Raw genomic sequence first — 72089 nt, forward strand, 5'->3', positions numbered from 1 at the left:
CTACTACTCGAAGGGGTACCCACAGGGGTTACAAGGGAGTCCAACAGACGTGACCACCTCTTGTATTTCCTGCGTGCATGCCTCCCCAAATCTGCAGGTTTATGCGCTCAATGACAGATCCCGTGGTTTAAAGACGCCGGAACACGTCTCTAGCCAAATTTTTTTTTGCTAAGAAATGGAGATCCCACCGGCCCTGGAAAGTGCTCTGATACCACTTGTTATGCTCTTAACCTGCAAAATGATACCCAAATACAGAATATGCGAAGAAAAGATACCCAGAACACAAAATAGCAATGATTTTATTATTCAGAGAGTAATGTTCACTTGCCTCTTCGAGGGGGCAACCTCCAATAGAGCAGAGCTCGATTACAAAATAAGACACGATGCTCCTCGTAGGGAGTCTCTATCCTATATATATGACTCATACATGCAATACCACGGGCCAATACCGTGGGTTTTATTAATACCATCTATCTAATACTACGGCCCATTTGCAACTAACTGTGGTTCCGTCATTAATTGCGGATTAACCACTTACAATTATTAATATGGGCTTTATTGACTCTTGACTATGACGTGATCCCATTACATAAATAAGGGGGTTAGGGTGGGACCCTAACATGATGGCTTAGATCCTTGAAACTTCCTGCCGGGGATTGCTTGGGTAGATTCGATTATGGGAATGACATGGGACAGGACAAGCTTCTGACTCTAGGAGGGATATTTATGGATGCATGGATGGATGCCCAGAACCACACTGCCATATATGCTTTGAGAACACTCGCCTTTAGGATGCGTAAGCAGGCTCGACCATAAGGTCCGTCAGGGGCTCGACTGTTAAGGAGAGGGAGAGGAATCTCTCTTAGGAAGAACATCTATTAGACCTTTACTTATGAATTCTTCTGGGTCACACATAGCTTTTCATCTTCCGGGTAGCACATATGAACCACTTGGGGATCTTGTTCCCACCGATGAGTAGCCCTGCTTAGACGGGTTTCACATTAGAACCCAACCTTTGACCTTAGAACCCTAGGAGCATGAAGGAATAACTGGTGCCCAACCTCTTATTAAGTTAAGCCAGCCAGGATTTCATACCTGTACGGAACAGACCTTTGCCTCTTTCACCCACCTACCTGAACTAGGATTATATCTTCAGCCCTAGAACAGGAATGCATTGCATGTTTTTTTAGTTACCCATTTTGCTAGACCTTTACAGCTGCTTATGGGATTGGCATTGGGATCAGAGCCCTGCCCTAGAACTGGAATCACGTTGCATAGTGAGCAGGACATGGAAAGCGCCTTAGAAGCCACGGCTGGGAGGGATTGGGGAATTTGATGGGTTCATTAGCCCTTTCCTTAGAACTTGAATCATCACAAACCATATGCCTTAGAGTTCAAGGGGAGGAACCTTTTACCTAGACCATCAGCCTCAGAGCATAAAGCTACCACCCTAGAAGCCTGGAATACCATATGTAGCCATTCTTTACCTACTCTCTTACATGATAGAACTAGACCTGGAGCCATATACTTGGAATCACGTTGCGTAGTCAGTCACCAATGTTGAACCTTACAAGCCCCCGGAGGATGGGATGGCATGGATGGATCTTACCCTTACCCTTATCTTGATACTGCCAGACACCTAAGACCATGGATGGGATGGGGGAGTCCCTTTACCCTTTGACCTGGAAGATCAGTACCAGTAGGCAACAGTATTAGAAGACCTTACCTTGCTCATACTACCCCCACCTCCTATGCATACCTTTCTCTGGAGGGAGCAGCCCTAGACGACCATGCTTACCAGGGAAGGAAATGCTATCAGACCTGTTTATGTGCCAGATATAATTGAATGTTCCAGAGGCCGGGATTGGATTATGGGAATAGCGAATCACTTCATTAGCCGCCTTACCTTGTGAATACTACCCACCCGCCAAATATACCTTACCCTTTACCGGCCCTATACCATTAGGTACTTGGAGGGAATCTAGAAGACTTGTATGCCGGATCAGATGTGATGCGATCATGCGACTGGGAATTGGTTCATTAAGCCCTTACCTTGGAAAGACAATCCGCCTGCCAGAAAGACCTTTCTTTTGACCTGCATGAACTTCTAGACCTAGAGCCAGCCAGATATATGGAATCACGTAATGGGTATGGAGATCCTTAGAAGCACTGGGTGTACGGGTATAGGACAGACGGATTTCTGTACGGGGTTAAAACCTACATTTGGTATCAACGCTGTTTTGGCTTCAAGGGGATGCCTTTGTTGCTGAGGGGTTTTGCTCGGTCCTGTGGTAGACCCCGTTTAGTGGGAGATCGATTCTGGTGGTGAAAGAAGATGGTGAGCAACGGAAAGATAGAGATTGAGAAATTTAATGGTCAGAGTTTTGAGTTATGGAAACTCAAGATGGAGGATCTGTTGGTGGATAAAGATCAGTGAATCACGGTAGATCTAGGTACTAAACCAACGAGAGTGTCCGATGAAGAATGGAAGAAGTTGGATTGGAAGGAAAAAAGCACAATACGATTGTGTGTCTCAGATTCAGTACTGCTGAATGTATCAAGGAAAGCTACAGTGAAGTCTTTGTGGGACAAGTTAGGGACTTTGTACCAATCTAAGTCTTTGGTGAATAAATTGTTCCTATGGAAAAAATTATATAACCTGAGGATGAAAGATGGAGACTCGGTGACTGAACATCTGAACGCATTTAATACTGTGGTAAGTCAATTATTATCTTTTGATATTAAAATTTCAGATGAAGATAAGTGCATCAGTTGTTTTGTTCTCTACCAGATTTGTGGGATAGTTTGGTTATTGCAATAGGTTGCAATGCAACTGCCTTGCAGTTTGATGAAATAGTCTCATCCTTGCTGACGGAAGAGATGAGACGGAAAAATATGGAGAGCCAGAATGGTGATGCCTTGTCTGTATGAGGACGGTCCCAGAACATAAACAAAAATAAGTCATTGAGTGGGAGATCTAAATCTAGAGGGAGATCTAAATCTCCAGGAAAACCTGTAAAGGTGGTGTGCTGGAAATGCAGAAAGGAAGGGCACTACAAAAGGGATTGTAAATCTAAAGCTCCTGATAAAGGAAAGGGATCTGATGATGCTCATTCTGCAGAGGCGAAAACCACCTCAGATGAAGGTGGGGATGTGTACTTGGCTTCTTCAAGTACACATGTAGATCATGAGGCATGGTTGATTGACTCAGGTGCATCCTTTCACTTCACTCCCCATAGATAGTGGTTTTGCGAGTATGAGAAATATGATGGTGGTGAAGTCTTCTTGGGGGATGACAGGAAGGCTAGAATCATTGGTCGTAGAAAATTCAATTTGAAGTTTCAAGGTGGAAGGGTTAGAACACTTCCGGATGTTCTGCATATTCCTGCATTGGCCAAAATTCTATTTTCTGTAAGCAAGCTGGACGATCAGGTGTAAAAACAGTGTTCGAGAAGGATACCTGCAAGATGGTTCAGGGGGCACTGGTATTGATGCAGGGAGTTCGAATTGGAACTCTGTACAAGTTGCAAGGTATCATTGTTGTTAATGGGTGCAACAATTATGTGGTTCCTGAAAGTGGAGTAGAAAATCTAGTGGTCTCTGGAGAGAAGACCATGTTGTGGCATCAAAGGCTTGGATATATTGGAGAGAAGGGCCTTCGAATACTTCATGGTAAAGGTATGGTAGAAGGTATGAGTAATAACTCTCTGGATTTTGATTTCTGTGAAAATTGTGTATATGCAAAGCAGAATCGGGTGAGTTTCCCCTCTGGTGGTAAGAGGGCGAAACAAATATTAGAACTTGTGCACAGTGATGTGTTTAGACTTGTGAAGGTTCCATCACTGGGTAAGTCTGTGTACTATGTATCATTTATAAATGATTTCTCAAGGAATACATGGATATATTTCCTTAAGAAGAAATCTAAAGTCTTTGACAAGTTTAAAGAATTTAAGGCTTTGGTAGAAAACTAGACAGAGAAGAAGATAAAGGTGTTGAGGGCAGCTAATGGTGGAAAGTTTTGTAGTAAGGAATTTGAAATTTTTTTGTAAGAAGTGTAGTATAGCATGACATAAGACTACTCCATACACACCTGAGCAAAATGGAGTTATAGAAAGAATGAACAAGACGTTGATGGAAAGGGCAAGAAGCATGCTCAGTGGTGCCGGGTTAGGACATGAATTCTAGGCAGAGGCAGTGGAGACAACATGTTACCTGGTCAAGAGATCATCTTCATCAGCATTGGAGGATAAGACTCCACAAGAGGTATGGACTGGTAAGAAACCTTCTCTTTCACATCTGATGGTATTTGGATGCAAGGATAATTTTAGGGGCGAATGTTCGCCCTTTGGCGAAATTAAGGGGTTTTAAATTTTTAGTGGGCGAATATTTTGTATCATAGTACATTTTTACAAATCACCTCAAATAGCCCACCTTATTTTAAGGGAGAGGGTAAAAAAGGTAAATTTAGCCCTTGAAATTAGGACTTACAACCTTCCATTCGCCCATTTTCAAGAATAGGTTTTATTTAAGTGAATCCATTCGCCCATTTTCAAGAATAGGTTTTATTTAAGTGAATCCTATGGGCCAAATACCATATTTATATAAGAGGTATGGTAAATTAATAAAAATATAAATAAATGAGAGGTATGGTAAATAAATAAAACATTTTTTGTATTTAAAGTGGAGGTATGGTAAATAAATAAAACGTCTTTTTATACTTACTCAAAAGGTATGGTAAATAAATAAACTAGATGTATCGTAAATAAATAAAACCTCTTTTTATATTTAGTCCATAACCCTCGTTCTATTTATGAAGGCTCAAGAAAGAGGTTTTATTTAAGTGAATCCTATGGGCCAAATACCATATTTGTAAAAGAGGTATGGTAAATTAATAAAAATATAAATAAACGAGAGGTATGGTAAACAAATAAAACATTTTTTTATATTTACTCCATAAGTCACCTTATATTTACGAACACTCAAAAAATGGGTTATATTTAGGTGAAACCTATGGCCAAAATACTATGGGACAAATACCATGGACTAGATTGTTATTAATACCATGCAAAAAACCATTATTAACCCTAATATTAGAATTGATAAAAATAAAAATGGCACATGGTATTGACCCATGGTATTCACCAAAATGGCACATGGTATTGACCCATGGTATTCACCTGGAATGTAGCCTATTTAAATGGGGGAATTAAACCATCATGTAGCCTATGCTAAGATTCACTAGGACTTTACAAAGTTTTATTATTTAGTGAAAGACTCGCCAAGATCTTACAAGATTTTATAATTGAGTAAAATATTCGCCATGCATGGTGAGAGATTCGCCAAAAAATTATATATACATATTATATTATTGATAAAATCGCCTTCCATTTTTCCTATATACCATGGAGATTCGCCCATTTATTATATTTATAAATTTAGGGGGGGTTCTTAAAATTTTCCCTGTTTGGATGTGATGCATATGTACATGTTCCAAAGGAGAAAAGAACCAAGTTGGATAGTAAATATGAAAAGTGCATCTTTATTGGCTATAAGGATGGTTTAAAGGGTTATAAGCTTTGGAACCCAGTAACAAGGAAGGTTGTGTATAGCCGAGATGTGGTGTTCAGAGAGGTGAAAGATGTTATTAAACATGAATTCCAACCAAAGGAACCTGAGAAGATAGAGTTTGAGCTTAAGGAGGAGGAATCAGATTCTACATCAGAAAAGGAATCAGAAGATGAAGAGCCACAAACTCCGGGTGTGAGAAGATCATTTCAAGAAAGAAGGCAACCAGAAAGGTATAGTCCATCTGCATTCTGTTCAAATTTTTCTTTACCTATTACTGATGATTATCCCAGAACTATGAAGGAAGCAGTAGATTCAGAGGATGGCAAACTCTAGAAAGAGGCCATGGTTGACGAAATGGCATCTTTGCACAAAAATGAGGCTTGTGATCTGGTGGAGTTGTCGGCTGGAAGTAAACCCATTGGAAACAAATGGGTGTTCAAGAAGAAGACAAATGCAGAAGGGAAGGTGGAGAAATACAAAGCTCGGTTGGTAGCAAAAGGTTATTCCCTGGTGCTAGCAATTGATTTTGGTGATATTTTTTCTCCTATTGCCAAGGTAGCTTCTATTAGATTACTGTTATCTGTTGCTGCTGCTTTTGATTATGAGGTAGAACAGATGGATGTCAAGAGATCATTTCTTCATGGGGATCTGGAAGAGGAGATCTACATGAAGCAACTTGAAGGTTTTGTGGTGAAGGGTAAGAAAGAACTGGTATGCAAGTTAAAGAAGTCTCTGTATGGGTTAAAACAGTCACCAAGGATGTGGTATCAGAAATTTGATACATTTATACAGGGACTTGGCTTCACCAGAAGCAAAGCATATTACTGTGCGTATTTCAAATTAATTGGTGTTCGTGTTATTTATCTAGTCTTGTATGTGGATGGTATGTTGCTAGTTGGAAATGACAAAGAAATTATCCAAGATTTGAAGACCCAATTGTCCTCCAAATTCAACATGAAAGATCTTGGTGCTGCAAACTATATTTTGGGCATGGAAATTAAAAGAGACCGGGAAAAGAGGAAGCTCTGGTTAAACCAAAGGAAGTATGTTGAGACAATACTGCAGAGGTTTAATATGCAGTATAGTAAACCGGTGAAGGTTCCTATTCTTGTAGGTGTGAGGTTATCTACTGAACAGTGTCCCAAGACATAAGAAGAGGAAGAGGACATGTCCCATGTTCCATATGCAAGTGCAGTCGGTAACTTGATGCATGCAATGGTCTATACTAGACCAGACATTGCACATGCAGCGGGAGTATTGAGCAGTTTTATGTCAAAACCAGGGAAGGAGCACTGGACATCAGTGAAGCGGGTTTTCAAGTATTTGTGTGGCACTAGTGATTATGGTTTGTGCTATCAAGGAAGACCAGGATTGGACAGAGTGTTGGATATTCATGGCTTTGTTGATGCAGACTAGGCTGGAGATCTGGATCAGAGAAGATCTACAAGTGGGTATGCATTTAACCTATTTGGAGGTGTAGTCAGATGGATGAGTAAGAAACAATCTGTAGTGGCGCTATCAACTACAGAGGCAGAATACATGGTAGCCACTCATGCAAGCAAGGAAGCAGTTTGGTTACAGAGATTGTGTTCAAGTATGGAGTTAGTACAGGGAGCTATAAGGATAGATTGTGACAACCAAAGTGCAATTTTCTTGGCAAAGAATCCTGCATATCATTCAAAGACAAAGCACATTGATGTTCAATATCACTTTGTGAGGGATATGATAGAAGAAAAAAGGGTGTTGCTGGTAAAGGTGGGCACTTTGAAGAATACTACAGATACATTGACAAAATCTGTGAGCTCTAAGAAGTTCTCTTGGTGTAGAGAAACAATGGGTGTTTCAGGGCTAGATAAATGACTAAGCTCTCTTGTGAACCCCTATGGAAAGAAAACAACAAGTGGGAGAATGTTGGGTTGTGTTATATTCTTTCCACAACTAGCCCATGTAGTTAACTGGGGGATTAGAAGGGGGCGTAGCCCCCCCTTCGTTGCACCGATTGCGTAGTAGGGGGGTCACAGGGGGTTTGAGGGGTGCAGGTAACCCCACTCTATGGGGTCTGGGGCAGCACCCCAGAAAATTTTGTTTTTGGACCCTATATTAGGTTGGGTGGACCTACCTATGGTTTTGTGCATGATTTTTCGCAGATGGTTTTGTACGTGATGGTTTTCAGTCCATGGTATTGGATGCTTTGGCATGTATAAATATGTATTGTAACATTGAAAGGAACATAATGAAAAATCAAGATGGTAGTCTTGGTTTTGGGATTCAGGATAAAATCTTTATGTATATGTGTTTTATGTGTTATGCTCTCGCATTGTTTATTTTTTGTGTTTTAGAAGTCATATGCAGGTAATTTCTGTACGGGGTTAAAACCTACATTTAAGTCCATTAGAGATAAATTATTAGGAAATTGTTTTAGCTTCGATGGCCACTTTAGAAAGTCATACTATTTGTAATATGAACCTGGACACCTATGTTCCATCCCCTTGGCTTAGTTCTTGGGATTCTCCGGATCCCTTGAACGAGACATTCCCCACTGATGAGAGCATCGTGGCGGTCATGTCTCTGGAGGAAGTTCCATGGAATGGTCTACATGATCATTTTTCCTTTCTCCCTCGCCTCGATGAGATGACTTCCTGTCCTAAAGCGTCTATTTCTCCTCCTTTTACGCCTCCATTTCAAACACCTGATCGGGTACATGAAGTCTTGTCGGAGGGTAATATTGGAAAAATCATTGCAACTCTACCTATTAACATTTAATTTTACGCTCAAATTGTCAAAATATCTCAATTGGGGGCACCTTTTCCTCGTCATGAGATCAAGGTTTTCATGCCTCCTTTCATGAGATTTTTTCACCGAGTCTCTACTATTTTCCCATTATCACAATGGGGTTTTCATCTTATGACTCATAACCCTCACTCGCCCGGGGGGCATGGGGCCAAAGCCTTCTATGAGTTTTACTCTATTGTTTGGCCAAGTCGATGCTTACACGTCATGTCAACAGTGAAACTCCGGTTTTATTCTCTGTTGATTGATTACCCGAGTCTAGAAATGGACTCCATTTGAACTTTTTACATGTGAAATTCGTGTAATAACTTTTGTACATTAGTGTGTTAATTCATTAGTGTGCGTTTTGATTTTTTGGTGTGTTTGTTTGCTTTGCAGACATATGTTTTTCTTCTTACCCTGTGTTCCACTCGGTTTGCAGATGTCATCAGGTCATTACATTGGTTTTGCTGATGGTGCTTGTCGTAGCACATGAAACCTCTCTTCCGTAGCATGGGTACTCTATGACCCTAATGGTGAGATGATTAACTTACAAGGTATCTGCCTTGGTCGAAAAACCAATAATATCGCTGAGTATAGTGCAGTTATTGAACTCTTGTCAGAAGCAATTGCTCTTGGCATTAGGGATTTAGTTGTTAAGTTGGATTCACAGCTCATTGTGTTACAATTGAATAATCATGACAATTATGACAGGGTCGGCTTCCATTCCCTTTACATCCCCTAACTCTATTTATTCATACCAATGAGATCTGTCTTACACAATTACTGATCTATCCTGATGATGAGCCACGGTGGATGGCTCGAAACGTCGATGCAAACAATTATGGATGTGAGAACTCTGGAAGAAAACTATACACAAAGAACTGATTGCAGAAGCCTCAAAACAACAATCATTATTCAGTAAGAAAGCCACAAATATTGTGTATGTATCTACATGTTAGATTTTTGGAAATAAATTTTGATTACATTAAATATCAACATATTCCACGTAATTTAAACACATTAACTGATGCATTAGCAAATTTTGTTCTTGATAGCCATTTGCGTCATTTGTAAAACTGAATCATGTTATGAACACATAAGTAGAAATAAAACATGAATATATATATATATATATATATATATATATATATATATATATATATCGCGTTTGCGGAGTGTTTACATCAAAATGTCAAAAAATAGTGTTTTGAGACACTTGGTTTTCAAAGCCTACAAAATGTGTAAAAGACTAGAAGAACTATCAAACTATTGTTCTAAGGCTTCTGCGATTAGTGTCTTGTGTAGTGTTTTCTTCTTCCGGGATTATCGCATCCATGATTATTTAAATCGACGTTTCGAGCCATCCTCTATGGCTCATCATCAGGATAAATCAAAATAGGTATAAGCTAGATCTCAACAGGATGTATATGTAGAGGTTGGAGAGAAGAATGATGGTAGTCGACATGTTTTTAGGTTAGGTTAATTAGTAATTAATAATATTTAATAATTATTTTAGTTAGTTATCTTATAATATTATTTGGGTTATAAATCAATATTGAACTTAATTTAATTTTAATTAATATTAATTTTAGTTTCTTTTAATTATAATGTGTAATTATAAGAATTTTTATTTTTAATAATATTAATAATATTGTTAAATCCATAATTTATTATATTATTTATAATTGAGTTTTTATAATTAATTGATTTTTTTTTGGGATTGAATTAATGGAATTTATATGATATTAATTAATTTTAATTAATATATTTGATTTTTATAAATTTGTTTTATGTGAATTTAATTAATTAATTTTAATTTTATTTTAATTCTTGTGTGTATTTAATTATATATAATTTAAATTTTTTAGGTATATTCAAAGTTATTTAATTTAGTGAAGGTAATGTTGATCTTAATTATTATCCAATTTTTGATATGTTTAGGATTAAATCAAATTAATTATTATAAAATTTTTCTTAGTTTGATTAAATTCAAATTTAATTAATTCTAATTAATTTTAATTTTAATTTTTGGTGTAAATCTAATAATATATAATTATAATTTTATTGGGTATATTTAAATTTTAGGTGTATTCAAAATTGTTTAATTTGATGAAGGTGATGTTAATATCACTTTTGATTCACTTTTTAATATGTTTTGTATTAGTTCAAATTAATTATAATCTTTATAAATTTTTCTAAGAGGTTAAGGTCGGAATCCAGTTGTCACTTATTTCCATCCTTCATCACGATTGAGGTTGTTTGGGTGTTTTCCTATTTCTATGTCTTCTCTAAATTTTCTATGATGATAATGATCGATTTTGGCCACTACACTTGAGTTTTCGATATAGACATGATGATTAGTTTGACTAGAATGTTCAGCTAGGGCTGATGTTTTTGAGCGGTTGTGTTTGATGTCAGCTACATGTTCTTGAATCCTAGTTAGGATAGATCGCCCAGTTTCCCCTATGTAGGTTCTTCCACAAGAACAAGGAACCATGTAAACTCCTTTGTGGCATTTGGGATCAATAGGGTCTTTGACTGATTTAAGGTATCTTCCTATTGTTTTCATGGGTTTAAAGGTGGTTCTAATATTGTTTTTTTTTTAAATGTACGCAATTTTATCTGTGGTGCCCAATATGTAGGGGAGGTGAACCTTACTTATTTGATCGTCCAAAGGTTGTTTTCTTATGGGATTTTCAGCTTTCTTAAAGGATTTGATCATCTTGTGTTTGTGATATCCATTCTTTTTAAATACTTTCATAAGATGGTTTTTCTCTTCCTTAAAATGATCATGATCTAAAATGTGTATTGTCCTGGTTGCAAGAGTGTTGAGAAGATCATTTTTTGGGACGGATGGTGGTGGGAATTGGCATGCAGGTAGTGTTCTGTGTGGGTTTTCTTACGATAGACCTGGTGAGATATGGAACCATCCTGATTTCTGTTGATTCGAATTTCAAGAAAAGGAAGGCTGCCATTTTCCTCCATTTCCATGGTAAACTTGATGGAATTAGATTGGTTGTTTAAGTGTTGTAGGAACATGTTGAGTTTCTCTATTCCATGGGGCCAAACTATGAAAGTATTATCGACAAATCTTTTCCAAAGTTTGGGTTTCAGAGGGGAAGATTCAATGGCTCTATTTTCAAATTCCTCTATAAAGAGATTGGCAATGACAGGTGATAGAGGAGATCCCATGGCCACACTGCAGGTTTGCTCATAAACTTCATCTTCAAAACTAAAGAAGGTTGATTTGAGACAAACCTCAATTAATTTGGCTATGTCAGAGCTTGTGGTTTTTTTGACTATTTTCATGGCTTCATCTATGGGAATGTTGGTGTATAGATATTTTACATCAAAATTGACTAATATGTCATTTGGGTCAAGTTTTAAATGTTTGATTTCATTGATGAAGTGGGTGGAGTCTTTGACAAAGGAACTTGTGTTACCAACCAAAGGCTTAAGTTTCTTAGCTAGGTATTTTTCCAGATGGTAAGTGGGTCCTCCTATGGTATTGACAATGGGTCTTATGGTGATACCCTCTTTGTGAATCTTTGGGGCTCCACAGATCCTAGGGGTGTAGGGGTTATTTTCTGTTAGATTTTTGATGTTATGTTCCTTACTTGTTTTTATTAGATTTTGTACAATTTTGGAAATCTTTCTTAAGGGGTTCTTCCTTAATTTATTGTAACAACCACTGTTGGTGAGGTGGTCTATCATCTTATCATTATAATCATTTGTGTTCATAATGACTGTTGCACCACGTTTATCAGCTTTTATAACCACTATATTGGGGTTTTGGTTTAAGTTTTTGAGTGCGAGATATTCTTGCTTGAAAATGTTGCTTTTTTGGGGGGGGGTTGGATTTTCTTAGGATGATAGAACATTCTTGTCTAATAGTTTCTTTGATATCGTCAGGTAACTCCTTGATCTTGTACTCAATGTTGCACAGTATGTCTTCCTTAGGAATGGTGCGAGGGGAAATGGAAAAATTTAAACCTTTTTCAAGGAGATCTATTGTATTTTGGTCTATATGGTTGCTGGATAGATTCACAATGTGCTTATTCTGTGTCTCTGCATTAGTCAAGGTTACTGTCTCTGTGTTAGTCAAAGTTTCTGTCCCACGCATGTCATTTGTGATATTGCTGTTGCTTCTTTTATTTGCTGTGCATTTGTTTACTTCATCATTGGTAATTGCATAGCTGTTATCAACTATAACCTTCCAGACTTCCCTACCTGCGTGCGCACGGACTCGTTTTCCCATATGTTCGTTATCACTTTTTCGGACTCCTTTTTCGTTATCACTTTTTCGGGTTCCTTTTTCGTTTATTTAAGGAGTCCGAAAAAGAGATAAAATAAAAATCCTAGAATCGGTCAATAATGATCACTGTTCACATTGAAGGCACTTGTAACTGCACAAGAAATGCACCCATCACTGATATCGAGAAAATATTAAAATATTACAAAAATATTTGACAAAATGACTTTCAAAACTTATAAATAGGAAAAAGTAATTTCATTTTTTACCATTTTACCAAACTGAGCTCTGAAAGTGTTTTTGTGCCCTAATTTCCTTGATTTTCCAGTAGCTACTGCGGGAGAACCGGGGGACCATTTCATGATTTGTCTGCAACATGTAAGAGCCTCATCCCTACTCTTACATTTCATCACCTTTTTATGCAATTCTAACATTGGATTTTAAGATAAAAGGAGGATTTTTGAAATGTAGGTCATTAGCGACCATCATGGGTATGGTCATCGAACCTGCGATGGTTGCACTTTATCCCAAAAGGCTCACGCGACACCATCACACTATTTTGAAAAACAGGTGCGATGGCACCGAGAGCGACTTTTAGAGATTAAAAACTCATATTAAAGCAGAAAATGGTGATTTTTATCCATGGAAAAGGCACTAAAAAGGGTTTAAATGTTGTTTGCAAGAGAAATATGGTCATAGAGTGGAAAGAAAGAGGCCATGAGGCTGAGGATCACCAAGCATCTCAAGATTTGACATGCATAAATGCTTTGAGGGATTGTGGCTTGCTGAAATTCTTCCAGACCATAGGGTTGAGGGCATAAGTGGAACTGCTGTTGTATCTGATCAGCCTTTGGGATGTAGATCGGGAGATCTTCATCATCAAAGGGTAGGAATTGGAACTGGAGGAAATGGACATTTACTTCATCACAGGATTATCCTATCGAGGAGAACCCATTCAACTCTTTGGATCTCGCCAAGGAGGTGAGAGCACCAGGAGTCTAGTCCATAGATATTGTCCTGGAACCGAGATAACTAATGGAGGTAAGGTGAAGATTGCAACAATCACCAATAACCTCATTCTGAGAAAAATATTTTTCACCATGGCGCGTGTATCCGACACACAAGCTCTTCACGAGGCTTCCAAGTCTCAGTTTCAGTATGCCATTGCTTGTTTGACTCCCACCATCTTCAACTGGTGTGGAGGTCTTTTGGCAAACATGAAGCACCAACTGACCAAAGGTAAACACGGACACCTAAAGCAGTTTAGGTTTGGTTCCATACTAGTGACCTTCTTCTTGGAGTGAATACCTCTCTTCTGGTATCAGTGGGCAAAAGTACCACATCCTGCCCCTTGAGATCCAAGGCTCGTGAGATGGAGCCAACTCATGCCTCGAGGAGGCACGGGCCAACACATGCACTATCCACCATAGTTCTTCGCTTGGCTTGAACGCCAGCTGTTGATGGTAGATGACTATGCGTATGTTGACATATATTTTAGAGGGGATCTAGATCTACCTTTGCCATTGGGTGAATAGTGGACTGACGCAGGTAAAAACTTGTTTTTTGAATTTTTTCAAGTTTTTATGATTTTTATGAGAATGTAATATAAGACTCAACTTATGATAAATGTGCATATGTGGGACCAGAGAGACCACTAGGAATTTCATTAATAGCACAACAGGTTTCCCATCTGATAGTGGCTATAGACTATGAAGAAGGGGCTGACCCCTTAGCCGAGATGGAACGCAACCTGGAGGCAATCACCCAAGGGGTTCCAGATTATGCCACCATCGACAATGTTCCACTACATTGGTAGAGACATACAGTGGGATTCTTTGCCAAACTATGTCGACTGTTAGGCCGAGTGATCAAAACAGTCATGTGCTACCATGAGCACCACGCAGTTTGATAGTCCTTCTAGTCTTTTACACATTTTGTAGGCTTTGAAATCCAAGTGTCTCAGAACACTCTATTTTTTGATATTTTGATGTAAACACTCCAGAAAACATGATATATATATCTATATATATATATATATATATATATCTATATATTTTCATGTTTTATTTCTACTTATGTGTTCATAACATGATTCAGTTTACAAATGACACAAATGTCTATCAAGAAAAAAATTTGCTAATGCATCAGTTAATGTGTTTAAATTACGTGGAATATGTTGATATGTAATGTAATCAAAATTTCTTTCGAGCAATCTAACACATAGATACATAAGCAACATTTGTGGATTTATTACTAAATAATGCTTGTTTAATTGTAATGCAATGAGTTGGGAATCCAACTTAACAACTAAATCTCTAATTCCAAGAGAAACTGCTTCTGACAAAAGTTCAATAACTGCACTATACTTAGCGATGTTATTGGTTGTTCGACCAAGGTAGATACCTTGTAAGGTAATCATCTCTCCATTAGGGTTGTAGAATACCCATGTCGTGGAAGAGAGGTTCCATGTGTTACGACAAGCACCATTAGAAAAACCAATGTAATGACCTGATGACATCTGCAAACCGAGTGGAACACATCGTAAGAAGAAAAACATATGCCTGCAAAGAAAAAAAACACCCCAAAAATCAAAATGCACACTAATGAATTAACACATTAATGTACAAAAGTTATCATACAAATTTCACGCATAATACTTTTTGAGATACAACCCATTACGGGGTTGTGACAATGCATTCCCCTCATAATCACATAACTCATAGGCACCTTTTTGTAAGACACACTTGAAAATGTAGGGCCCATGCCACATAGGTTCGAACTTGCTTGCCCCCAACTTATCGTTGGCTTGATCGTAAAGAAGGACCAATTCGCCTTCAATGAAAGTGCGAGGAGAAACGGTTTGGTAAAAATGAGCTTTGACGCATTTATTTTGAGCTTCAATAGTCATTACAGTGATGTGATGAGTCTCGTCGAGTCTCTCAAGAAATAGTAGTTGCTCCTCTTCAGGGAAGGTATTTGGAAGAATTTTGATAGCTAGCTTGAGCGAAGGTATTTTGCATTCGATTGGAAGAGTTGCCTCTAAACCATACACCAGCCAGAATGGAGTGAATCCAATGGCCATCTTAACAGAGGTTCGGTAAACCCAAAGAGCTGAGAAAAACATTAAATTTCAATATTTTATGTGCTTCCCAATGGTACGCTGAAGCATAGTAATCAAAACCTTATTGATTACTTCAAATTGCCGATTGACCTGTGGATAATATGGAGTCGAGCTATCATGGTGAAGGCTCAACTGAGAAGTTAACTCTGCCATCATGTGCTGACGAAAATGTGATCCATGGTTAGTCACAATAGCTTGAGGGACACCGAAACGTGCTATAACGTGGTTAAAAAGGAGTTGTGCGGTAGTAATACTATCAGCATTGCATGTAGGCATCGCCTCAACCCATTTCATAAGATAGTCGATGATAACAATGATATAACCATGCCCCCCGACCGAGGGTTACATGTCATGAAATCAATGCCCCATCTGGGAAATGGGCCAATGGTAATTACTGGGTGTAGGGGTGCGGGTGGGGCGCGCTATTTGCAGTTGAAAATCTGGCATTCATGGCATTTTTTAACAGCTAGAATGCAATATTTCAAGATAGAAGGCCATAAATAACTGGCACAAAGGATCTTCTGAGCAATGGTATATCTAGACATATGGCCACCACAGGCACTAGAGCGGCAATCATTTAGGACCCACTTAACTTCTTCAAGTGTGAGACATATGCGAAGGACAGAGTCCACACCTGACCCAATACAAAGTATCATCGAGGATCCGATAGGGTTGGGATTGATGCCGGATCCGGTGTCAGTCCAATTAGGACAAATCAAATGAGAAGGTCTAGGTTTGGAGATACACAATAATGTCTCCATACTAGGGGTCAAGAGTGTTGATCATAAACAATGTTTCATCAGGGAGGCTAACAAGGTGCAAGAACACGATCCACATTGATCTACGGACCATTCTTTCGTCCTAGGGAGGGAATTTCTTACCCTGATCTAAGTCCTGAGCGTAGTGTTTTGTATTATTTTGCTTTTGGTTGCTCTTTGTTTTGTTGATTTCCTCAAAACCAATCTCTCGTTCTGGGGAGGGAATTGTTACCTTGCTCTAGATCCTGAGCCCTAGCTATTTTTTCTTTTTTATTTTTATAGGGGCCACTCTCTTGTCCTGGGGAGGGAAAGAATTTTTCACCCTGCTCTACGTCCTGAGCTTAGAATTTTCTTGCAGTCTTGTTTGTTTTGATTTTGAAAGACCCACTCTCTCGTCCTAGTGTTATATGGAATTTGCATCTACAGATAAACACATTTTCCCTAGGTGGGTAGCTACACCTATAACAATAGAAAGAAAGTAGTTTAACCTTTTGTTATAGTAGATAGATGAGATGAAGGAACTTACTTGTAGTCTTTCGCTTCCTTGATCTCTTTTGAATCGCTCCTGCCGCTCCCACTTGAACTAAATCCGCTCAAAAGGTACTTGTATCAAGAGAAACATAAACAAGAAACGATCAAAGCATACATGATCTATCTGCTATAAAACAATGGAATAGAAGAAATTGAAACACGTAATCATCACGGATATGAACAATAATATGAGAAAAGGAATAAAATATTTATTAATGTAGAAGGAAGAGTATCACCCAATACAGTTCGATCCTGTGCCACTCCTCCAGCTTCAGTCCAACCCTTGCCACATCAAAAGCACACCATTCCAGCAGCATAACATTGCTTGACATGAACTCAATTCTCAAACCATCAGAATTTCCTTGCAAACTTCAGATTCTAGCCCCTTGATCACTATGATGAGTGCTCAATTTATAGGAAAAGGAGGTGGTTTTGTCATAAATGAGGGTATTGAATGGCCTTCCAAACTTGGAGTTAGTTTCCATGGAGTAAGGGATGAGAGGATATGAGGTTAATGGATCCTTAGCCTATCCAATTTTGAGATCATAGGAGGAGATAAGAGATGGGATCCTTTTAGAATCATCTAGAATGAAGGAATATTCCCAGAACCCTATGCAAATTTTGCTCAATCTTGCCCAGCGCAGGTCAAAGAGGGCCTAAGTGCACTGTAGTGTAGGCCAGAATGGGCCTTCATGCTTTGCAACACAGTTACCCTTGACCAAGGCTGCGTTGGTGTCCCAAGGAGGCATTTCAACAAGGTTTCAGTCCAGGAAACTTTCATAGAAGGAAGCATTGAATTTGATGACTTGTCTAGGGCATGTAACAACTAAATTAGGGTTTGATGAGCCCTCATAGTATTGATCTGAATGTCGGGAGTGATGTGCCCAGGTAGACCTATAACAGTTGCCCCCTAAAGCATGAAGTTGAAAAAGATAATGTCGAGTGATATGCTTTACGATGTAACAGAGAGGATCTGAAGCGGATGTTGACCTGCATCGATTACAATACATAATATCATGATATTTTGAATTTTTCATGAATTGTTGAGGGAAGGCATACCCATACTTAGCATATAAAATTTCATTACATGTACATAAATAGTCATCTATAGATATAGATCCATGATGGAATGACCATCTATGTAAAGCCATCGTACAGATGATTTAGTACACTCCTGCGATCGCAGCCCGAATGGTTGAAACTAGATCCAAGGTCTTCTATCTCGTCCAATCATTCGCTCAAGTACGAGTCTAACCATGTGAATATGTGATCTGAAGACGAACATGGGAAGACATGTCTGATTACCAGCCAATGATGCAAGCTGTTAACAGACGCGAGAGAGATCACTGATAATGATAATTATTCTCAAGGTACTGCAGTACATTCTGCATGGTGTGAATAAATGTTTTGATGTTGAAAACCATATAGAGTCTCTCGGTCGAAGGCCAGTGATGTCAACATGTCACCAAAAGTGAGAAACTTGCCATTGATGTATGCAAGCCTTAAGGTGCTGGAAGGGTGTTTCTAAGTCAACTTCTTGGATAATGTACTGATGTCGACAAGAAGCGACTTGTTGCAGGAGGGCCTTGATGTATCCCTCATCAACGACACAAAACGAGTGTAATGATTTTGGAGATGGAATTTTACTAACGACACAAGGTTCAGGAATGGCAGTCATGAAAATGAAGGTTTATGAGTATTGCAAAGGATGAAGTTTTACTGAGTGACTTCTCTTGAACATGTCGACGACACTGAATGAATTGGCATCGTCGACCCAAAACCAAAGTGATGCATGGTGTGATAGACCATAGGTATGATAACCATCAAGCAGATAACCCAAGCCAAATAGTCATAGAGATGAAGTGAAAGTGTCATGTTCAAGAGCGACTTGCTACCATAAAGTGATTTATCCCTTTTCTCACTTTCCCAAGTCATTGCTGACCAATACCTCTTTATTTTTTAACAAGCTTGAGGAGGATAACATATGCTTGTAGTATAATTCCACCCTTCGGGTGAATCCATCGCTATGTGATGTTTAAACAAGCCTAGCGAAGGTGAAACTCAGTCTTGTCATGATGGACAAGTTTGTCGTTATTTGATTTTTTAACGAGTTTAATGACAATGAGAACTCGGTCCTTTTCATGTTTAGAGAGTTTGAAAAGGGACCAAAAAGAAAAATCCACAAGTTCCTTTTCGTAAATTTGTCTCTCAAGTCTGAAAAAGCGTAAAAATAATACAAGAGAGAACTTATTGACCATGTTCGATCAACGTATTCATTTTTTGTAAGTAATATCTCTCAGTCTGGAAAAGGGTTAAACTTATACTGATAGATGTCATTTCCAATCCATTTACGAGCTAAAAAGGACAAGTGCTCGACAATCTTTTCATGTTTCAAGAGTCTGAAAAGAGCATAAAGAGGACTCCACTTAGAGGAACGAGTGGCGTCTAGGATAGCAACTGGTTCCGGCGATGTTGGAACTTCTCAAAACATGTTGATTTATGTGAAGAGGTTGGCTAATAAGACCACTCATTGCAATTGTTCCTTAAAAAGGGTAAAAAAACCAAGTGAAAGTGTATGATCGGCCAAGCAGATAGTGACGATGGAAGTAGAAAAACCAAGGCTCATCTAACGGAAGAGGTTGATAGAATGGCGATCACAAGGGTTAAGATGGAGATGGGTTCATTTTTACACAAGCTTGAACCATAAGGAGCTATGCTTGGAATCAGTTTCATGTTTACACAATCTTGAAATGAAAAACTATGCTTGGATTCAGTTTCATGCCCCCAGCATGATGACTCGATTCTAGTTGCATGCCCCTCAAGCTTCATTACATTCACCTAAGTAGACTCCTCATGGCTATCAGGCGGATGGAATGAAGGTTCGTTTACGATATCAAGTGAAAGACTCGACTGGGATTTTACGAGATCTAATCAAAGACTCGAATTGGAAATTTGTTTCAGGGGATCTTGTTTCATTTTCAAGACAAGGAGCTCTGCTTAGATTCCTTGTTTCATTTTTTAACGAGCTTGACACAAGGCAAGGAACTATGCTCTAATTCCTTGTTTCATTTTTTAATGAGCTTGACATAAGACAAGGAACTATGCTCTGGGACCTATTTCATTTTTTTTAATGAGGTTGAAACAGTAAACGAGCTATCCTCATATTCCTTGTTTCATTTTTTAATGATCTTGACACAAGAAAAGGAACTATGCTCATACCCTTTGTTTCATTTTTTAACGAGTTTGACACAAGACTAGGAACTATCCTCATATTCCTTGTTTCATTTTTTAATGAGCTTGACACAAGACAAGGAACTATGCTCATACCCTTTGTTTCATTTTTTAACGAGGTTGACACAAGACCAGGAACTATCCTCATATTCCTTGATCACGACCCATAAGAGGTCATGAATTCCAAGAGGTTCTCATCAGATGGGAGAATAATGCTCTGGAAGGGATATGTAGCAAGGAATCCATTAGAGAGATCTGGTTCCAATTCCCCCAGTACATAATGCACAACATCATGGAATTGATTGTCAGTTGATGTAGGCATGGAACGGGTTGCCACATAATTGACCCGTGGCGGGGAAGATACCATTGGAACAAAAGGACCATTTAGGGAAGATGGTTAACTGGAAACCATATTTGGACAAGGAAATGAAAGCTGGTCAATGGTGACAATTCTTCCTTCATGCGGGAAACACATCACTCGAAAGAGTGTTGAAACAATAGCTCCTAGGTCATAAACATAGTCGCGCCCAAGAAGTAAATTGTAATATAAAGGGCCTGGGACTACCATCACATTGAAATAAACAATTTTCCCTCCCAAAGTAATAGGAAAACTGAGGAAGGATCCCTAATGGTTGACTGGTTCCTCTGTTAGAAGCCAACAGATTCTGAGTAACAGGTACAAGTGGGGGTGAACCGAGCACCTGCCAAGCAGTGGAGGAAAGGATACTCACAGATGCATGTTCATCTATAATAGTTCCAGATACAATCATATTATAAACCTGTACTATGATCTGGAAAGGCACATAAGAAGGAAGATGGCATCTTTCCAGTCGATTCCAATCAAAGGAAGTGACCAGACTACTTGGAGAGGGTACTGTAAGAACGGGAGAATTACCCCCTTGAGTTATGAGAAGGAGAGGATTTTCTTCTTGTCTTGATGGAATAGGAGGGTTGCCTCCAAGCTCATTGAAATTTGAAGAAATGAAAAGAACCTGAGTGGTATCATACTCGCTCTCTACGAGAAAGGTACAATTAATTGAAGGTGAAATTGGGTCAATTGTTTCCTCTACCTGTGATTGGTCAGGTATAGACTCATGGGATTCATATTCAGAGAGAGTGGGTTTGACTGACGATTTATTTGGGTCAGTTACTTCATCAACTAGTGAAGGATTAAGGGAGTCTCCTGTAACCAGAAGGAAGTCACCGCGGAGAAGCAGTATGGTTATACAACACTTTTTTGGCTTCATCTAGATAAGGAAAAAGGTGAATGGGGTGATTCGCTTCTCATAACCTTCAGGGAAACTTAACTTTACCCTTCTTTCCATGAACTTTACTACCACTAGTTGATAGTGTGTCACCATCATGATCTCCAGAAGTTGATGAAATAGGATGATGTGAATGAGAAGACCATTCTTCTAAGATCTAAGGAATACCGGAACAATTTCAAGGAAGATGGTGTCCCGTACAAAGTTTGCAAGAATATCGAAGTTTGTGAGGCTTTTCGGATGGTTTCTCATCACAAGTTGCATTCGAAGCAATGGTTGCTTGGTTGGCCCCCTGCTAAATTTTCTTCTTCTTCTTCTTCTTCCCTTTCTTCTTCTTCTTCTTATCCACCTGGTTACTAGTGTTAATACTTTCACCAGGAAAAGAGGAAGAAGGGGAGGAAGAAACAACTGACGAAGAAGGTAAAGGGTCAAATTTAAGATCAACTGGAGGTTTATTTTGTCCAGTTCTAGTAATATTCAGTTGTGGGGCCAAGGAAGTTGAGAACAACCATATTGGTAATCTGATGGTAAGTTCCGAAAGGGACAATGTAGCCATATAAGGAGCACGAATATTTCCGAAAGGAGGAAAAGGACTAGGATTCCCATCAAAAGGAATTCCTTGATCAGTGGACTCCAGAGTTGTTGCCATATGTTTCAACCTAAGATCAACTAAGGAGTGATATGGAGGATGTTATCCATGGTCAATTAATTTATTTTAATCAAAATAACATAACAAAATAAAAGAGGGATAATCTAGGCAAAAGGATTACCAAGCAACTGTGAACTGCAATATACTCCCTCAGTAAACCAAGGACTTAACATACATGCAGGCAATATCTTCGAATGTTGTGTTCGGTGTATCACAGTGTACAAGGCGGCCAACTTGGTTACCTAAGGATGGATAGCAACCTAATGTAGTCCTCTCATATATACCCAAAAGTATGTGGAGGCCCAATCCGTGTTAGCGTTGTCTAATGGGAAACCACACAATGAGAGAATTCCTTTATAATTTTCGTACTATAACATCGCCTTATATACCTGAAGGTACGTGGATGAGCTACGATATACTTACGTATGTGGAATGAGGTATCGCACTCGGAATGTATCGCAGACAATTAACGATAACTGCTATGTTTTACAACGCTGGAACACATCTCTAGCCTAGAACCTATAAATGTTATGCGTTAAGTTACAATGCTCCATTAGGTTAATTGAGATAACTTTTAAGTTGATCTTCTTAAGAATTTTCCTTTCAAGTTTCAGCACGTGATGTTTGTTTGCAATTCCTAGAATGAAACTAACATGAGAAACATTCTTTCATTCAATTAACAATGAAAACTGTAGCTAGTAAGGGATAGAGCAATAAGATCTTTGACAAAGAGAAAAGAGCACACCTAATGAAATTTCCATAGCCATTCCTATCAAGCATTCACAAGCTACAATATACATAATGCAAGTTTTTCTTTTCATTTCCCATGTTTAGATGAACAAAAGGAAACTAAATGCACATACAATCAATCAATACCTTTCGCAAGAAACGAAGACTTTACAACAGTTCCTTTTCAAAGAAATGAAGACTTTACAACACTTCCTTTTCAGAAAAGATTAATCGACTATAAGCTAACTTTGACAATGAACTGATAATGATAAAGAAATAATTTAAGAAACACTAAAGAATCAAGGCCAAAGTACGGCTAGGAGGAGAAATATAACTTGATTTCAAAACCACAAGAAACATTGATCTTTCAGCACACAACTTTAGAAGCAAATTTGGAAAAAACCAAGCAAAAGATGGGTTTTTTGACTTGATGGGGATTAGCGTAGGTTTGAGTGGGAGAGACTGTGCTATAGAGCACTATCTCTAAGCCAAGGGTGCTCTGCAGTGCATTGTCCCATGACCAAGACTACGTTGGTACTAGAGAGGCCAAACAAGAGACATTCAAGCACAAATTTTTGACCAAAAACACTTCAAAAAGACTGAAATAAGATCAATAAAGTCAAGAAAAGTCTACTAGGGTGTAATATGATGAGGGTAAGCCACCAGGAATGACAGTCGTTCCCTAGTATGGTCACCAATTTGTTATATGGAATTTTCATCTACGGATAAACACATTTTCCCTAGGTGGGTATCTACACCTAGAACAACAGAAAGAAAGTAGTTTAACCTTTTCTTATAGTAGATAGATGAGATGAAGGAACTTACTTGTAGTCTTTTGCTTCCTTGATCTCTTTTGAATCGCTCCCGTCGCTCCCACTTGAACTAAATCCTCTCAAAAGGTACCTGTATCAAGAGAAACATAAACAAGAAACGAAAAAAGCATACATGATCTATCTGCTATAAAACAATGGAATCGAAGACATTGGAACACATAATGATCACATATATGAACAATAATATGAGAAAAGGAATAAAATCTTTATTAATGTAGAAGGAAGAGTATCACCCAATATAGTTCGATCTTGTGCCACTCCTCCAGCTTCAGTCCAACCCTCGCCACATCAAAAGCACACCATTCCAGAATCATAACATTGCTTGACATGAACTCAATTCTCAAACCAACATAATTTCCTTGGAAACTTAAGATTCTAGCCCCTTGATCACTATGATGAGTGCTCAATTTATAGGAAAAGGATAGGGAAAATTTTAAGAACCCCCCCTAAATTTATATGTATAATAAATGGGTGAATATCCATGGTATATAGGAAAAATGGAAGGCGATTTTATCAATAATATAATATGTATATATAATTTTTTGGCGAATCTCTCACCAGGCATGGCGAATATTTTACTCAATTATAAAATCTTGTAAGATCTTGGCGAGTCTTTCACTAAATAATAAAACTTTGTAAATTCCTAGTGAATCTTAGCATTGCGAACTCTTAGAGAATTTTTTGAAAAAGTATAAAACCATATATGACAAGAGCCACATGGTGGCAATATTACTGTTTTTTTTCAAATTTCCACGACATGGAACTTGTTTATAAAATTATAAAAAAGCCAACCAAGTCCCTTATAATATGCAGGTAAGCTTATAACAGAGTCTGATACCTCTACTATGCTTGTATTCATTCAAGTGTCATAGCTGCTATACTTAACACTGTGAATCACAACTCTCTCAGAACTCAACTCTATAGTGTAATTAAAACCTTTGGAAATTGAATCTGACAAATCTATAAAAAGGATTAGTGAAATAGAAGCTTTTGTGAATGAGCCCACTAACAATCACTACTAAAAAATCAATCTAGACTATGAAGTCTTCCATCTTGATCACAACCGTGCTCACGATCAAGGGAGTACGACCACCTGGCCTGACATAATGGCCATCATAGCTTCCAATAATCAACAACCACCTTGCAAGGACATCCTAGCTCATGTCTCATGAATTTTATTCATCAATCTTAACTGATATAAATCTTATAAAGATAATATTAGAATCCTCTCCAGATTCACTGTTAATACAAGGGTAAAGGTCCAAAGGAAATTTTCTATCTCAAGGCACAAGCCAATACCAACTTTGGTATTTGTGACCCCTTTGTGGGGATGCCCCTACCCTACCTCGTTGGGTTTTTTCCTTGTAACATGTTTCAAGGATCACAAGACTTTCCAATCTTCCTACTCCATTAGACACACTTTATATGCTATACATAGTGAATGGAAAAGAATCATTATAGAACACACAATTTCAAAGAAGGAAGAAAAATCTTAGCCAATTCAATATCAAAATCTTAACCACTGATTAATAAAGAATAACAAGTAGTGTAATGAATTGTTCTGAGTTATTTATTTACAAGCTGTAAAGGATGTATTGGAATAGAAAATATTACTTAGGCAACCCTTCAATATTTTCTACTAATATGCTTGTGCATGTACATATGAAATTAAGAGCATTGTTGAATACAAAGTTTCCTTTTCTCTTGCGTCCATTTTGACAAATTAGTGTGAAATCAGTGTCACTTTGAATCTCCTTTCCTATGTGGATGTTTTGACAAATCAATGTGAAATCAAAGTCACTTTGAATTTCCTTTCCTGCGAGGGATCACATCCATAGTTGATTAGTAAAAGATAATCTACTATATATTATGTTCAAGAAACTGACTGCAATCTACAGTGGAAACGAGACCTCAATTCTTATTCTGAATTTGAATATCTCAGGACAACATAAGAGATAAAAATTCATATGGCCTTAGTAGACAGAAAACAATCACTCCATCATTACAGGAGCACCTAGATTTCGGCACTTAATCTAAATAATGGCACTAGTTACAATGCTTATTTGCATTAACACCATGGAAAAGCAACACCAATGTTTCAAAGCACACTTACTGGAAAAGTTGTAACATTCCGAGAATATTTAATGATAGCATCTGAACCTCGTAGCTATGGTGGGGAAACTAGGGAACCCAAATCTTGGAAGATATCTCATACCAAATCTGAGAAAAAAATAAAAAAGGGAAAAAATCAAAATCTATAAATCAAGCAATGAATTGTTTACAAATCAAATACGATTCCTTTAACTAACAGTTAAATTGTGGTGATATATTTAAATATTTAGTAAGAGGGGAACATCAAACCATGGAATATTACCTTTGTCATTACTGTCATCCCTCAGTGACTAAGATTACAAATCAATACTTATCGAAAGATTGTAAGAAATTCTGTGAACTAGTAAAGCATAACCTCTATTTTCAAGCAACAAAATCAAGACATTGTTACATCAAGAGCCATAATTGATACATAATCAATGAATCAAGTCCTTGTATGGCACAGTCTTGTTTCACAACCTCTATTTTCTCAATAACAAAATCAAGACATTGTATGTGGTTATTGCCAAAAGGAAACTGCGTTCTAATTTGGAAGAGGATCTTATCAAAAGCCATGGATTTATTCAAAGCTACAAAGCCTAATGGGTTACTGAAAAATAAGTTGGAATGTGGGATCATGATACTTAAATTGAAAAATATGCTTTCCTTTTAGAAACATTTCAATTATTCAATGTGTTTTCAAAGCATTAGAATTTAAAACTGGGCCTTTCTATCCAGACAAATTTCATTAACAAAATGTACTTTCCTACCTAAAACGTTGTAGATATCCAAGAAAAACTTGAAAAGCATAAGAGAACTTAGCATAATGTACTTTCTTTCCTTCCTTAACATTCTTAAAGAGTTGAGGTTCCCCAAATCATCAGGCAACTTTCGAAGGAAATGACAGTTAGTAATAGTCCAATTCACAACTGAAGATGTGTCACAAATACGAGGGGGCATCTCCTCCAAAGCACAAAAGTGCTCCAGGTTAAAATCTAGCATTATTGGAAGCTTAATGCTCGACTGGGTGTTATTGAACCTAGACATTTTTCCAATCTTCACTAAAAGCTTAAAGATAGCTTCTGTAAGTTCTACATGACTTTACTATGCTCTTGAAGTGGGGGCACATGCAGCCTCTCCATGTGAATAGTATTAAACTAAGTGAAGATAAGGCCGATAGATCATTCAATGTGGATCTCTTTAACCCATAATTGAATACTATGTCTATCTTGAACCCATAATTGAATACTATTAGGACTTTAAAATTTTTCATGCAACTCAAAAATGTTGGAAGAAAATATTTTCTTCCAGAAAATAATAAAACTAAAGCCTCTGCTTGAGGACAATTGATGTCACACCATTAATACTTCTCCATGGAATCTGTATAGTTAAACCACAAATGCAGAATTCCATTAGAATATTGTGTTTATTGAATACACAAATGAAATCATTGCATTTCTTTAAAATATCTTTTGAAATCAAAATTACCTAAATTACATATCGATAACCTAGTGGGTGTAGGATAAAATTCACCCGTGTCATTCACAGAAAGCATGAGAAAAAAACCTAATACTATATATAAAACCAAGAAAAATTCAAATTCATCACTTCTGGGGACCTCGTAACCACCATGCCAATACACAAGTATGTTCTTGTTTGCAGTTAGAAAAATTATCCAAATTACAATCTGTTTACTCCAGCCTATGTTGGAAAGTTATAGAAGGATGACTAGTGCAATCAATCCATTCCTTTTAGCCTTGGATTTGTTTCAGTTTAAAACAGAAGTATACAAATATACTTGTCCAATGTCTATGCTTTAACCATTCACCCTAAGATGTTTTTACAATATAACTTCCAAAGTCTATTTAATATCTTCATTATCATAAAAACCAACCTATATCCATCTTAACTCCACATCTACCACTCTTAGGGGGATGAAATCTATTTATCCCTTTGAGCACTTGGTAGACCCAGAATTAAGATGGATCTAAGATGATAGAATTTCCCCTTTAAATAGTCTATGCTCACATGAATACCATGCTATTACCATGGGTCAATACCATGGGTTATCATAAACCTGGAGCTTAAAAATTACTATTAGTAATTTATAAAAATTAATAAAATTAATAGTTGATTTTTATTTTATTTTTTATTTTAACCAAGCTAAAATGTTTAACATACATCAAATTACAACATCCATTTTTACTCTTGATCCACCAAGCCCCAAGAGGGATCAAATATTTTTTCACTCTATGCTAGTTTGCATATCACGATATTTGATACCTCTAGGGGGTTAGTAGATCCTGAGTAAAGTTGGATCTATGCTGGTTTAATTCCCCCATTTAAATAGGCTACATTCCAGGTGAATACCATGGGTCAATACCATGTTCCATTTTTATTTTTATTAATACTAATATTAGGGATAATAATGTTTTTTTGCATGGTATTAATAATAATCTAGCCCATGGTATTTGTCCCATAGTATTTTGCCCATAGGTTTCACCTAAATATAACGCATTTTTTGAGTGTTCGTAAATATAAGGTGACTTATGGAGTAAATATTAAAAAATGTTTTGTTTGTTTACCATACCTCTCGTTTATTTATATTTTTATTAATTTACCATACCTCTTTTACAAATATGGTATTTGGCCCATAGGATTCACTTAAATAAAATCTCTTTTTTGAGTCTTCATAAATAGAACGAGAGTTATGGACTAAATATAGAAAGAGGTTTTATTTATTTACCATACGTCTAGTTTATTTATATTTTTTTTTATTTACCATACCTTTTGAGTAAGTATAAAAGACATTTTATTTATTTACCATACCTCCACTTTACTTATATTTTTATTTGTTTACACCCTTGCATGTATATAAGGTGGCTTATGGAGTAAATATAAAAAATGTTTTATTTATTTACCACACCTCTCATTTATTTATATTTTTATTAATTTACCATACCTCTTTTATAAATATGGTATTTGGCCCATAGGATTCACTTAAATAAAACCTATTCTTGAAAATTAGGGCGAATGGAAGGTTGTAACTCCTATTTTCAAGGGCTAAATTTACCTTTTTTATCCTCTCACTTAAAATAAGGTGGGATATTTGAGGTGATTTGTAAAAATGTACTATGATACAAAATATTCGCCCACTAAAAATTTAAAACCCCTTAATTCTGCCAAAGGGCGAACATTCGCCCCTAAAATTTTCCATGGAAAAGGAGGTGGTTTTGTCATAAATGAGGGTATTGAATGGCCTTCCAAACTTGGAGTTAGTTTCCATGGAGAAAGGGATGAGAATATAGGAGGTTAATGGATCCTTAGCCTATCCAATTTCGAGCTCAGAGGAGGAGATAAGAGATGGGATCCTTCTAGAATCATCTAGAATGAAGGAATATTCCCAGAACCTTATGAAAATTTCGCTCAATCTCACCCAACGCACGTCAAAGAGAGCCTAAGTGCACTATAGTGTAGACCAGAATGGGCCTTCCTGCTCTACAACATAGTTACCCTTGACCAGGGCTGCACTGGTGTCCCAAGGAGGAATTTCAGCAAGGTTTCATGCCAGGAAACTTTCATACAAGGAAGCATTCAATGTGATGACTTGTCTAGGGCATGTAACAACTGAATTAGGGTTTGATGAGCCCTAATAGTACTGATATGAATGTGGGGAGTTATGTGCCCAAGTAGACATGTAACATCTAGGGAGGGAAAGAGTTTTCTCACCTTGTTCTAGGTCTTGAGTCGTGAAAGTTTTAACGCTTTCTTTCTAATAAATGTATGAACAAGGGTTCAAATAAAAGGGGCAGAGGAGGACCCCAAAGGCAAGGAAGGAAGGATTTGGGTAGGAATACCTATATCCAGGAGATTATTGCAAAAGCTACATCAGAAGCCTCTTCACGAGCTGCTGCTAGGGTGAAAGTTCACACAAAATCCGAGGGGAATTCTGTGGAACAACCTATACAGCCTCCAGGGGTGGAAGTATCCCTTTCAACAGCTAGAGGAGAAGCAGGAAGTAGGGCATCAGAGGAATCAGAAACACCTCCTCTAGTATCAGACATGGAGGAAGTGGCCAGCAGAGGGTCAGAAGAAGAGATCCACCCAAGGATTGAAGAAGGAGACTTTAGAGGATTCTCTTCACCTCGCGATCAGGGGAGTGTTGTTAAACTTCCACAACCATCAGTTGTTACACAACAAGAACCTGTTGAAGTTCCAAGTGAGTATTGGAAGGTATTTATGGCACCCACAACATCTTCAATTGAATTCCCAATTGGGGATATCATGGGTGATGCACCAATGAAGCCTATTCCACTGACCGCACTGCCAAACTTCCATGGGATTTCCATGGAATATCCAAACACTTTCCTATTCGAGTTTGATATCGTTTGCAGAGGATATGACTATGTCAATGATGCTCAAAAGTTGAAAATTTTTCCTGCTACATTAAAAGGGACAACGTTGCGATGGTTTATGGGTCTAGGAGGAAAATCCATCTCTACCTGGGATGACATGAAGAAGGCCTTCCTGGAAAAATATCAGGATTACTGTAAATCCCGGGACATTAAGGAAGAAATTTTTAAATTCATGCAGAAGGAGGACAAAAATATGGAGGACTGTGTGGAGTGTTTTAAGTACACTCTCCAGAGGTCTGGCCACAGTGACCTGGATAAGGATATCCTAAAAATTATTTTTCTTTGGGCCCTGAGGGAAGAATCTTTGGAGCTATTAAACATAGTAGGTAAAGGGGATATATCTAAAGAATATTTTGACACCATCTGTGAGCTCTGTATTCAATGTTCAAGGGGAGCTGCAAGGAATAAACAGGGAGTCTGGACCTTCAAAGCATCAAGCAGGGGAATCACAAAAGAAAAAATTGGGAACCTGTTGGATAATTTGAAAATTGATATCCTAAGCACATTATCTTCCCAAATGGATACATTGTAGGCAAAACAGAAGCAAATGGAGTTGGAAAGAACCATGGCTATTTTATGCCCTCGGTGTAGAAAGAAACATCCACTAAAGGAGTGTCCACTAGACACTATAGAGACATGTGCTATTTGTGAACAGAGTCACTCCACCGGTGCATGTCCATCTCTTCCAGCACTAAAGGCAGTATTTCAAGGGACGAATGAAGAACCAGATCAGCTATGCTTTATGGGGTCTAAGAAACCATGGCAGCCATGATCATCAGGCTTAAATCTAGGTATGTCTCAAGATCCTTTTCAATATTATAATATGAATCCTTAGTCAGTTCCTTTTTGGCCTCAATACTATCAGTACCCACCTTGGCAACCATGGTGTCCTCAACCTAACTCAAGTTCTTCATGGTCTCAAAGCTGGCGTAGCCCTATTCCCCCTGCTGCTCAATTTCCTCAACCTACATAGTAGTAGCAGTTACAACTTCCCTCTAACATTTCCTCCAATAATCCTCCTCTTTGACCTCAACTTCCCATTCAACCAAACCCAAATCCAAACAATAAGGGCACTCAACAAGCAGACACCCTCAACCTTCCTTCGTATAAAATTTCTACCGCAGGGTTTAATGAGATAAATTTGCGATCTGGTCAGGTAGTAAATGCTCCTACATCGCCTGTTATTGTTGAACATCTTGACAATGAAAATCCAGAATCTCAAGCAGTCAGGGATGAGACAACCCAACCATTTGTGGAACATTCTCCTTCTCATTTGACTGTTACTCAGGCCTGTCAAACTAATCCTCCTTATCCAGAACGATTAGCCCTGAGTAAGTAGGTCCCTCAACCAGAATTTGATCTTTTAGGAGAATTGCAAAATCTGTTTGTAAAAATCCCCCTACTTCAGGCCATGAAAGATGTACCTATTTATGCTAAAACTATCAGAGAATATTGTTCCAAGAGACCTAGGAAGAAAACAAAAGATCCACTTACAATTCATGTTATGGGGAGATTATCTGACATTATGCTGGGAAAAGTTATGCCTATAAAATATGGGGATCCTGGGAACCCAATTCTAACAGTCCAGATTAATGGGGTAGATATTCCAAATGTACTGGTAGATTTGGGCATTGCAATTAATGTAATTACTTCTGAAACCATGCTTACACTGGGATTGCGTGATCTTAAGCCTACCCCTATAGTCTTAGAGCTAGCTGACAGATCTACAATTAGACCAATAGGGAAACTGGAGGACATAACAATCTCGGTGGATTCTTGGTGCTATCCCATTGATCTCCTAGTCCTACATACGCAATCCCCAGCTGGTGGTCATCCCCTTATTTTAGGATGGCCTTGGCTTGCAACCACTGATGCCTATATTGGGTGTCAGTCAGGAAACATGATAATTTCTAATGGGGAAAATATGAAAAATCTTATTCTCTATCCCCTGCAGAACCAAGTTCATAGAAAAAGCCAAAACATAACTCTTTGTCTTTGGATGGGATCGAAACTAAATATCAGGAACTCCAGCCAGTGCTTACCATGGGGCAAGCCCTCTGCTTTAAGAATGAGACAGAGGATGATACTATCAGCACTTTTATTAGCAGCCCTCATGTTGTTCTAGATCCAACTCGACAATTTTTGGAATCTATCATGAGCTGCGAAACACAGGAAACTATCAGATCAGAAACTAGAAATGAAGATATTCCTGTAACAACATTCTCTGATAGCATACCGGTGGAGATCGAGCCAGGGAAGACACTAAATATCAACCTGAATCTTTCACTAGCCCAGACTGAACAACTCCTAAAGATCCTTCGAGAACAGAAAGAAGCTTTCACTTGGGATTATACCGATATGAAAGGTATCCCTGCCGATTTGTGTACTCATCATATTTATATTAAAGAAGATTGTCAACCCATGAGACAACCTCAAAGAAGGATGAACCCTGCCTTGAAGAACATTGTCAAAGAGGAGCTCCAGAAGTTATTGGATGCATGATTTATTTACCCAATCTCAGACATCCAGTGGGTATCCCCATTTTATCACTCCAGGAAGCTCTCCTAGGTTGCAGTGCGTAGATGCCTGGTAACATATAATCTTCAATATTGTTCTCAGAGCTATTGGAATGGATGAAGGTTTGGATCAAGCCAGATAACCGTTTCAACTCTATTTTTACTCAAGACATGCATGAACACCCTCAGCTTTACAAGGCTTTAGACCACTAATGCTCAACAGTTTGTAGATTCAATGGATAGATGGAGAATACCAACTGTACCAATAGATGCATATATAAACACATATGAATGGCCAGCTACAGGAAGTAAAAAAAGCTTGCAAATCTAATTTATCAACGCAGAGATAAGATGACAATTATCTGGCATTAGACACAGAAGAAACATGAATATCTTGTTCAAGTGCAAGTTTAGAATAGAAGAGAAAATGGACATTGAACAAGAACAAAAGAAGTTTATATTGCTAGAATGAAGATGAGAAGCTTGAGTAGCAAAGCATCCACAGTCTCCAGAAGTTGAACCCTTCATACATTTAACTTTCAGCCATTTATAGGCCCTTTACAATGCTCCTGAGCTCTCAAAGGCTCAGAGTGTCTTAATCTATCCTCTTTGTCTTTTCAACAACTTGATGCCATGACCAGGCACGCATGAGCTCAGAGGTTTCTTTCCTAATAGTAGGGTAACCAATTGTTGGCAATTTGTTGCATTGTCAGGGAGCTCGCTCATGTCAGCGATGCTCCATGATCTCTTTGGGTTGATTCGGCTGCATCGTGCTGGGATTTTTCCTCTTCTAGCCTCTGTCTGCCAGCCGTTGTCTCCCAGCCAAATTCTTCTTCCGGCGTTAGCAATCATGGCTAGATGCTTCTAAGGATGTGTCAGCCACTTGTACTTGCAATGGAATGGCTATCGAGCTTCTGAAATCCCTACAATGGCCCCTTTCAAATGATAACCATGACTGTTTTCTGTTTTAAACATAAAACATTGTAAAAATGAGAAGTCCCACCCATCTCTGTTCATTTCGGACTTAAAAAGTCCTTAAACATGGCCTATTCCTCTATTGGGTCTGCCCTCTAGGTCACTATCGCAAGTCGGTAGTGGCCTGTTCCCTTGCTTCCCTTTGTATTTTGGATATGTTAAAAAACACTGAAAATCATGAGAAATTTTCTTTGGCGGACCTAAAAAGTTATATATTTTCATTCCCAAACCCTTTTGGGTCCAGGTCTTATTGTATTGGTTTGCTCCAAGGTTCCCTTTGTATTTCGTTAAATAACGAAAAACTGCTAAAATGCATTAAAAATGGCCTTTCTGTGGACTTCAAATTTTATGCAATATCATGTATATAACCATCGGGTCCGGTTAATCACATCGCACATATGCTTGTATAACGACCTCGCTCCATAATGTTTCGCCGATTGCGATCCAGCGATGCGATTGATCGCAATCGCATATTGCTCATGCCTCGGGCACATGGTTAGCACTCCTTGTAATCCATGATAGCGGTCCTGCGATGCGATATGGGTCATCAATCTGCGCACTTGATCGACGGTCCACATTGCATCGCTGATCACCATCGCAAGTTCCACTCGGTCTGCCCTTAATCCACCCGCTTCTTCTGCTAATTGCGATTGCCAATTGTGACTATCGGAGATCGTTGATCGGGGGTGTCTTCCGCCCAACCTTAAGTCCTCCTCTATGTTGGCTGATTTGCGATTTGTCGATTAGATCTGGGTCGTTGATCAGCTAGATCTGACGGCTGTTATGCGTTTCAATGTTTATGCCTGTGATACATGGTTTTTCACTGTTTTTATGTGTTTTTGCCTTCCGATAGTGCATTTCCACCATGCTAAGGGTTCTTCTCCTGCGTTGCTTTTTATCCCTGGCGTGATTTTACTGGCTTTCGAAGAATTTAAAGAGCATATTTGGATTCATTTTTGGGCCATTTTCCAACAAGGCTAACACTGGCTACTTTTAGGGATGAAAGACTCCCTGTGAGGTTTCAAGAACTGCAGAACAATGCATTTCCTGTAAAAACAAAATCAAATATTCCTCCTAGTGTTTCATTGGGCATGGAGTCTATTTTGCAATGAAAATAAAAAACCGGAAAAAACATATTTACAATACCAAGGCTTTAAAGCCTTAAATGAAATAAAGTTTCAAGAACCACCCATTGACTGGGCTACCAAAAAAATCTCTTCCTCCCAGACTATGCAGAATAAAGGTATTGTTCTACTGAATTTGAGAGATGAAAAATCGCCCTGTCCATAAGGAGTCAAACTTACCATGATTACCTTTCTTTTCCTTAAATGCATCCCATTTGAGAACCTAGTCACCAACTTGGAAATTGTCCACTTTTACCTTCCTGCGAAAGGTTTCTTTGATTTTCTTCTGATGAGCTTTTGACTTCTCAACCAGCTACTCTCTGATCTACTGTAGTTCAACCAGGTTATTCATTCTCCTTACCATGTCATTCTCTTCATCTTGTTCTTCTTACAAGAATTTGGCCACAGGGAGAATCAACTGGATGGGGAAAACAACGTCAGTGTGATAAACTAGCTTAAATGGAGAATTTCCTATGGACTTTTTGATGGTAACTCTGTCAGCCCACAGTGCAAACTTCAACTTGGAATCCCAACTCTTTTTGTTGTCCTCTAACAGTTTTTTGATTACCCTTACCAGACTCTTGTTAGATGATTTTTCCAGGCCATTGCCTTGAGGATAATATGAGGTAGAATGCACCAATTGAATGCCCATGGATTCAATCATGTTCACCAATTCTTTTGCCTTGAAAGCTACTACATTATCAGTGACTAGTTTGGTTGGGCAACCAAATCTAGTGAAAATATTCTCATTCAAGAACTTTATGACAACTTGATGATTGGCATTCTTAGTGGGTATAGCCTCAATCCACTTGGTGAAATAATCAGTGGCTACCAAGATCCATTTGTGTTGGCCACTGGAATGTGGGTTGATCTCACCTATAAAGTCCAAGCCCCACTGCTGGAAGGGACCATTGACATGTACTGGCTTCAAGGGCAGAGATTTTAGCTACTGTCTTCCTGCAAACCTCTGACATTTGTCACAAGATTTCACAAAAGAAAACACATCAGAGAACAGAGTAGGCCAATAATACCCAACCCTCAGGATTTTGTGGGCTGTGGTTTTCCAATAATGATGCCCTCCACAGATGCTAGAATGGAATTGGTGCATGACTTCCACAGATTTTCCTTTATCTAGACATCTCAAGAGGATTCCTGATGGGTCTTTCCAATAAAGCAGATTTTTATTAATGCAGAATTTGGCTGATCTGAGTTTAATGGCCCGGGCTTGACTTGAGCTAAGCCTTGGAGGGACTTCTAGCTTCTACAAAAAATGAACTATGCTGGAATACCATTCATAGGTGGCTAGATTTTTAGCCAAAGATTGATTCTGCTTTTGCTCTTCTGCTGCTTCCTCTGTCTGCTCATCATCTAAATTTGGACCCATGCAATTGATGTCTAACAAACTGAAATTTTCCTCAGCCATAAGTTTAGCCAAGCCCCGGCCTTTGATAAGCTTTGTGGGCTTCACCTCTATGTTAAACTCTATGAATTTTGCAATCCATTTAGCTCTCTTTCCATCAATATTTGGCTGAGTTAAGACATCTTTTACTGAGGTTGAAGGTACATATGCAACCACTTTGGAATGTAGAATATAAATTATGAATGCCTTTAAAGATTTTATGAGAGCATAAGCTTGTTTTTCAATAAGGTCATACCTTAGTTCAGCATCCCTCAGAGTTTTTCTGAAAAAGGCCATGGGGTGCTCTATGCCTTCATCATTTTTCTGCAACAGAACTGCTGCAAGTGTATCATAAGAGGCAAAAGAGAAGATAAAAAACTCCTTAGTGTAATCTGGGCTGATTAGAGTGGGAGCTTCTATGATAGCTTGTTTGATGGCTTCAAAAGAGCTTCTTGTAGCATCTGTCCATTTTATTTCTGATCCTTTCTTCAGCATGGAAGTGGAAGGATTGAATGTCCCTTTTTGACCTTGGGATGGACAATGTCTGAATTTCTTGAACTCTTGTTGGATCAATATTCACACCTTTAGCAGAAACAATATGTCCCAGAAGTTTTCCTTCTTCTAAAGAAAACTGTGACTTCTTTGGGTTCACCGAAATTCCAAACTGTCTACACTTTAGAAAGACCTTCTTCAAATGATGCAAATGGTCCTTGTGACTGCCGGAGAAGACTCTTATGTCATCAAGGTAAATAAGGACAAAATTGTCCTTCTCTCCCACAAAGGCTATGCCCATGGCCCTCTGAAAAGTAGCCCCAGCATTCATCAGTCCAAAAAGCATCTTAGAGTACATGAAAGTGCCCCAAGGAGTAGTGAAGGTGATCTTTTCCTGATCTTCTAGATGTATAGCAATCTGATTTTAACCTGAAAATCCATTTAAGAAAGACATGACTCTAGCCCCTGAAACTTTTTGCAGCAAGTGTTCCATCTTAGGCAGGGGGTAGTTATCTTTTTTAGAGCATTTGTTCAGATTTTTGAAGTCAACACGAAGCCTGATTTCTCCATTTTTCTTTCTTACTACCACAAGGTTAGCTATCCACTTTGAATACCTTAGGGGAACTATGATTTTGGCATCCAACAACTTCTTGATTTCTTTCTGAATCAAAGGCAATAAGATAGGGCTGATAGGTCTTAATTTCTGCTTCAAAGGGATGGTGTTCTTTTCCAGTGGAATATTATGCTGAATGATGTTTGTGTCATAGGTTTTAAGATCACTGTATTCCCAGGAAAAAATATCAGCGAATTGCTTCATGAGGGTGCAATACTCGGAATTCTGGGTAGAAGACAAATGAGTGGACAAATTTATGTATTTCGGATGGGCTGGGCTCCCTATATTATGTTTACGAACAACAGACTCATTTTCTTTTTTGGCAGGCTTATAAGGTACATCGTTATGATCGAAAAACTTCTCTAGAGGCACCAATCCTTTGGGTATATGGTTACTAGGCAGTTGGACAATGCTTCCTCGGCCAATCTCATCCTTTAGCTTGGACTGGCTGCATTCTTCCATGGTTTCATTTTCTTGGTCAATGTGCATTTCAGAAAATTCATCAATGACTTGTAAAAACCTATTAATTTCATCATCATCTTCAAAAACTTTCCAGTATTTGACATTTTCAGGTAGAGACAGTCTATATTTCACCTGAACTTCATACGTCAATTTAGGATGCAAAGGAGGAATAAACGTGCTAACAAACACGACAAGGGAATCGACAAGGTGGTTCATCATTCTGGGGATGTAAAAAATGCTGAAAATATTAAAAGAGTCCTTGAGATTCCATACCTCATCTCTGTATGCTTTCAGCCTTGGATGCTTTGCCTGGAAAGTTTTATTGACCTACTGAATGATGAGGTCTACGTCTCCAAACACTTTCAGGCCTTTTATGCCCATTTCTTTAGTATAGTTTAGCCCAATATCAAGGCTTCGTACTCTGCTATATTATTTGTGATCTAAAAAGTTAATTTGAAAGATAAATGAATGTATTCTTGTGTGGGGGACACAAGGACTACACCTGCCCCTGCAGCTTCCTTAGAGCAAGCTTCATCAAAGAACATGTCCCAAATCTGTGGGTCTTCTTCCTCTATGATCTGGCAAACTTGGTATTTAAGCCACATGGAGGCCACCTGAGATTCTTCAATCTGAAGAATACAAGCTCCAAAATCAGTGTCAACAGCATAGATGGGATGGTTAGTGGAATTCCTTTCATCTCTGATGATATAATCCAACTGAGCTTCTTTGTATAATCTCCTGCTCTCACCTCCAAAAACTGGGATAGTAGCGCAAGACAGATCATTTTGTAATGATACACCTAATCTCTTGATCCAACCTCTGGAAAGTAACATGCCAAACTTGAGGGGTACATCTGCTACCACAATATTAATCATCATGCTTTTCATGGGCAGCTGAGACAAAGTGATGGCTAGGTCCTTGATTAATCCCAGACATTTCACTTTTCTAGAGTCAAAAGAAAACAGGTCATGATAAGGCTTGGTAATGTCAAGACCCAACTCATCCATGACTGTTATGAAACCAGCTCAAGAAAAGATAGAAAAGATAGATCAACGCCTTAGAATTCAGCCTCTTCGAGGGGGCAACCTCCTTTACATTACATAAATGAACAATTCTTGGATGATTCAAATGACAAAACCTCCTTTCTATATATAGGAGTCTATGGAGTCACAATATAATCCAGCCGACCTAACAATAATAATATAAAGCCACAAAAATAACAATAGAGGGATTCTATGGGGCACAGAAATAACAATATGGGGGTAATAGGGGCACAACAATATAAATAAGGGGTATAACTACAATAGTAATGGGGTAATCACTAGTATTATAGGGACCCAACATGCCCCTCTCCTTCAAAAAAGTGTTGTCCTCAACGCTTGAGTAGTTCTGGATACTTCTGCATAAAATTCTCATCCTCCCATGTGGAATCTTCAGCGGATAAGTTCTTCCACTTGATAAGATACTCTGAAATTGATCGATTTCGTAGCTGTCGAGTTCTTGTTTCTGTGACTGCTTCCGGTTCCAATATAATTTTTCCTTCCTCGTCAAGTTCTGGCAATATTGTTTGAATTGGGAGCTTGTCGCCTATAACCTTCTTTAAACATGAAACATGGAAAACTGGGTGCAATCGAGAAGCTGCAGGAAGCTCCAATTTGTATGCCATAGTACCAATCTTTTGCAACACCTTGTACGGACCATAATACTTTGGTGATAATTTATTATCCTTCTTAGCTTGCTTTAGGGACATTTGCTTATATGGTTGTAGCCGTAGGAATACCCAATCACCTACATCAAAACTTCTTTCACTGCGATGTTGATCTGCCTGTTGTTTCATTCTATTTTGTGCCAACACGAGGTTATCCTTTAAGAGTTGGAGGACTTGTTGTTGATGTTCGATGTGATGTTCCACTGCCTGAACCTTAGAATTTTCTCTTAAATATGATGTGATGGATGGTGGTTGATACCCATAAAGTGCCATAAATGGGGTCATTTTTGTTGCTGTATGGAAGGAAGTGTTATACCACCATTCAGCCAGAGGCAACCATTTGACCCATTGTGTCTGTTTATCAGATACAAAGCAACGAAGATATCCTTCCAAACATTTGTTTACTATCTCAGTTTGCCCATCAGATTGAGGATGATAAGATGAGCTATGAGCTAACTGAGTACCAAGACAAGAAAATAATTCTGTCCAAAAATTTCCAGTGAAAATGGGATCTCTGTCACTTACAATAATCTTTGGGTTTCCATGTAGCTTTTGAATTGTTTCCATAAATGCAGTAGAAACTGTACTGGCTTTAAATGGATGTGATAATGCACAAAAGTGTGCATACTTGGTAAGTCTGTCAACTACCACCATGATGACACTCTTTCCCTCAGACTTGGGTAAACCTGTGATAAAATCCATTGAAACCTCCTCCCAACGTTGGCTTGGAATGGATAAAGGTTGTAATAGACCCGGTGTCTTAATTGTTTCAACTTTATTTTGTTGGCAAACCAAACATTCCGCCACAAACTTTTGAATATCTGATTTAAGGCCATCCCAAAAAAATTCCTTCTTAACCCTGTGGTAAGTTTTTAAAAATCCTGAGTGCCCTCCTAAGGGAGAAGTGTGCAATTCCATAAGAATCTTTTGTTTTAGCTGGGAATTCTTACAGAGGTATAAGCGATCTTTGTACCATAACGAATCATTTTTCCAGCTAAATGTATCAGAAGTACTGGAATCTTGTTGTAGCTTTCGAATAAGTGCCCACACTTCTTCGTCATTCTTCCATTCCTCCCTTGCTTCGTTTATCCAATCTGGTTGGATAATAGAAATGGCACACAACAATGCTTCCACATCCTCATCCTTTCTTGAGAGTGCATCTGCCACCACATTTTGCTTCCCTTTTTTGTAGATGATTTCAAAGTCATAACCCAACATCTTTGTGACCCACTTTTGTTGCTCTTCAGAGGATAATCTTTGTTCTAAAAAGTATTTAAGGCTATCATGATCCGTTTTTACCTTGAAGTGTCTTCCCATTAGGTAGGGTCGCCATTTCTTAAGTGCATGGAGTATTGCCAACATTTCCTTCTCATAAATAGCTTTGCTTAAAAACTTTCCCTTGATTGGACGACTTTCAAAAGCAATGGGTCTTTCATCTTGCATTAGAACAGCACCAATTCCATTTCCTGAAGCATCACATTCCACAATAAAGGTTTTTGTGAAGTCCGGTGTAGCTAAGACCGGTGCTTGGCACATTGCCTCTTTAAGATGTTCAAAGGCCTTTGTTGCTTCCGGAGTCCATGAAAATGAATCTTTCTTCAATAATGTTGTTAGAGGTGCTGCTATTCTCCCATAATTCTTAACAAACTTGCGATAATACCCTGTCAACCCAAGAAATCCTCGCAGATGCTTTATGGATGTGGGGATTTTCCATTCCTTAATGGCTTTAATTTTGCTAGGGTCTACCTTAACTCCTTCATGAGATACAATATGACCCAAATATTCCACCTCCTGGACTCCAAAGAAACATTTGGATCTTTTTGCATATAATTGTTTCTCCTCCAATAGTTGTAGCACCCTGTCAACATGTTCAACATGATCCTTCCAAGACTTGCTGTAGATTAGTATATCATCAAAAAATACTAACACAAATTTTCTAAGGAATGGTTTGAAAATTGAATTCATCAAACCTTGAAATGTTGAAGGTGCATTGGTAAGGCCAAAAGGCATGACCAAAAATTCATAATGACCCTCATGAGTTCTAAATGCCGTTTTCGGAATGTCTTCAATCTTCATTCTGATTTGATGATATCCCGAACGAAGATCCAACTTGGTGAAGTAAATTGATCCATGCAATTCATCCAGTAATTCATCAATGACAGGAATGGGGAACTTATCTTTAATAGTGAGCTTGTTGAGCTCCCTATAATCCGGACACATGCGCCATGATCCATCCTTCTTGTGCACCAATACTACTGGAGCTGAGAAAGAACTTTGACTCGGTTGAATTATACCAGCCTCTAGCATTTCTGCAACCATACGTTCAATTTCACTTTTTTGGACATAGGGATATCTGTACGGCCTGATGTTTGGAGGAACACTTCCTGGAATCAGATGAATAGCATGATCATGATCACGCATAGGTGGGAGACCTTTGGGAGTCTCAAATACCTTGGAATGATTGTCCAGGACTTTTTGGAGATCTGGAGAAATAGATGATTCCAATGTGGAAACATCTAGCGAACATAATTGTGCAATTACACCTCTTTGCTCCTTTTTTAGAAGCTTTGTCATGCCATTAGAGCTGATTATCTTTCCTGGTTTCCCTGCAATACCCCTTAATTCAACTTCCTTTCCTTCCGTAGAAAATTTGATGAAAAGTTCTTGAAAATTAAAAGCTATTGTACCCAAGGATTGTAGCCATTGGACTCCTAGTACAACATCAGCACCTCCCATTGGAATGGAAAGCATTGGGCTAGTCAATACATATTCTCCCATGGATAGCTTGATATTATGGCACTTTCCAGAGCAATTTATTGTTCCTCCATTTGCAATCATCACTTGACACTCTGGTGCTGGATATAGGAAGCAATTCAATTCTTTTGCTACCCTACAATGAATAAAATTGTGGGTGCTTCCTGAATCAATCAACACTATTACCTTTTTCTTCTTGATTTGTCCTTCTATCTTGATGGTTTGAGGAGTGGTAATTCCCGCCAATGCATTACAAGATATGGTCGGATTTATTTGTTCTTCATCTAGGCTTTGTTCCTGGAGTATATCCTCTTCTTTTGACCTTTCTTGCTCCTTTTCTTCTTCCTCTTCACAATCTATGTAGAATAATTTCTTCTCAGCACACTTATGACCTTTTGTGTATTTGCTATCACAATTGTAACAAAGCCCTTTTGCTCTTTTTTCTTCCAATTGTTGTGGTGTCAACCTTGTAGGTTGTGGAAGACTAGGGGCAACAACACTTCCGTCTTTATAGTTGTGAGTGGTATGCTTCCTAGTTGCCATAATTTTGCTTTCCATTTTTCTTGCTAACCTGAATGCCTTCTCTAATGAATCAGGTTCCCAAAGGCGAACATCATGTTGGATATTATCCTTTAAAGACCCTATGAACACATCAATCCTATGCTCCTCTGGAATATCTTTTACCCTTATGTTCAATTTTTGGAACTCCTCAATGTGCTCCATTATTGAACCCTTTTGTTTGAGACTTATCAATTGGCTAAAAAAAGTGTTGCTTTTTGTATCCTCATAATGTGCTATCAATTCTTCCGTAAAAATTGCCCAAGTGATAAATTGTTTACGAGAACAAAGCCATTGATACCATACAAACTGATTTGGTTCCAAATATACAGTTGCCATACGTACCTTTTGTGTGTTTTGCACATTATTGAGATCGAAGAATTGCTCCATCTGTAATATCCATGTGGCGGGATCCTTGCCATCAAACTTCCTCATATCGATTTTTGGAATATGGTGATTCTTCGATCCAACATTAGCGTCTATGGAATCATGATTAACATTTCTTTTGTTCTCATCATGAGTTTCCTTTACTACCCTTTCACCCTTAGTGACCATTTCTTGTAGCAACTTATTCATATTTATCTTCAATTCGTCCATGTCTGTCTTCAAATCATCCATCTTAGCTTCCACGTCAATCATCTTAGCTTCTACGCCTTTCTTTAAACAATCCATCTTAGCTTCTACACCTTTCTTTAAACCATCCATCTTAGCTTCTACATCTTTCTTTAAACCATCCATCTTAGATTCTGTTCCTTTTTGTGCAAGGGACATTTGTTGCACTTGGTCTTGTAATTTTGATATATCATGTAGCATTTCTTCCTCTTCTTCATGAGTCATGCTAGAGCTTTCAGGTTCCTTACTAGGTGTTTGCATTTTCTTTCCTCGGGGCATCAGTTACCGATAATAATGCTCTACTATGCCCTTTGAATTCCTTCAAAATAAATTTTCAAACCAAGCTTAAGCAAAAATTTAAGAAAATCTACACACCTTTTTTCACTTTGTAGAAGCTCGATATTGCCTCTGATGTATCTCTGTACTTTCCAATCATCTAGTTCTGAATTTGTGATCTGTAGTAGCCCTCTGTGTCCTCTTTCCAATGCCACAAGTCTGACCCAAATTGGATTCTCCAAGGAAGAGTTATGTGAAATCTCCCACAGTGACTTGCCTTTAGACTAGTTCAGTAGAGCGAACTTGTACGACGTGCCACGAGTCACTGTTTCAACCTTTGGATCTGAAACTCGCACAAGAGAAACTACAGTCCGTCCTCTTTCTGTACCTTCTTACGAAATTTCAATCCGATCCCGAGAGAGAAAGTTATGACGATTTTCCCCAGGTCACCTGTTTTGAATGTAATTCAGGAGTCTGCAAAAAGACCAACTTCCTCAGATCATATCTCCGCAAATATCACGTGAAAAGCTCTGAAATTTGGACCCAAGGTTCAGCGCGATTTCTTCTCAAATGGGTTTTTTTTGCGACTTCTGAAACGTCACAGAAAAAAAGTTATAGCGAAAATGCCACGATGACCTGTTTGGAGCAGCGAAACCCTAGAATCCAAAGCTCTGATACCAAATGTTATGAAACCAGCTCAAGAAAAGATAGAAAAGATAGATCAACGCCTTAGAATTCAGCCTCTTCGAGGGGGAAAACTCCTTTACATTACATAAATGAACAATTCTTGGATGATTCAAATGACAAAACCTCCTTTCTATATATAGGAGTCTAAGGAGTCACAATATAATCCAGCCGACCTAACAATAATAATATAAAGCCACAAAAATAACAATAGAGGGATTCTATGGGGCACAAAAATAACAATATGGGGGTAATAGGGGCACAACAATATAAATAAGGGGTATAACTACAATAGTAATGGGGTAATCACTAGTATTATAGGGACCCAACAATGACAGCCTTGGGCATTAGATTATGGCTGGCTCCAGTGTCCAGAAGGAAGTTGTGAAGGGTTTTATCATGAATAGTCAGAGAGACATAGAATGATGGGGAGTTGTCCTCATAATTTTCAATCATTGGGCTGAGAACAACGATTGGTTTGTCATCTTGCAGATTTACATAGTCGGTGGAGGCTTGGATGGCATTAGGCTCAAGGGCCTCGAGGATAGATTTCTTGAAGGACTCATTCTTCACTAGTTCAATCAAAGGTATAGGTATTCTTAGCTTCTGAATTTCTGATTGAAAACTGAAAGGAGAAGGAGACTTGTCAAGGCCTCTTACCTCGTGAGCTGGAGCTTTGAGGATGATGGGATCAACTACCGGTCGTTTCTTCTTATTAGCTTGTTGTATTGTAGGGACAACAGCTTTATGAATAGGAGTTTCCTTGACATTATTCATCTTCGACCTCAGATTATATTTGTGTTGATCTTCAGTTTGGAGAACAGCTTCACCATCCCATTCTTGGTTAATCTGGTCATTGAATAATGACTTTTCATAGGTAGCTGAGGTCAAAAAGGAGGCACTGCCTTTGTCTTCAAGACAATGGATCTCATCATCTTCTTCAAACTGCTCTTCCTCCATGACTGCGTTTTGAAAAGGGGTCTTTACCCTTTGGTCTTCATTGGCATCTTTGCTTCTTTGTAGAATCTGCAACTGCTCATTTGCTCTTCTATATGGATTTGGATTTCTGGGAGCAAAGGTATTAGGAACTCTTCCTTTCCCAGAGTGCTGCTCAACTTTTAATTTGGAGATTTCAGAGGCTAATGACTCTATCATCTTAGTCATTTTATCTATCTTGTAGTCATTATATCTATCTTGGGAACTGAAGATGATGAAGACTCGCTCCTCTATCTCCTTCTATCAACATTACCTTTGATCTTTTCTACAGCCATGATGTTTGATTCTACTTCCAAGGCTGCATCCTGCATATCAGCCAAAGTAGCACATCACCTCTCCCTCAAAAATAGGCAGAAGTCAGAATCAAAAGCACTAGCATATGTGAGTTTAGCAGAGGTAGTGGTGGGTTTTACTTCAACTGGTATCTTGTTGTACATGCGGTTAAACCTCTTATTAAAATTAGAAAACAACTCACCATTTTCCCTCTTTAATTTCCCAAACTCGGTTTGGTAGTAGAGGAGATCCTTCTTATCCCCTCAATGCTTTAAGAATGCATCATCTAAAGCCTCAATATCTACTATAGATCTTGGGGTCAGTTCTCTGAACCATTTTCTAGCCTCTCCATCTAGGCTTTGGACAGAGACTCTCATCCACACATCATCTTCACTAATGTTCAGGTTATCAACATAGCTATAGAATGACTCAAGATGTTCCTCAGTTGTAGCACTTTCAGTCCCAGTGAATTTAGGCCTATATTTCTGATATTCTCCAGTAAGCATGGCGTTCAAAGGAGTGGGTAGTACTAGAGGTCCATACCTAGCAACTATGATTCTTTCCATTTTGGTAGGTGCTTGTGGTCCTACCATAGTTGTGGTGGCTATAAGGCTACTGGTATTATGAATGATAGAGGGTTGAGGAGTGACTGATAAGACTAAAGGAGTATGATGGATAGGAGGTGAGGTTTCCTTTGGGCTTACAACAAAAGGAGAACCTAAAGAATAAGGAGCTTTATGAATCTCTGAGAGTTTTTCTTCACTGCTAGTATTAGATGCTATACTCTCAACATGTATTTGTTCTATTGCAGGATTTTCTTGAAGAGATATGGAATATTGTTTAGGTTTACCTGAACCTGATGCTCCTTTCTGCAATACCTTTCTTTCTTTGATGATTTTTTTAGGGTCAAGTACTGGGTCAGCTTGTGACTTCTGAGGATTTCTCCGAGTATGCCTCACAAACTGAGCCAGAACTATGAAGTGGAGTCACAAAGAGGTTCTTCCTTCAGTAGAGTCGCAAGATAGATGATTACAACTGAAAAAGTATCCAGACTTTGTCTATCATCAAAGCTGGATCTGTGTCGTCTCCCAGGGAAACTGAGCTTCAGCCTCCTTTCCCCAGCAATGGCGCCAATTATGTTATCACTCCAGGAAACTCTCCTAGGTTGCAGCTCGGAGATGCTTGGTAACATATAATCTTCAATATTGTTCTCGGAACTATTGGAATGGATGAAGGTTTGGATCAAGCCAGATAACCATTTCAACTCTGTTTTTACTCAAGACATGCATGAACACCCTCAGCTTTACAAGGCTTTAGACCACTAATGCTCAATAGTTTGTAGATTCAATGGATAGATGGAGAATACCGACTGTACCAGCAGATGCATATATAAACACATATGAATGGCCAGCTACAAGAAGTAAATAAAGCTTGCAAATCTAATTTATCAATGCAGAGATAAGATGACAGTTATCTGGCATTAGACACAGAAGAAACATGAACAACCTGTTCAAGTGCAAGCTTAGAACAGAAGAGAAAATGGACATTGAACATATAACAGCAAAAGAAGCTTATATTGCTAGAATGAAGATGAGAAGCTTGAGTAGAAAAGTATCCACAATCTCTAGAAGTTGAACCCTTCATACATTTAACTTTCAGCCATTTATAGGCCCTTTACAATGCTCCTGAGCTCTCAAAGGCTCGGAGTGTCTTAATCTATCCTCTCTGTCTTTTCAACAACTTGATGCCATGACCAGGCATGCATGAGCTCGGAGGTTTCTTTCCTAACAGCAGGGTAACTGATTGCTGGTAATTTGCTACGCTGTCAGGGAGCTCGCTCGTGCCAGCGATGCTCCATGATCTCTTTGGGTTGATTCGGCTACATCGTGCTGGGCTTTTTCCTCTTCCGGCCTCTATCTGCCGGAATTCTTCTTCCGGTGTTAGAAATCATGGCTAGACACTTCTAAGGATGTGTCGGCCACCTGTACCTGCAATGGAATGGCTATCGGGCTTCTGAAATCCTTGCAACAGCCCCTTTCAAATGATAACCATGACTGTTTTCTGTTTTAAACAGAAAACGCTGCAACAATGAGAAATCCCACCCATCTTTGTTCATTTCAGACTTAAAAAGTCCTTAAACATGGCCTATTCCTCTATCGGGTCCACCCTCTAGGTCACTATCACAAGTCGCTAGTGGCCTATTCCCTTGCTTCCCTTTGTATTTTGGATATGTTAAAAAACACTAAAAATCATGAGAAATTTGCTTTGGCGGACCTGAAAAATTATATATTTTCATTTCCAAACCCTTTTGGGTTCGGGTCTTATCGCATCAATGTTGCTCCAAGGTTCCCTTTGTATTTTGTTAAATAATGAAAAACTACTAAAATGCATTAAAAATGGCCTTTCTGCGGACTTCAAATTTTATGCAATATCATGTATATAATCATCGGGTCCAGTTAATCACATCGCACATATGCCTGTATAACGGCCCCGCTCCATAATGTTTCCCTGATTGCGATCCGCCGATGTGATTGATTGCAATCGCATATCGCTCATGCCCCGGGCACATGGTTAGCACTCCTTGTAATCCCCGATAGCGATCCTGTGATGTGATGTGGGCCGTCGATCTGCGCGCTTGATCGACGGTCCACATTGCATCACTGATCGCCATCACAAGTTCCACTCGGTCTGCCCTTAATCCGCTGTCTTCCTTTGCCGATTGCGACTATCGGAGATCACTGATTGGGGGTGTCTTCCACCCAACCTTAAGTCCTCCTCTGTGTTGGCCGATTTGTGATTTTCCAATTAGATCTGGGCCGTTGATCGGCCAGATCTGATGGCTGCTGTGCGTTTCAATGTTTATGCCTGCGATACATGGTTTTTCACTGTTTTTATGTGTTTCTGCCTTCCGATAGTGCATTTCTGCCATGCTAAGGGTTCTTCTCTTGTGCTGGTTTTTATCCTTGGCATGATTTTATTGGCTTTCGAAGACTTTAAAGAGCATATTTGGATTCATTTTTGGGCCATTTGCCAACAATGCTAACAAGTCATCGTTCCTAAAAAGAATGGTAAATGGAAGATTTGTGTAGACTATAGGGAGCTGAATAAAGCAACCTTGAAAGATTATTTCCCTCTACCATTTATCGACCAAGTCCTTGATACCCTAGCTGGGAAGAAGTTTTTCTCTTTCCTGGACAGGTTTAGTGGGTATAACCAAATCCAAATAGCTCCTGAGGATCAGGACAAAACCACCTTTACATGCCCTTGGGGAACATTCACTTACTGAGTCCTTCCGTTTGGTCTTTGTAATGCGCCTACTACCTTTCAGAGGGAAATACTAGGGATTTTTTCTGACTTACTCGATGATAGTGTTGAAATCTATATGGATGACTTCACGCCATACGGAGGGTCATTTGAAGAAGGATTGGAAAACTTGGAGAAAGTTCTTAAAAGGTGTAAACAAATGCATGTTTCTCTGAGTACAACAAAATGTCATATGATGAGAGAAGAGGGAGTAGTGTTGGGACATTTGCTTTCAGCTGTTGGAATACAAGTTGATCCTACCAAGGTAAAGGTAATTATGCATTTTCTTGTACCCAAGACACCAACTCAGGTACGTAGTTTCATTGGTTGCGCTGGTTACTATAGGCATTTTATAGAAAATTTTTCCAAGATAGCATTCCCACTTTTTCAGCTGTTAACTAAGGATGCAAAATTTTTATGGACAGATGATTGTGGAGTAGCTTTTGAGAAAATCAAAGAACTGATCTACCAAGCTCTAATATTGCATGGTCCTAACTAGGAACTTCCGTTTCATATCCATACAGATGCCTCTCAAACAGTTGTAGGGGTGGTCTTGGGATTGTTGGGTTGTGTTATATTCTTTCCACGACTGGCCCACGTAGTTAACAGGGGGGTTAGAGGGGGGGCGGAGCCGCCCTTCATTGCGCTGATTGTGTGGTGGGGGGGGTCACAAGGTGTTTGAGGCATACATGTAACCCCACTTTATGGGGTCCGGGGCAATGCCCCGGAAAATTTTGGTTTTGGACCCTATGTTAGGATGGGCAGACCCACCTATGGTTTTGTGCATGATTTTCGCACATGTTTTTTGGACGCGATGGTTTTCGGTCCATGGTATTGGATGCTTCGGCATGTATAAATATGTATATAACATTGAAAGGAACATAATGAAAAATCAAGATGGTAGTCCCGGTTTTGGGATCCAAGGGAAAATTTCTGTGTATATGTGTTTTATGTGTTATGCTCTCGTATTGTTTATTTTCTGTGTTTTAGAATTTGTATGTAGGTAATTTCTGTACAGTTTAAAACCTACATTTGGTATTAGAGCTATTTTGGCTTCAAGGGAACGCCTTTATTGCTGAGGGGTTTCGCTCAGGCCTGTGGTAGACCCTGTTCAATGGGAGATCTACGAGATCGATTCTGGTGGTAAAAGAAGATGGTGAGCAGTGGAAAGATAGAGATCAAGAAATTTAATGGTCAGAGTTTTGAGTTGTGGAAACTCAAGATGGAGGATCCGTTGGTGGATAAAGATCAGTGGATTGCAGTAGATCCAGGTACTAAACCAACAGAGTGTCCGATGAAGAATGGAAGAAGTTGGCTCAGAAGGCAAAGAGCACAATACGATTGTGTGTCTCAAATTCAGTATTGCTAAATGTATCAGGGGAAGCTACAACGAAGGCTTTGTGGGACAAGTTAGGGACTTTGTACCAATCTAAGTCTCTGGTGAATAAACTGTTCTTGCGGAAAAAGTTGTATAACTTGAGGAGAAAGATGGAGACTCGGTGACAGAGCATCTGAATGCATTTAATATTGTGGTAAGTTAGTTAGCATCTGTTAATATTAAAATTTCAGATGAAGATAAGTGCATCAGTTTGTTGTGTTCTCTACCAGATTCGTGAGATAGTCTGGTTATTGCAATAGGTAGCAATGCAACTGCCTTGTAGTTTGATGAAATAGTCTCAGCCTTGCTGATGGAGGAGATGAGATGGAAAAATATGGAGAGCTAGAATGGTGATGCCTTATCTGTACGAGGATGGTCCCAGAGCAGAAACAAAAATAAGTCATCGAGTGGGAGATCTAAATCTCCAGGAAAACTTGGAAAGGTGGTGTGTTGGAAATGCGGAAAGGTCACTTCAAAAGGGACTGTAAATCTAAAGCTCCTGATAAAGGAAAGGGATCTGATGATGCTCCTTCTGTAGATGCGAAAACCACCTCAGATGAATGTGGGGATGTGTACTTGGCTTCTTCAAGTACACATGTAGATCATGAGGCATGGTTGATTGACTCAGGTGCATCCTTTCACTTCACTCCCCATAGAGAGTGGTTCTGCGAGTATGAGAAATACGATGGTGGTGATGTCTTCTTGGGGGATGATAGGAAGGCTAGAATCATTGGTCGCAGAAAAGTAAAGTTGAAGTTGCAAGGTGGAAGGGTTAGAACACTTCCAGGTGTTCTACATATTCCTGCATTGCCTAGAAATCTAATTTCTGTAAGCAAGCTAGATGATTCAGGTGTAAAGAAAGTGTTCGAGAAGGATACTTGCAAGATGGTTCGGAGAGAACTGGTATTGATGTGAGGAGTTTGGATTGGAACTCTGTACAAGCTGCAAGGTAGCACTGTTGTCGATGGGTGCAACAGTTCTATGGTTCCTGAAAGTGGAGCTGAAAATCTAGTGGTCTCTAGAGAGAAGACCATTCTTTGGCATCAAAGGCTTGGACATATTGGAGAGAAGGGCCTTCGAATACTTCATGGTAAAGGTATGGTAGAAGATATGAGTAATAGCTCTCTAGATTTTGATTTCTGTGAAAATTGTGTATACGGGAAGCAGAATCGGGTGAGTTTCCTCTATGGTAGTAAGAGGGCGAAACAGATATTAGAACTTGTGCACAGTGATGTGTTTGGACCTGTGAAGGTTCCATCACTAGGTAAGTCTGTGTACTATGTATCATTTATAGATGACTTCTCAAGGAATACATGGATATATTTCCTTAAGAAGAAATATGAAGCCTTTGATAGGTTTAAAGAATTTAAGGCTCTCGTGGAAAAACAGACAGAGAAGAAAATAAAGGTGCTGAGCACAGATAATGGTGGAGAGTTTTGCAGCAAGGAATTTGAAGAATTCTGTAAGAAGTGTGGTATAGCACGACAGAAGACTACTCCGTATACACCTCAACAAAATGGAGTTGCAGAAAGAATGAATAAGACGTTGAAGGAAAGGGCAAGAAGCATGCTCATTGGTGCCGGGTTAGGACAAGAATTTTGGGCAGAGGTGGTGGTTACTGCATGTTACCTACTCAACAGGTCACCTTCATCAACATTGGAGGATAAGACTCCACAAGAGGTATGGACTGGTAAGAAACCATCTCTTTCACATCTAAGGGTATTTGGATGTGATGCATATGTACATGTTCCAAAGGAGAAAAGAACCAAGTTGGATAGTAAATCTGAAAAATGCATCTTTATTGGGTATAAGGATGGTTTAAAGGGTTATAAGCTTTGGAACCCAGTAACAAGGAAGGTTGTGTACAACCGAGATGTGGTGTTCAGAGAGGTGAAATGTGTTACTAAACATGAAGTCAAACCAAAGGAACCTGAGAAGATAGAGTTTGAGCTAAAGGAGGAAGAATCAGACTCTACAGCAGAGGAGGAATTAAAAGATGAAGAGCCAAAAACTCTGGGTGTACGAAGATCAATTCGAGAAAGAAGGCAGCCAGAAAGGTATAGTCCATCTGCTTTCTGTTCAAATTTTGCTTTATCTATTATTGATGATGATCCCAGAACTGTGAAGGAAGCAGTAGATTCAGAGGATGGAAAACTCTGGAAAGAGGCCATGGTTGATGAAATGGCATCTTTGCACAAAATGAGGCTTGGGATCTGGTGGAGTTGTCGGCTGGAAGGAAACCCATTGGTAGCAAATGGGTGTTCAAGAAGAAGACAAATGCAGAAGGAAAGGTGGAATACAAAGCTCTGTTGGTAGCAAAAGGTTATTCCCAAGTGTCAGGAATTGATTTTGGTGATATTTTTTCTCCTATTTCCAAGGTAACTTCTATTAGATTACTTTTATCTGTTGCTGCTGCTTTTGATTTTGAGGTAGAACAGATGGATATGAAGACAACATTTCTTCATGGGGATCTGGAAGAGGAAATATACATGAAGCAACCTGAAGGCTTTGCGGTGAAGGGTAAGAAAGAACAGGTATGCAAGTTAAAGAAGTCTCTGTATGGGTTAAAACAGTCACCAAGGATGTGGTATCAAAAATTTGATACATTTATACGAGGACTTGGCTTCACGAGAAGCAAAGCAGATTATTGTGTGTATTTTAAATTAATTGGTGACCATTTTATTTATTTGGTCTTGTATGTGGATGATATGTTGCTGGTTGGAAATGACAAAGAAATTATCCAGGATTTGAAGACCCAATTGTCCTCCAAATTTGACATGAAAGATCTTGGTGCTACAAACTATATTTTGGGCATGGAAATTAAAAGAGATCGGGTAAAGAGGAAGCTCTGGTTAAGCCAGAGGAAGTATGTCGAGACAATACTGCAAAGGTTTAATATGGAGGATAGTAAATCGATGAAGGTTCCTATTCCTGTAGATGTGAGGTTATCTACTGAACAATGTCCTAAGACACAAGAAGAGGAAGAGGACATGTCCTATGTTCCATATGCAAGTGCAGTTGGTAGCCTGGTGTATACAATGGTTTGTACTAGACTAGACATTGCACATGCAGTGGGAGTATTGAGCAGGTTTATGTCAAAACCAGGGAAGGAGCATTAGACAGCAGTGAAGCGGGTTTCCAGGTATTTGCGTGGCACTAGTGATTATGGTTTGTGCTACCAAGGAAGATTAGGATTGGATAGAATGTTGAATATTCGTGGCTTTGTTGATGCAGATTGGGCTGGAGATCTGGATCAGAGAAGATCTACAAGTGGTTATGTGTTTAACCTATTTGGAGGTGCAGTCAGTTGGATGACTAAGAAACAATCTGTAGTGGCACTATCAACTACAGAGGCAGAATACATGGCAGCCACTCATGCAAGCAAGGAAGCAGTTTGGTTACAGAGATTGTGTTCAAGTATGGGGTTAGTACATGGAGCTATAAGGATAGACTGTGACAGCCAAAGTGCAATTTTCTTGGCAAAGAACTCCGCATATCATTCAAAGACAAAGCACATTGATGTTCAGTATCACTTTGTGAGGGATATGATAGAAGACAAAAAGGTGTTGCTGCTAAAGGTGGACACTTTGAAGAATACTGCAGATGCATTGACAAAATCTGTGAGCTTTGAGAAGTTCTCTTGGTGTAGAGAGACAATGGGCATTTCAGAGCTAGAAAAATGACTAAGCTCTCTTGTGGCCCCCTGTGGAAAGAAAACAACAAGTGGGAGAATGTTGGGTTTTGTTATATTCTTTCCACGACTAGCCCACATAGTTAACAGGGGGGTTAGAGGGGGGGCGGAGCCCCCCTTCATTGCACCGATTATGTAGCGGGGTGGGGGGGTCACAGGGGGTTTGAGGCATACCCGTAAGCCCACTTTATGTGGTCCAGGGAAACACCTCAGAAAATTTTGGTTTTGGACCCTATGTTAGGATGGGCAGACGCACCTATGGTTTTGTGCATGATTTTCGCACATGTTTATTGGACGCGATGGTTTTTCGTCCATGGTATTGGATGCGATGGTTTTCGGTCTGTGGTATTGGATGCTTCGGCATGTATAAATATGTATTATAACATTGAAAGGAACATAATGAAAAATCAAGCTGGTAGTCCCGGTTTTGGGATCCAGGGGAAAATCTCTGTGTATATGTGTTTTATGTGTTATGCTCTCACATTGTTTATTTTCTGTATTTTAGAATTCGTATGCAGGTAATTTTTGTATGGGGTTTAAAAAAAAACAGAGACAACAAGAAGATAAGAAGCTGTATGCGGTCTATTATGTTAGCAAGAATCTAAAATCCACTAAGCTAAACTATACGGTAATGGAGAAGGAGTTCTTGGTTGTTATCTCTTCTGTTAATAAATTTTGACATTACATTACTGGGTATCCTACTTTTGTACACACTGATCATGCAACAATCAGGTATTTGATGAATAAACCTGTAACTCCTAGGTGTAGGAATTTACAGGGTAAGTTCCTCAAAAAGAATACCAAAAGGACACCGCTCACAACCAGATCTCAAATCAATACACCAGTATTTTTGACGTGGTTAAAACCCTCAAAGTGCAAGGAGGGAAACAGTCCACGGCCTGTCCCAACGTGGGTACTACAGGCAATTTATTAATCAAAGAATGAAAATTTACATAAGCTTCTCTCATGCACGGATTACCCGAACAATGACCCTCCATGCGCTTTAAATAGAACTCATGGACCAATCGGGTGTCAAGCCACGGATCAAGTGTCGGTAATACCGAGGTGAGAGTGAACCGTCGGATCACTACATATCGTGACCGTCGGATTGTAAGTTACAAAATGTACAACGGTAAAGAAACACACTTTACCTAACTCTAACCTAACTCTATACTAGACCAAGTTGAACTTAACTATATCCTATGTGTCGGAATATCCTAACATCCCCCCTTAAGAACAACTTGGGATAGGATTGAAGGATTTACAAATATGACACAATAGGAGAAGGAAGGAGGCACTAGAGCCTATCCCCCCTTAGTGACAACTTCCTGAACTCCAAGCATATATCGAAGTTTAGTGAACTTCGCCTCTGTGAGAGCCTTTGTGAAGATGTCTGCAACCTGATCATCTGTTGGACAATATTGCACTTCAAGAACATGGTCATGAATGAGCTTTCTGATGAAGTGCATGTGTAGTTCAATGTGTTTGCTGCGCTGATGCTGGACTGGATCTTTGCATAGCTGAATGGCACTTTGATTATCACACCAAAGTGTGGTTGGATGCTGCTGCTCAAAGCCAAACTCTGATAGGATCTGACGAAGCCACAAGGCTTCCTTACTAGCTTCCACGGCACCACGATACTCTGCTTCTGCTGACGAAAGAGAAATGGCAGCCTGTTTCTTACAAGCCCATGTAATAGGTCCTGAACCAAGAGTGAAGACATAACCGGCAGTAGACTTCCGATCATCAGGGTCACCAGCCCAATCAGAATCAGTGAAACCAACTAACAGAGGAGCTGCTTTGGCACTGTAATGAATCCCAAACTGTACTGTACCTCGAACATAACGAAGTATTCTTTTAGCTGCTTTCCAATGACTTTCACGGGGGTTTTGCATAAAACGAGCAACAAGGCCAACAGCAAAGGAAAGATCAGGACGAGTATGGGTTAAATACAAGAGTTTTCTGACAAGTTGACGGTATAAGGTAGCATCAACTTCAGGAGAAGTACAAGAGACTGAAAGTTTGACTCCAGACTGAAAGGGAGAAGGGGCTGGCTTACAGTCTTCCATGTGAAAATGACGAAGAATATCACAAGCATACTTGGACTGGGAAAGGAAAATACCCTCTTGGGATTGCAAGACTTGAAGACCGAGAAAATAGTGTAAGTGTCCTAAGTCTGTCATTTCAAACTTTTTTTTAAGGCTAGACTTCACATGGTTTATAAGGTTGGGATCACTACCAGTAAGAATAAGATCATCAACATAAAGAACAAGGATGATAAGAGAGTTGCCCACTTTCTTGGTGTAGACAGTATTGTCAGAATGACACCTAGAAAAGCCAGATTCTAAAAGAAAGCTATCCATTTTGGCATACCAAGCCCGAGGAGCTTGCTTGAGGCCATAAAGGGATTTCTTAAGTCGAAAAACAAGGCTGGAGTCTATTTGTATGAAGCCAATGGGTTGTTCCATATAGATTTCTTCCTTCAAGTCCCCATGCAAGAAGGCAGATTTAACATCCATCTGATGGACTTCCCATTTTAAAGAGGCAGCAAGGGAAAGAACAAGGCGGATAGAGTTCATTTTGGCAAAAAGGGAGAAGGTTTCAGTGTAGTCAATGCCTTCAACCTGTGAAAAGCCCTTAGCAACGAGACGAGCTTTATGTTTATCAACTTTCCCATCTGGTCCATACTTGGTTCTGTAAACCCATTTACATCTAACAAGTTTGCGTCCCTTTGGTAGAGGAACAAGATCCCATGTATCATTTGTCATCAATGAATGATATTCTTCATTCATAGCTGCTTCCCAATGTGGATGGCCTGAAGCTTCTGCAAAAGTGTCAGGATCATGATTTACTGGAGCTTGAGCCAGTAAAGAAGAGGCTCTTTCAAACTGAGAACGTGTACGTCGCTGATCTGTAGGATCACCGGCAAGATCACCTGCTGCATCCCGAGTAGCACGGACCCATCTTGGAAGTTGAGGATCCTGAGAAGGTGGGGGAGGATTATCATCCTCGCTTTCATCATCTGAAGAAGAAATGTTTTCAAAAGTAGAAGAGATAGGAAGAGGTGGCACATCCGCCGGACTAGGCTCGCAGGCCGATTTATTTTCATCAAATTTTACATCTCTTCTAATGATAACATTTTTGGACTTAAATGGAATAAGTCTATAACCTTTTACATCTTCAGAATATCCAACAAAAGTACATTTCTCACTCTTAGGTTCTAAAGCTTTATGCTTTTCATCTGGAATATGGGCCCATGCTTCACTTCCAAACACACGAAAGTGACTTACATCTGGTTTAATGGAACTCCAAGCTTCTTCTGGAGTGATATTCTCTAGAACCTTAGTAGGAGTGCGATTGATTATATAATTTGCACAATTAATTGCTTCGGCCCAAAAACTAAGACTGAGTCCTTTAGATTGCAGCATACAATTAGCCATTTCCTTTAAGGTGCGATTTTTCCTTTCAGCTACACCATTTTGTTGTGGAGTGTATGGAACAGTATGTTGCATTTGAATTCCATTTTCGGTGCAAAAGTTGATGAATGTGTTTTTAACATATTCTCCACCATTATCAGTTCTTAGCTTAAGAATTTGATGTCCAGATTGTTTTTCAACAAAGGCTTTGAAGGCCAAAAAAGTGTTAAATACTTCGCTCTTGAGTTTTAAGAAGTATACCCAAGTGCGTCTGGAGAAATCATCAATGAAAGTTAAGAAGTACTTGCAGCCAGAGAATGAAGCAACAGGAAGAGGACCACATAAATCACTGTGCACAAGCTGTAAAGGGGCTGAGGCGTGCCAAGAGGCACGTTTGTCAAAACTGTCCCGATGATGTTTTCCGAGTACACATCCGAAACAAACACCATCTCTGCAAGATACCATAGGAAGACCTGTCACCATATTTTCTTTACATAGATGCTGAAGGGAGCGATAGTTTAAGTGACCAAATCGCTCATGCCAAAGTTTGCTCACTTCATCATTATGAGCAACAAATACTGAGGGAAGATTTGATGACCCAAAGTTGTGAAACTTATACAACCTTTTGGAATCATCAGCAAGACCAGTAGCTAGAATCTGTTTAGGATCTTTTAGATCCTTGATTACAACATCATGAGGTGAAAATTCAACAATTTTACCTTCACCTGAATGAGTTATCTGATAGACAGATAGAAGGTTGCAGGATAAGGTTGGAACACATAATACATCATTAAACTGACCATTGTCTAGATGAACAGTTCCAGTCCCTACAACATTAAGAGATCTATCATCACCAATATATATATTTTTGGTGTTACAATCATTTAAAGAAGAAAACATGGCTTGGTTTTTGGCCATGTGACAAGAGGCTCCAGAATCAATGAGCCACTCATGAGAATGAGAAGAAGAAGAAGATACATTTAATGCATAACCAGACTGAGATGATTGACAATGACATGCAGAAAGTGCCATTCCGGAAGTTGAAGTTGAAGTAGGCTCCACATGGATGTTATGTTTCTTCATTGCGGCTTCCAAGGCTTCCATCTTCTTAAAGCATTTAGATTCTAAGTGGCCATCTCGATTACAAAAGTTACAATGTCTATCAGTCTTCTTCCATTTGTTTTTATTGGTCTTATCATTTTGCTGAAATGATCTTTCATTTTGAGGCTGAGATGGTTTAGGACCATTCTTTTGAGGATATGACTTCTTAGGATTCTTTGAATTTGGTTGCTGCTGGGCGGCTAACGCTTTCGTGGAAGAGTTTCCAAGATTAAGAAGACCAAGGTGTAAGAGTTTTTCTTGTTCTCTTATTAAGGAATCACAAAAGGAGTCAAAGGAAGGGGCCTTGTAGTCTTGTCCTTGACAAATGAAAGCTTCCCTTGTAGAATGGAAAGTGGAAACAAATACAGAGTAGGCTGGTCCCAACTTAGTAAGGATGGAATAAATAAGGTTACCATCTTCTTTCTTAACTTTAACACCTTCCAAGAGATATCTAAGGGTCTTGAATTTGGACAAGAAATCTTCAATGCAAGAAAAATTATTAGGATCCAAAGTAAGCAGCTCATTTTCAAGTTGATGGGCTCTAATTTCATTTTTAATCCCAAAAACTTTAGCAAGTTTTTCTAATGCTTCATGAGGAGTCTCAAGTCCTGCAATGTGGAATCTAAGATCAGGAGAAATAGACATCCCTATCAAACCACGTGCTTGATCTTGTCTATTTTCCCATTTTGCCGCCTTGTCTTCATCTTTTGGTTTCTTCTCTTGGTCTGTGGCTATTCTGAAGAGACCTTTACTTCTAAGTAAATCTTCCATGTAGGCTACCCATTGGAAGTAGTTAGTGCTGTCAAGAATGACTTGGCATGGACTTTCCATTTTTTAAAAAACTGAAGCTGAAGATGCTGAAAGTAAGTGTTCCAATGGATAGATCTCGAAAAAATAGGCGGTTTTAAAAAAAACGGCTCTGAAAAAGGCTTCCGGATGAAGAAGTTATGGCTTTTTGAAAAAAAATTGTTGACGTTGCCGGCAAAGTGCGCGAATGTGCGGGAATGAAAAAAATCCGCCCCCACAAAATGGAGACTTGAACCCAAGACCTCTACTCTCTTAAAATAGTTTTGAACCAATTGATCTATACAAAAAAATTGAGAGAGAGAGAGTGAGAGAGAGAGAGAGAGGGGGGGGGGGGCCTTGGTTTGCGTGCTTGCCTTGAGAAAGCTCTTTTTCCCTACAAAACACAAAACACAAAACCCAACACGAATATGCAAAGAAAAACGAACCTTGCGGCTCGAAGTTAGCTTTAGCCAAAAAACTAGAAATTTAAAAAAAAAATTCAAAGTTAGCTTTAGCCGAAAAACTAAATATTTTTCTCAATGTTTCTGATTTTCCGAGATCACACTAAGGTGCAGGGAAAAGAGCATACGCATGAGAAAAATCCTTCCTTTCTGTTTCTGATTTGCCCAGATCGCACAGAGTCGCAGGGCAAAGAGCATACGCAGAAATGAAAGGTATAGATCCGGTTAAAAAAAAGGCTAAATAAACTGAGACCGAAATAAGCAGAGAGAAAATAACAGTAAACTGCAAAAAAACACTGTATACCTCCCGATCTGAAAAATGACGCAGCTAGGGCTACCGGAAACCTTTTCGCGTGAAACGAAAGGGGTTCCTCACTGGAACAGATGCTCCGAACGCAACAGAGCAGTCCTCTCGGCCCGAAAGCAGTCAGAAACAGCAGATCTAGGAAACGACAGCCGCATGCAGTTCTACCGGCTTCAGATTTGGATCACCAACGGACGCGGCCCTCAAATAGCTCTGATACCATGTAGGAATTTACAGGGTAAGTTCCTCAGAAAGAATACCAAAAGGACACCGCTCACAACCAGATCTCAAATCAATACACCAGTATTTTTGACGTGGTTAAAACCCTCAAAGTGCAAGGAGGGAAACAGTCCACGGCCTGTCCCAACGTGGGTACTACAGGCAATTTATTAATCAAAGAATGAAAATTTACATAAGCTTCTCTCATGAACGGATTACCCGAACAATGACCCTCCATGCACTTTAAATAGAACTCATGGACCAATCGGGTCTCAAGCCACGGATCAAGTGTCGGTAATACCGAGGTGAGAGTGAACCGTCGGATCACTACATATCGTGACCGTCGGATTGTAAGTTACAAAATGTACAACGGTAAAGAAACACACTTTACCTAACTCTAACCTAACTCTATACTAGACCAAGTTGAACTTAACTATATCCTATGTGTCGGAATATCCTAACACTAGGCATATAACAAGGTGGTTGTTACTACTTCAAGAATTTGATATCACCATTATAGATAAACCAGGCAGGGACAATGTAGTTGCTGATTTTTTGTCTAGATTAAATGTTGATAATAGATGATAGCTTTCTGGATGAAAATTTGTTTGCAATTTCTACTAATACCCCTTGGTATGCAGACATTGCTAACTATTTGGCTATAGGAAAAGTACCGCAACATTTTTCATACAGGGAACAACAGAGGATCATTCATCATAGTGCCCATTACTCATGGATAGCAGGATACCTCTTTTATATAGGGGGTGATCAACAGATCCGTCGTTGTGTAGCAGAAAGTGACATCTATGAGATTTTGAGAGCTGCTCATGATGGCCCTTGTGGGGGGCATTTTGCGGATAAACGAACTGGCCACAAGGTGTTACAAATGGGATATTATTGGCCCTCTATCTTCAGCGATGCACGAAACTATGTTCGAAGATGTGATAGCTGCCAACGGATGGGTCAGCCTGGTCGCTCAGATGAAATTCCATTACAGCCACAAGTAGTTCTTGAGCCTTTCGAAAGATGGGCTATTGATTTTGTAGGTCCATTTAACCCACCTTCACATCAAAAAGTCCACATTTTAGTCTGCACAGATTATGTAATGAAGTGGGTAGAAGCCAAGGCTGTAGCAAAAGCAACAGAGCAGGTTGTCTCAAACTTTTTGTTTGAAGAAATTTTTGCTAGATATGGTGCTCCTAGAGAGATAGTTTCAGATGGAGGAGCGCAGTTCATGTCACACATGATAGCAAAGCTTATGGAAAAATATGGGATCAAGCATAGGATAACAACCCCATATCATCCTCAGGTGAACGGTCAAGTGGAGAGCACAAACAAAGTATTGGAAAACATTCTCACCAAGACCGTGGCAAATCATCGTCGGGATTGGGCTGAAAAACTTCCTGAAGCTCTTTGGGCATATAGAACAACATGGCGGAACACAACAGGATTTTCGCCATTTGAACTTGTCTATGGCAAATCCCCATTGTCCCAGTGGAATTTGAAATTAGTATGCTCAAAACAGCTCTGGAAGTAGGATTGGACCTCTTAGAAGCCCAGAAACACTGGCTGGAACAACTAAATGAGCTTGATGAAATTCGTTTAATGGTTATCCAGAGGACTGCTACCATACAACAGCAGAGAGAAAAATGGCATGATAAATTTATTAAAAATAAGGTGTTTCATAGAGGGGATTGGGCATTATTGTATGATTCCCATTTTAAGGATTTTAAAGGAAAGCTTCGCTCACGATGGTTGGGACCGTATGAGGTTGATGCGGTATTTGACAATGGGACTGTTAGATTGGTCACAATCGATGATTCACATGTTTCTTTTATTGTAAATGGACATCGACTTAGACTCTACCACCGCCCAACCTCCAAAGAAGCCTTCATCAAACATCTCTCTGAAAAATCTGGATTGAAGGTTGTTGGTGCAGAAGATTCCTCCTTTGAATCCTTGAATTATATATATCTATATATATATATATATATATATATATATATATATATATATATATATATATAATGCTCTAATTGCTCACTTGTTTGTATTTTTGTAGGAGCTACTATTGAGGCACAATGTTGTGGAACTAAAAATTTCCTGAGTAATTGGAGTTGTCACTCTACTAATGCTGATACTCCTGAAATTATTCTGAGTGTTAAATGTTGTTACTCCTTGGGGTGTTGTTACTCCATCGCTGCTATTACTCCCAAAATGATGTTACTTCGCCGCTACTGTTACTCCCGAAAATTTTCTAAGTGTCAGATGTTGTTACTCCTTGGGTTTGGTTACTCCATCACTACTGTTACACCTGAAAATTTTCTAAGTATCAGACACTGTTACTCCTTGGGTGCTATTACCCCACCACTGTTGTTACTCCCGAAAATTTTCTAAGTGTCAGATGTTGTTACTCCTTGGGTGCTGTTACTTTGTCGCTGCTTCTACTCCCGAAAATTTTCTAAGTGTTAGATGTTGTTACTCCTTGGGTGTTGTTACTCCGCTACTACTATTACTCCCGAAAATTTTCTAAGTGTCAGATGCTGTTACTCCTTGGATACTGTTACTCCATCGATGCCGTTACTCTGACGATGCTCTTACTCTGTCGTTACTCTGCCAACTCTCACCTTCCTCAGGTACGTCTCCATTGACTTTTATGGATTTAACTAGATATTCCATGGACAAGACATTGACATGCCGCATATGACTATTTATAAGTTGGGGGGGTGTGCCATCATAATTAAACGACGGCATAATTAAACTGCACTAATGATCAACCTAATATCATCATTAAACCTTGTGCCAATGGTACGCTCCACGATCTTCACCATATTTCGCATAATCATTAATATGTGTTGGGATTTGAAACATGTACATTTTTCCAACTGATCAGTCCCTTCTAATTTATGTGAAATAATTACTATTTCATCCACCGTACTTACCATAATTCGCCATGATTTTCTTCGTTTCTTGAGAAATCACCTACCGTATTTACTGTCATTCCACTTCATTTTTCACCATGCTGTTACTGCAAGAATTTGTTGTTGTCACTCCTTCCAATGGTCTGCTGCATCTGAAGTGCTATTACAGTCTCTACAGGATGGGCAGACTGACTGTGTGTCATGAACCCAAAGATACAACCCTGGTCTACAACAATGCAGATGTATGGCGGGTTTTCGTAGACGTAGGATGGGACATCTACTTCAATAGGTTGCAGGGATTCGATGAAGGGATCACGGTGGAATTCACGCTAAATTTGGATGAGAATTGCTCTCGAGTCAGAGGAATAGAAATTCCCATCACGGAAGAGGCCATTGCAGAAGTCAGTGGGTTAACACAGCAGGGACAGAATTGGTTCTCACGGAAGGCTCCCCTGCTAGAGTTTCCAGAACTATTTTTGCAGGCTAGAGAAAGCGCTACCTAGAGGGGAAGGGGGTATGACTGTAAATCCTTGCCATACCCATGGAATGAGGTAGCAGGCTTTGCCATGAAATATATAACCTGTGAAGGGTGGTTTACCACCTTGTTCAAGTACCATTTCAAAATCCTAGCCCATCTTTGATTTCGTGGGCACAGGTTCATTCTTTGAACATGCCTTTCTTTTTGATGAAAAATCTTCAACTTATGGCATAGCCCGCTTGGCGCTCACATCAAGTGCTAGTAGTCCTTACAAATCATGGACTAGTTCGACTGTTGGTCATGCATGCATTGGCCCAATTCCAAGTTCCCTGGGCACAATTCCTTGAAATGTCAGAAGAGGAAGTAGTAGTTGTTATAACTGCTAGGGAAGAAGAGCCAGAGGAATTGGAGGAAGAACCAGCATCTCTTGCTAGTTCAGCAGGAGAAGAAGAAGAGCCAGAGGAATTGGAGGAAGAATCAACATCTCTTGTTGGTTCAACAGGAGAAGAAGAAGAGCCAGAGGAATTGGAAGAAGAACCAACATCTCCTGCTGGTTTAGCAGGAGAAGAAGAAGAGCCAAAGGAATTGGAGGAAGAAGAAGAAGAGCCAGAAGAGATGGAAGTAGAGGAAACAATCAGTGATACAGTCGAGGCTGCCACACAAGAACCAACCTTGCCTGTGGAACCTATTGATGAAGAAATGGAGGCAACGGATGGAGTTGATACTGTCTTATAGGAATCAACTTTCATTAATGAAGTACAAGGAGAAGAAATACTAGTCAAGGGGCTAGTGAGTGATGTTGTTACACAAGAACCAACATCACTTTCCCAAACAGATTTGGATGTTGAAATGGGTAGGGGTGTCACACAAGAACCACCACCAACTCAGTCAAGGCAGGAAAATGTGGAAGGGATGAACCCTGAGGTTGACATTGCTCCACAAGAACCAGTGTCGACCGTAGGTCAAGAAGCAATGCATGAAGAAGGCTCAACCCAATTAAGAGATGAAGGTGATGGAGAAAAGGAACTAGAGGTAGCAGACAAGACCGGTATAGACCAGGTGGAGAATATCTTCCACTCTCCTTTTCAGGCCACAATGCCAAGAGGAGCAAGAGGGTTAATGGAAGAGATCGTTGTTCCTCCCATATTGAAGTTCGTCAGCTCAAAGAAGGGTGCAGCTATTGTTGGCTCATCACTTGCTGATTCTCAGCAAGGGCTTCATGAAGATTAGACTGAAAAAGAAAATTTTTCAGAAGAACTGGAGTAGAGAATGGTCAATGAAGGTATTGTCCAGGTGATAGATATTCCTGAATTAAGAAGAGGCGAAGGAGAGAGTGCTCCCAAGGAAAGAAAACCAAGTAAGGAAGACCTGGTAGAGAAGTTGGTTGATGCCTTTAACGAAAATCCACCACTTTCTGAACCAGCTGCAGGGCTGGGAAATGAATTTATTGTCAAACATGAGTGGATAGAACAGTGTGAGAAGAGGAGACCACCTCTCAAAGAAAGGTATCAACTTCAGTTTAGAGAAACCATGCGACTGAAGATGGAAGTTCGGAAGCTGAGAAAGCAGGTATCTCAGCTAAAGAAGAAAATAAGGAAGTATAAACGAGAGGTTGTAAAGCCCAAGGTTGAGGTTTCCTTAGTAGCTGTACAGACAGAAGATGTTCCCACAACTTCTGCTGCCACACAGACTGGCCCTATTGAACATCTGTTCGAGGCCCGAGAATTCTTCCTAGCTACTGAAATTCAAAAATGGAAATCTGCCGCGAGTGAACATAGGAAGGAGACAAAGAGGGTTCGAGAACAAGCCATTGAGATTATTACTGGGTATGTAGACCAGTTAGATAGAGCAAGGCAGAGGCAAGAGAAACAACAGAAAAAGATGAAGGACTTAGAGGAGCAGGTACAGGTGTTGAAGGTAGATAAAGAAAATATGTTTACCTTAGCACAACAGGTAATGGCCTATCGACCTCCTACCCATAGTTATGCTTTATTTCTTCATGAACAGTTCTTTTTCTTCTGCCTGGAAAGTATCTACAAGGAGATCAGCCATGAGATTGAGGACCCGATACAATTCCTTCATATTATAAGGATTCATGATATCGTGAGCCAACACTTGATGTGTGAACTCTACATGCATGGTTATTTCTTGAGGGATGATGAGACCTTCAATCCGGTTCTGTTCGTGGGGGACATTCACCTGAGAGCTTTCACCTCCTACACTATTAACCAGGTTAAATGGAGGAAGGCTTGTGATACTTTTGAAGAAAATCAAGCTACAAAGCCACTGATGGTAAGGAGGGAGAATGGTCAGGCAGTGACTATTTATAACAAGCACTCCACCTTTCTACAGATTGACGGATCTAAAGAACAAATGTTGGCAACATAGAGGTGGTGTACTGACCTCTATGTTAGACAGATTGTTACTTTTCAAGATGAAGCCCTTGACAGTTCTCAAAGGAGGTGGATGATGTCGTCATCAACTTTTAGAAACTGGGAACCTTTTGGAGCACCCAATTTTGCACGAGCATTAGAAAGAGTGCCACATTTTGTTGCATGCATTCAGACCTGTGGGGTCCGGTGGATGGGGCTGAGGTTTTAGTTTCCCCTCATTTGGTTGCCAGCAGATCATTACACTCCAACATATAATGTAAGCAATGATTGGTGGAAGGATGTCCTTATGACAGAAGGATATAAACCTCCAGGAACAGAGATGGCCAAAGAATACGACCTTGCTCAGCTTCATGCTGACCATAGCCAGTCCAACCCAGACTTGAAGAGACAACAAGCTACATGAGGGCATGTAGAAAGACCAGTTGGGGGGAGATGTTGGGCACCAAATCTACATAATTTTTCCCTCCATTTTCACTCTCTCTCTCTCACTCCTTTGTATCATTAATATTCATTAATTTCTCTAAATGCACAAGGTAAACCCCCTTCAATTGTCTTCCTGGAATGTTTAATTAATGAAGTAATAGTCATGGGGATTTTACCTACACGAGTTACTAATTCTGTCATTTCCATAGATCCGGTGGTCAAAGGTCGCATATGTAGATCATAGGAGCAACTCCGAGCTTACAGCGCCATTTCGACAACACTGTAACAACATAACAGATTCCAGACCTATTCTAGACCTTTCTTGTTCTCTCTCGGCAACTAGTTTGGCCGTTTCAACAATTGTATATTTGTAGACATTAGTTGCCAGATTCGAGGAACAGTTTCTCTGAACAATTGTATAAGAAGGGTTTCAAGACTGTGAATCAGGTTAGCTGTGCAAGAGACTAAGATTGTAACAGAAGAATGTTTATTTAATTGAATGCAATATATTTTTCTGTTTTCTCTATAAGTTGTGAATCCATCACAGCCTTAGTTAGAGAGTTGGGCCAGCTCTTCTGATCAGGTGCTGCGTTATTTCTGTGTGTTGTTATTTTATTTCTGTTGGTTCATTTTAATTGTTGTTATAGTACTTTACTTCAATTGCTGTGAATGCTTTTATAATTTTGCAATTTATTCTTATTTACTGTCACAGTGGTTCTTTATTTAATTCAATTATTAAATATGTGATTGATGATTGGATTGTGTCATTTTTACTTGCATATACTTTGTGCATTACCTTGAAATAATATACGCACCCGGATTGATAAATTAAATGTGGAAAAGGGTTGAATAGTTATTCACACTCGGACATCAACAACGCACTTAGTTGAACTGTACGCCCTCCGCACACTAAGCCGCTAATGAAACCACAGGTGCCGACACCTTGTCCATGCAGCAGTTTTGCATAACCTTTCCAGACAAAATCTGCGTGGCAATCTTGACCATGGCTTCAGTAATGCTGGGAATTGAATACCCGCACAACTTTTTGACAAGTTTAAACTTGTCCTTCATCTTTTTAGTGAGGTCACGCTCGCTTGTCTTTCCACCAAATGCCTTCGCCAAATTTAGTCTTGAATGGGGTAACAATGTGATCCGATGGATCAACATATCTGTGAGAGGAATCAACTTGTTTAACCACAATCACCCATCATGCACCAGGCACAACAACTACTTAATGACAATGAGGTTGATGTTTGACTGATGATAGTGTGGTACCCATAATAGGTTCAACACCTTCCCCTTCTCTTTCGCACTCGACTTTTCTTTCCTTTTGGCCTGGGTAGCTTCATGTTTGCTCAGTGACTCATGCACCGACATCGACTTCTTTTGCTTATCCTTATTTGGCTTGGGGACCTCTCTCATTTGTGTAGGCTTCGGCCTAGGCGACCTTGGCACTGTAGGCACTATTGCTGGAACCTCCATACTCACAACCTTGGGGGAAGCTCCCTTAGAAGAAACAGTCTCTCCAGCGCTTGCAGTTTCTGCGGCACTTGGTCCTAACATGATGTCGCAGATAAGATTTTTGTCTGACTCAGAATACTGATCGAAGACAGGGCTTGTGAGAAAATCCTCAAAGAACTCACGGTTCATACGTAACTGACAGCACAACTCAGAAACTCTCAGAATGCAAAGTGTTTCCTGTTGGGCAGCGACGCGTATTTTATAGGCAAATTTGAATTAAAATTCGATCGTTCCCCCATAATCCATCCATAAATGCGAGATTGGTGGCAGATTTCCAAAGATTTCACTCTTAAATTTAGTCTTAAATTCCTTAAATACCAACCACCTGCTCCTCTTAACCATCTTCTAGCAGTCAAATCATTAACAGTGATGGTAATGGTCACTTTCTTATTGCGTTGCATGGTCTCCCTTCCCATAGCACAACTCCCTTCGCGCTTCTTCTGGTACTGTGGCACCTTCCTGTTTCGTGCATACATCTCATGGCATAGCTCTACAACCTAGGTAGTGTATTTTATAGTCCCATGCCTCCTTACAGCTGCCTGGAACACTAAGGTTGTGCTACCATCATGCACTCATCGGGCTGGATCCCCAGTGTATGGCTTCAATCAACTTCCATTTACCTTTCCCTGAAATGGATCTCCATTCAATTTCAGAAGATGAACTGCTCCACCGTCGGTAATATCTTTGATCACATATGGTCCTGTTGTGGCCACAACTACCACCCTATTAAAACATGCTTTGATTGAAAGTTTTTGAATGGGTCCCTCAGAAGTTTGATTTCTTGTTTGTCAGAATGATTTGTTTTATCACAAGGATGTTAACTCTTTGCCGAGTCAGATTTTCCATGCCTGATGGCTAAGCCATTGAATAAACCTCCGCTGCAATGGTTCATTCCTGACACAGCCTAGCCCTTTGTTCACTCCCTTCATCGGGACCTTTTAATCTTCACAAGCATGCATGATACACTTATGCCCGCACAAACAATCACCCCCACCCTTATCATAATCGTCGGTGCACTTAACTCATGAAATCTTCCATCGCATTCTCTTTTTTTCATCATAACTCCTCATAACCAAAATACTCCACAAAACAGGCATAAACCCTTTTGGGCCCATCGCAAATAACACAAGGCATTCATGGCTTCTGGACCCGATGGGTTTTATTAACTCAAATGTATACATTTCGGGTCTAGAGCCCCATCGCAGATTGCTATCGGCCCAGCCCCAAAGCTATGTGTATAAACAACGTGCCTCTATCTGCCGGACCCGCCGACCCTATTAAGCATATCATATATATATATCAGGTCCGGTGTTAATCGCTTATCGCTATCAGCCTTGTACCGAAGCTCATGTACATATAGCGCGCTTCCATCTACCAGACTCGATGGTTTTATCAACCACGACGTATATATATATCAGGTTCGGAAGCTCCATTGCATATCGCATATCGGCGGAGCTCGGGGGTCATGCAGTTAGCGGAGAGGCGAGAGCCAGACCCGGTGATGATTATATGCTCGATTATATAAAGTTTGAGGTCCAGCTTGAGCGATCGGGGCGGGACTTTCTGTGTTTTCATGTGTTTTCGAAATTTTCCAAAATAACAAAGGGATCAGGTTTTCAGTGTAAAAAGCGAGCCTGTGGAGTCCTGATAGTGTAATTGCGCATCAGGGAAGTGGAAGGCATGGGTATTGCAACCCGCAGAGGGGCTGATACCCGATTGCAATTTAAAAGAATCCCTCAAAAACCATGCCAAGCCTATGGGTTGAGTGGGAAATTGTATGTTGACTGTGTATCAGGCATAAATCCTTTTCACACTTGTTCCATAGTTGTATAAAATGAATGAAGGCAACGTTTACGTTTGATTGAACATTTTTGTTTCATTGTTCACAATCATCAAGCTAATGATAGTTATCCTTGCAGGGGAGAAGCAAAGGACACAAGAGGGGATTTGAAGGGCCATGTATGCAGAAGCGCTACATTTAAGGGCCTGGCCACAAGCGTTCCAGGTCGGAACCCCACGCGTTTCCTGTACATTCTATAAGCAAAGCTATCCCGGTCTTCATTATGGAAAGGAAACATACAGTCACCCTTTTCACCAACATCTGTTCTCTTCCTCAGGAAAGGAATCAATCTAGCCATTATGCTTTCTACGTGCCAGCAGTCACGCTGACAATCCTATCTCTGTGTACTCAATTTGCATATCTGAAACAGTGGGAAGATGAAGAGGTAGGGTAGACCTAGAGTCAGGGGTGTTTGCATAAGTATTACCTCCGAAGAGGAGAAATGGCTTTTGATTTTTGAGAAGAACAATTTTGCTTTATTGTGAATAAGGAGGACTGTCTTGAGGAAGAAGGAGCCTTTAGTTTCAGACTTATTTACTTGTTCTTTTATATGTTTTGGATCAGAGTGTTGTTGCTGGCATGAATGTAAATGTGATTTATATTTATGCATATTGATGACTTACAGTTCACTATTATTCTTGTTAAATTGAATGTGATTCAGTTTCATGGTTAACTTGTGAATGGTCTCTGATTTGAAACTATGTTAAACATCATTTGCAAGTTTAATTTCATAAAAGAATGTGGATTCCTATATGAGGGATTGGACTGCAATTTAGCTTTAATACAACCTTTTCCATCTGTGAATTCAGTGATTGATTCATTTGGACTTGAATCTATACATGATGTTTAATCTTCTTTATCATGCTCGTGTCGAACATATATATGATGTTTAAACCTCTGTATTATGCTTCTACAGGATAGATTAGGATAGCTAGGACTAGATTAGAGTAGTTAGAATTAGTATAGATAGGATTTAATACATAGAGGTTAGCTGTTTTATTTTTGTTGATTTAATTGAAGTCTTCCTCCCAGAAGCAATCTTTCGACATGTTCAAACAGTTTACGGGGTCCCTTAAAACCCGTTGGAGCTAGCCATTTCAAACGAAAGCAGGTCTAATTGGGGCTTGCAATCGGGTTAGTTCCCCTTGTTGGCATTGCGCACATTTGCCATGTCAACAAATTGGCACTAGAAGGAGGGCCTGAACCACCATCCATAGCTTTTCAAAGTTTCATATATAAGTGCCACGCATGGATTCAAAAGGATTAATGTATGGATCATAGAGGCCGAAAAGACCACTCCACCCATTTGAAAGAGCCTCATTTCGAAGAAACAGAGACCCCTCTAAGTCCTGTTTCTGGGTCACCCAAGGAAGAGAGACTGTGGGAGTATCCTGTCACTCAGGAACAACTAGTCAGAACACTTACTTGGGCTTACGCTCATTCCCTCTCTCAGCTTCCCATCTTTCACTCTTTACCTCCAACAACTAAGAGAAAGCCAAGGAACTTTTCCCTGAGCGAAGATACATCTGCAGGCACCTCTCTCGAAGATATTGTGCTAGAATCCTTGCAAGGTATCGACACCCCTTGGGAAGAAATTCCTGAGGATTCCCCTTCTAAAGGTAACTCCTCGCTTGATTTTGAGAATCCTAACAGAGAAGCCTCCAACCAAAAATTCCCTGTCCATAATATGGCCAACGTTCCTCCTCTAGGTGGGAATCAGCCTCCACCTCCTCCTCTGAGTGGGAATCAATCCCCACCTCCTCCAGGGGCACTCCCTCCCAAGCTTGCACAGGATGTTGTAGCGGTACCTGGGCAGCAGCATCCCTTACCCAAAAATACAGAAAGAGTGTTACCCAATTTCGACCCTGAGTGGGGAGATACTAATGATAACCATATTCGATCTTTCTTCCTAGCCTTGCATAGGTTGGGGGTCACCGATGAAGATGTGGTGTGCTGCCTATTATCTTTTACTTTGACTGGTACAGCCTCCACATGGTACTTCAGTTTGAGAATAGGGTCAATCACCTCTTGGGATGATTTTCAACAGGCCTTTTTAGACAAGTTTGGTGATGACAAAACACCTGCGGCCTTAGTTTTAGAATTATCCCGTTTGAAAATGGGAACCAAAGAGAAGGTCAAGGATTTTAATATCCGGTTCAACACCTTGTTTAATAGAATCCTGGCTAATGCTCGACCT

The sequence above is a fragment of the Pinus tabuliformis genome, chromosome 2_1, assembly GCF_031772625.1.
Source record: "Pinus tabuliformis cultivar Carrire ecotype Pingquan chromosome 2_1, CPIR1, whole genome shotgun sequence".
Classification (NCBI taxonomy): Eukaryota; Viridiplantae; Streptophyta; class Pinopsida; order Pinales; family Pinaceae; genus Pinus; species Pinus tabuliformis.